Genomic DNA, 56,439 nt, shown 5'->3' on the forward strand with positions numbered 1-56,439 from the left:
ATTACTTACTTGAAAAATTATCAGACCCACTGCCATAAAGCTTTGCGCACTCTGCCCAACCCACATAATTGGCATAATTTAGCGCCTCCTGTTTATTATGGTGCAGATTAACATACCAGACACAAACACACACCAACATACCCAGACACAATCGTACCTCCCACATGCACTAATTTACCTGAGACAATGTTTACACACTGACATACACACACTTTCACTAACCTACCCAGACACACACCCGTACATACACAGACACCCATACTAACATGCCAAAAACATGTTAACATAGCCAGACACACGCTAACATTCCCAGACATACACACGATAACATACCCAGACACACACTAACATACCCAAAGACATGTATTCACTCACTCAAATACCCACATACACACAAACATACCCTGACAAAGACACATGTTCACACACTGAAATACTCCCACATACATGCCACAAAAGGGTTAATATCACAAGATGCCATTTAACCACATGCTATATAAACATAAGCTGAAGACGTACATTTGCTTGCAGCCAAGTATGTATTAATTTAGGTAGTTGCAGAAGATGGCAAAAAAAAACTATTCTCTGCATCTTCGACCCCCTTTCTCACTATGATCTACCCCCCCCTTTCATATGATATACCTTTATTTTTCCCTGATGATGTACCCCCTTTCTTCCATCCCTTACATCTTTTCCTTTGGTTTTTCATTCTTTAAGTCCTGTGGACCGCAAGGTTTCTTTAGTGCTGTGCTCCCTCGCTGTGTGCGTGGCTTCCATGCGAAGCACCAGGATATGACGTTATATCACGGCACTCAGCATCAATGGCCGGCAAACGGTGCTTGGAAGCGCTGAAGCAGAGTTCTAAAGAAAAAGACCTTGCGCTCGCTTAATTTTGGGCCAGTTAGAGGGAGATCCATGATCTCCCCAATCGGCCCTGCACCCGCAACTGGCGATTAGGACAGTAGGCAACCATAATAAGGCCTACTTTATTCTATTATGTTGTCATGTGACACAAGGAAGCGGTATTTACGGGTGCTTTGTTGCCACCACAGCAGAAGGGGTTTTTGTGTGCTGCTTTTATCTGTCACTAGACCAGTTATGGTCTAGAAATCATATGAGCTGGATAAGCTGTTCTGCAGTTAGATACTAGTTTTTCTAAATATACATTTTTTGCTAGATCTTGTCAAAGGATACGTTTGTGGAAAGTCATTACAAAATTAGAGCAAATCGTGCCATAATTCCCAACTAAGAAGGTGCATTTGCAAGCCATAGAAGAGAATGGTAATAGCGAGCAGCTCAATGTCTGTAGTGAAAGTGAAAGGAGCTTATGTACGTTTCTCTCCTCCTGGTGGCTGGCTTGCAGAAGTCCATTGTCTTGCATCATGTAAGAGCCAATAAAGAGTCTTACTGATGTATCAACTTGTTCATAGCCTCAGATACTGTATACCACTACCCTTTGGGCTAGATGAAGATAAATTCCATGTTGCTTTGCAATAAATATTTGCATAATCCTGATTCCTACATGTAGAAGTGCATCCCATGAATATTCAGTAACGAGCACCTTGCTGTAGGCAGGAAGCTCAGCAGTCAAAGCCATGCATTCTGGCAAACCTCTCGAGTAAACCATGCAAGGGTTGCATTGAAGAACATTATATATTCCTTCCACCAGCTCTCATTGGCAGTAAGAAATAAATAGACCATATTACATTGTAAAATAAATATAACAAATTCGAAAATAGCCTCCAACAATCTACAGACATTCTTTCCTTTCTGACTGGTCAATGAGAGGCACTAATCAGACTTGTTTTAAAAATGCCACGCTGGAAATTTTGCCCATGGGAGTTAAAGGGTTAAGGTACTGTATGTACCGTATTGGCTCGGATATAGGCCGCCCCCGTATATAAGCCGCACCCTAAAAGTTTGGTGCTTTTTTAAAGAAAGTTTTTTTTTCTTTAAAAAAGCACCAAAAAAACATGCTGCCACTCTGCCCCCCCCCGAGATATGCTGCTACTGTCCCCCGCCCGAGATATGCTGCCACTCTGTCTCTCCACCCCAAGAGATATGCTGCCACTGCCCCCCCCGAGATATGCTGCCACTGTCCTCCCTCCCCGAGATATGCTGCCACTGTCCTCTTCCCTCCCCCCCCGAGATATGCTGCCACTCTGCCCCCCCCGACTTACCAGAGGAGACTCCCGGGTGTCTTGCGGGGCCGGCGGGGGACATCTACGCAATATGCGTATACAACTTCCGGAAGTTGTATACGCGTATTGCGTAGATGTCCCCCGCCGGCCCCGCAAGACACCCGGCAGTCTCCTCTGGTAAGTCTTGGGGGCAGAGGTAAAACGCATCGTGCGGACGGTCACCGGCTGCGGCGATGCGGGTAAACAACCTCCGCAGCCGGTGACCATCCGCACGATGCGCTTAGACAACCTCCCGTGCCGGCACCCCCCCGTGGAAAGTGCTGGCAGGGGAGGCTGTCTGAGCGTATCGGGGAGTAGGATGCAGGTCCCCTGCACCGCTCCGGGGGATCTGTATCCTAACCCTGCCCGGCGCTAGACCCCGAATATAGGCCGCACATTTTTCCCCCCACTTTAAAGACTTAAAGTGGGGGGAAAAAGTGTGGCCTATATTCGAGCCAATACGGTATATATATATACAGTATATAATCTATATAATTTGTTGCATAAATCTGCACCAGCATAACTGCCACCCAGGGAGCCTATTGTCATATAGTCAACCCAAAGGTCTTAATTTCTTTTATTTGAAAGAGATATTACCGGTACATTAGAATAGTATTTACAGTGTATGTTATTATTATTTATTGTTTTATATAGCGCCACCAGATTCCACAGCGCTGTACAAAGGGTAGACAGGACATATTAGTATATAATATGATATACAGAAACAACATGTGAGGAGGGCCCTGCTATATTCCAAAATATTTTTATTGATATAAAATATTACAGCTTTAGAAAACATATAGAAAAAAAAAGTTTAAGTACATTTGGAGCCTCCAGCAATATACAAGTTCTTGCTCATTCCTAAATATATTACACAATAAGAAAAATGAGAAAACAGACTCAAAATCTGACATCCTGGCTACATACCTTTTGAGGACATGTTTGCATTATGATCATTCTGACTTAAGAGACGCTTTCAACAAATATGTACTTTTTTAGGCTTGTTCACAATTAAATGACAATTACCTAAGCAACAGTTCATAAACACAGATATAAACAATAATGTGGTCTTTGTATACTTTCCAGTTTTTATATTTTCTAGCCTCACATTAGCAAACAATTCTAAATGTTGAGGTCCTGATTTATTAAAATGCATAAAAAGTACAATAATAAAAATCATAACTATTCCTTGTTTTCAATTTATCTTCCTTTCTAAAAGAGCTACTACTAATTTGCATAAATAACAACTTATTTTTTATAAGTAAAACTTTTTTTAATAAAAAATCATCTGTATAAACAGGTTCTTTTGGTCTCTTATTTTTTTCATTGATTTGTGTAAGATTTTGGTTCAATGTGTATGTGGCTCTTTAAATGCAACAATCAAAGCTAGTTACATATACCGTATTGGCTCGGATATAGGCCGCCCCCGTATATAGGCCACCATAAAAGTTTGGTGCTTTTTTTTTCTTTAAAAAGAGATATGCTGCCACTGTCCTCCTCCCCCCCGAGATATGCTGCCACTGTCCCCCCCCCCGAGATATGCTGCCACTGTCCTCCTCCCCCCCGAGATATGCTGCCACTGTCCCCCCCCGAGATATGCTGCCACTGTCCTCCCCCCCCCTGAGATATGCTGCCACTCTGCCCCCCCCGACTTACCAGAGAAGACTCCCGGGTGTCTTGCGGGGCCGGCGGGGGACATCTACGCAATACGCGTATACAACTTCCGGAAGAGAATGGAATGACTATACACTATAGGGAGGTTGCCATAGTTATTGCCATATGGTATTGATATGGCCATATATGGTATTGATGCATCCAGTGATGATGTAATATACTTCCTTATGATTCGTAGCAGCTTTGTACTCCTTTAATTTAGTAGAGATTTCATTTTGGGTGACAACATACAGTGTTTTACTTTAGTGTGTCTTTGTCTTAGGTGGTATCTTGTTTCGGTTTGTGTGTCTCTCCTTGGCATACCTTGTGGGATGCGGGTAGGAGGTTCAGGTGACATCACTGGACGACCCCACTAACGTTGTGGGAGCACCCACTAGCATCGTGGTACACACCCAATTGTTGGTTGGGGAGTAGGGTGTGCCGCCAGTCCTGCAACTCGGAAAAAGCAGTGTTTCACCCGCAGACTCCAGGCAAAATCCGAAGAGGTCCCAGGTATGCTCCTGGGTTATGTTTTGTTAGATTGTGTATCTGTTGTGTTGCAGTGTTTCATTTTGGTGCAGGGTGTGTTTGAGTTGTCTTTTGGGGCAGTGTGGAAGCCAAGAACTGAACAAGGACACTCTTTTGAATACAAGGTATAAAATAAAAATTGCAGTACAACATTCCTATGTAAGTTGTTGCACTGCCAGTCTCTCTGGTTCTGTGAAATTATTTTTACATATTAATCTTTAGAATTTCTGTTAACACCTGATGATGAGTCACATTGCCAGTAGACAAAAAGTCAGGGCATGGGTTGGTGTCTGATGAGTATGTGCATCATTCACACGCTCTCAGTGCTCTGGTTTGAATGGAAGTGCTACTAGAGCTTTAATGCCCCAGTCCTGGGGTTTTCACAAACAATGGACCATATGTTTGTTAAATCATGATTCCCCTTTTGCATATTTGATGTGCACACAAATTATACATGACTTTGTTCAGTTGAAGTAGGGCTTCTACTGAACAAAGTAGGGAAATACATAAAACATAATTAATAGTGATAATAGATATAAAAAAATTGGTAGAAGTAGACCAAAATTGGGGGGTCTCATTGATGGTTATGGCTGGGATTGATGGGTCCATCAACCTGTGGGTTTTTATGTTTACTTTTTCATTCTGGCCAATCAGCATTTACAAGTGGAAGGGACAAGCATTAGATATATAAATGTGCTGATGCCATGTTAATTTGTAAGTAGCAGCAGGTACAGACTGATGGGAGTTGGAGTGTGAGTGTCAGTCACTGTTAGTAGCGACTGGGACTGATGCCCAATCATTGTTCATCTACCATACTGCAAGTCAATTTAATAGTGTAGTGCAGAAATTTACTGGGTAAAAATTACTGCAGTTTTTCTGAAGTAATACTGCAGTTTTTTGGACATGAAAAAACTGCAATACTGCACTTTTACGGCAGTATTACTGCACATTTACTGCAGTTTTACTACAGTTGTACTTCAATGTACTGCAGCTTTATTGCATTTGTACCTCCGTACAAAAATAACTGCAGTACAGTGAAGTACAAATGCAGTAAAACTGCAGTAAATGTGCAGTAAAAGTGCAGTATTGCAGTTTTTTCATGTCCAAAAAACTGCAGTATTACTTCAGAAAAACTGCAGTAATTTTTTCGTAAGGGGTGGGGTTGATTGGAGAAGCTGTAGTGTGCGGTATTATTGATATACACTTAAAAAAATTAACTGGGTAGAGTTATACATTTTTCTTAACCCCTTAACGACAATGGGCGGTCCCTAAACCCATTGAAAACAATGCATTTTGAGCCCGTACATGTACGGGCTTTGTCATCAAGGGGATACATTTTAACCAGTGAGTGCAAAAGATTTAGAAACTTCTGTGAGGAGTGATTCCAGTTTTTGTGTGTTTGGCCAGAACTGCTGTCAGGTGACTTGTGGTATACCAGTTCTTGCTTAAAGTCAGAAGCTAAAGTACCACAAGCCGCAGTACAGAACATCCTTGTTCTAGTAGTGCTAACATCTTGTCCAACCCACCTACCAAAGTAAGGTGCAATTTAATTACCAAGACCAAAACTAAGGACTCACTGTGGAGTCGTGCTGGTGACTTGGTGGGATCCAGGGCTAAGACACACTATGTGGGCAAAATTATTAGAACGCCTGACCATTATAACAACAGGGACTGTTATGACATTGGATTCTAAATACATACATATTAATATGTAGTTGTCCCCCTTTGTAGCTATAACAGCTTCCACTCTTCTTGGAAGGTTTCCACAAGATTTTGGAGAGTTTCTGCTGGAGTTTTTCCCCATTCATCCAGTAGAGAATTTGTGAGGTCAGGCACTGATGTTGGACGAGAAAGCCCAGCTAGCAATCTCCGTTCCAGTTCATCCCAAAGGTGTTTGATTGGGTTGAGGTCAGGGCTCTGTGCAGGCCAAGTTCTTTCACACAAAATTCATTTTTACGGACCTTGTTTTGCGAACTGGGGCCCAGTCATGTCGGAATAGAAAAGGGCCTTCCCAAACTGTTCCCACAGTGTTGGAAGCATAGCATTCTCCAAAATGTCTTGGTATGCTGAAGAAGACTGCTTAACAGAAGGATGTTATTGTCACGGTCCGCGTCACGGACCGCGACGTAGTGATTCCCCCGAGTACCCACGGCTAGCAGGTACTCGCAACTTACCTCTCCCGCAGCTCCGGGACCTTGCTTCGAGGTGCCAGCAGCCAGCAAGCACCCGGGGCAGGTCCTTCAGGGCATCCCCATCGCTAGTGATGGGCGGTACGTACGGGGCGAACCACGCCCCCTCTCTTGTAGCTTGCCTCCCTGGAGACGACGTAACGTAACTAACATTGCGTCGTCCGCTGGGGGCGGAGCCTGGTCTGAGCGGCAGATTCAAAAGCTGAGCACTGACTTCCATTCAGTGCTCGGTTATTGTTCCTGCTGAGTAGTTCGTTTCTGTAGTTATACTTACCTGATTGCCTCTCCGTTGCTGACCTGTGCCTGTTCTTGACTTCGCTGCCTTCTCTACTCCTACCCGGCTTGTATGATAACCATCTCCGTTGCTGACCAGTGCCTGTTCTTGACTTCGCTGCCTTCTCCACTCCTGACCTGGCTTGTTTGACGATTCTTGATACTTCTGTGCCTTGCTGCATACTGGGTTCCTCACACAAGAACTTTGTGACAGAATAACCGAGCCATTATGGAACCCGCAGGATTGGCTGAAGCTGTTGCAGCACTTACCCAGCAGATGAGTACATTTACTCAGTCTCTGCAAGATATCCAGACAGGACAAAACCAACTCAGGCAACAAATGCACCACCTGCAGTCCAATCCTAATATTCCAGGAGATCCGTTTCAGGCTCCCTCTATGAGTCAAGAAAATTCGGGTTTCCAGGGAGCATCTGCCCCTGAACCACCTATACCTATGCCTGAGAAATTTGCTGGTGACCGCAAGAAATACACTACGTTCATGACATCATGCCAAATAATGTTTAATTTGAAACCAAGAACGTATACTTCGGACTATATTAAAATACACACAGTCATTGCTTTGTTGGCAGAGGAACCCCAGCTCTGGGCCCACCATCTTCTGCATAGCAACAGTCCTATATTGGAGACATGGGCTTCTTTCCGCCAAGCCATGGATGCACTATATGAAGACCCTTTTAGGACCACCTCTGCTACCAGTACATTGAGGGCTCTCAAACAGGGAAAAAGACCAGTAGAAGAATATATAGCTGAATTCCGACGTGTTTCCATGGAAACTGCATGGAACGAATCAGCGTTACATGATCAGTTCCGGCTGGGGTTATCTGATAACATCAGAGACGAATTGGCTCGCACCAGCATTCCTAATTCCCTCGATGAATTTGCCAGACTCTCCATTCAGATTGATAGGAGACTACGGGAAAGAAAGGCGGAACGGCTTACGACTCCTTCTTCTTCATGGCCTACCCTGCGACCTCCCATAAAGACAAGTGCTAAAGAACCACCTGAAGAACCCATGCAATTGGGCCTCATCAAAGGTCCTCTATCCACAGCGGAAAGAGAACGTCGTACAACTCTTGATCTGTGCCTTTACTGCGGCGGCAAGGGCCATTACGTCGACGAATGCAGAACGAAAGCGCGTTCTACAAGGGGTAAGCTCAAACCCTTATTCTCTCCCTATATCAGCAAAAGACCTCCACATTTCTCAAATCATCTGTCCCTTTCCATATCCTTACAGTGGAAAGAAAGAACCCTCACTTTGGCAGCCATGATTGATTCAGGGGCCAGCAGCAATATACTGGATTCCAAGCTCATTCAACGTCTTGGAATCACCACCCGGAAGAAAACCACCCCGATATCCATTCAACTGGTAGACGGAAGCCCTCTGAAGACAGGTCCTATCACCCAAGAGACTATACCATTACGCATGTATATTTCTCCTGATCATAGTGAGGATATAGTGTTTGATGTGGTTCCTTCTCCAGTTTTCCATGTCATACTGGGACTCCCCTGGTTAAGAACCAATAATCCTATTGTCAACTGGGAGAAGGGCTCTGTTCGCTTCTGTGCTAATAAAGATTCTGTTAATCGCAACTCCTCTCTGTCTATCAATGTGGCTCACGACTACAGTTCTCTACCCGTCCCCAAGATTCCATCTCATTACCGCGAATTCTCCGATGTATTCGAAAAGAAGGGAGCAAACTGCCTTCCACCGCACAGGGAATATGATTGTCCCATAGAACTATTTCCAGGTGCACCCATTCCATTCGGTAGAATTTCTCCTATGTCTGAACCAGAACTCATCACCCTCAAGGAATATATAGATGAGAATCTTGCCAAAGGGTTCATACGACCCTCCACATCTCCTGCTGGAGCAGGCATATTCTTTGTATCTAAAAAGGACGGTGGATTACGACCTTGCGTGGATTACAGAGAACTGAACAATGTAACTGTAAAGAACAGATAGCCCTTACCCTTAATACAGGAGTTGATGGAACGTGTTAGCTCAGCATCAGTATTTACGAAGATTGATTTAAGAGGAGCATACAACCTGGTCCGTATCAAAAAAGGTCATGAGTGGAAGACAGCATTCAGATCACGATATGGACACTTCGAATATATGGTGATGCCATACGGCTTATGTAATGCACCCGCCACTTTTCAACACTTTATGAATGACATTTTCAGAGACATGTTGGATCAATTCGTGGTGATATACTTAGATGATATCCTGATATACTCCCCCTCCTTGCAAACACATAGAGAACATGTGTCTAAAGTATTGATGCGACTAAGAGGAAATGGATTATATGCCAAGCCAGAGAAATGTGTGTTTGAGACGCAATCGGTGGAATTTCTGGGCTTTATTTTAACACCTACTAAAGTCATGATGGATCCTAAGAAAATAGCTACTATTCTACAATGGCCACCTCCCACAGATAAAAAAGGTGTGCAAAGATTCGTAGGATTTGCTAACTTCTATCGGAAGTTTATTAGGAACTTTTCAAAGGTCATTCAACCAATCACATCTCTCACATCCATTAAAAAGAAGTTTTGTTGGACGGAAGCTGCTCAGAGAGCATTTGACTTCCTCAAAGAACGGTTCACCACAGCACCAATATTGATTCTTCCTGTGCCACAAAGGCCCTATGTACTGGAGGTGGACGCCTCTGATGCTGCTGTGGGGGCTATCCTGTCCCAAAGGGATGACACCGACAATCAACTTCACCCGCTTGCCTTTTTCTCCAGAACTCTGAACCCTGCTGAGAGAAATTATGGTGTGGGAGAAAAAGAGATGCTGGCCATGAAAATGGCCTTAGAAGAGTGGAGACATCTATTGGAAGGAGCACTTCACCCCATAACGGTCTACACTGACCATAAAAATATGGAATATTTCAGAACTGCCAAGAGACTTCAAGCCTGACTGGCCAGATGGTCTTTATTTTTCTCTCGATTCCAGCTTCATATAACTTACAGACCCGGTTCCAAGAACACCAAAGCTGACTCTCTCTCACGCATGTTTGAAGTACCTACGGCACATCCACAAGTGGAAGACACGGTATTGAGAGCAGGTCATTTTATGACTATCACGCAATCATTGTGGGATCTCATCCGTCAACATGGTGCGAACATAGCTCCCTCTGAACTTTCACAGCTGCATCCTGATGGTGAGTTCTACTACCACAATGGGTTGCTCTACGTTCCTCCTGGGGTACGCCTGCAGGTTCTACAACAATTTCATGACTCTCCTGCAGCTGGACATGGAGGTATCACTCAAACTACGGATCTTATACGTAGACAGTTCTGGTGGCCTACACTTCAAGAGGATGTACGACAGTTCATAATCTCTTGTACTATATGTGCCAGAGCAAAGAGCTCTCATATTAAACCTGCCGGCCTCCTGTGTCCCCTGCCTGTTCCCGTAAGACCATGGACAGATATATCCATGGACTTTATAACAGACTTACCAGCATCAAAACAACACACCACGCTTATGGTCGTAGTCGATAGATTGACGAAGATGGCTCATTTCATCCCTACCAAACACTTACCTACAGCAGATGAAACATCGGTGTTGTTTGTGAAAGAGATCTTCCGATTGCATGGACTACCAGAACATATTGTGTCAGACAGAGGGACTCAATTTACATCCAGATTCTGGAAAGCCTTTTGTGATGAGCTTCACATACATCGCTCCCTCTCCACAGCCTTTCATCCCCAGAGCAATGGACAGACGGAGCGCACAAATCAAACCCTTGAGCAATACCTACGATGTTTTACTTCGCATTTACAAGATGACTGGTACCAATTTCTTCAGCTCGCAGAATTTGCATTTAATAACCACATACATTCTTCAACACAGAAATCACCCTTCTTTTCAAATTATGGTATCCATCCATCCATGCTACCAGGTTCTCCGATAACCAGCTCAGTTCCTTCTGTCACTGAACAAGTCACAAGGATGATTGCCATCCACAAATCCTTGCACAGCACACTTACCAAGGCTCAACGAAGATATAAAAGGTTCGCTGATACCCATCGCTCTCCTGCTCCTGTATACAAACCTGGGGACAAGGTGTGGCTGTCAACTACTCACCTGAAACTATCCTGTCCTACTAAGAAATTGGGACCTAAATTTATTGGTCCATATACTATTATCCGTGTCCTCTCATCTGCTGCTGTGGAATTACAACTACCTGGTTCAATGCGAATACACCCCGTTTCTCATGTTTCCCTCCTGAAGCCTTGGAACACCAATCCTTTTCCGGGTCGACATCCTGATCCTCCGGCTCCTATATCTGTTGATGATGCTGAAGAATACGAAGTCGAACGAATTCTGGATTCTAGGAGATTTCGGGGTCGTCTTCAGTATCTCATCCAATGGAAAGGATATGAGATCAACGAGAACTCCTGGGAGAATGCTGATGAGGTTCATGCAGATGAGTTGGTTCATGAGTTCCACTCACTTCATCCTTTAAAACCTGGTCCCCTGAGAGCCCGGAGGTCTCTCCTTCGGGGGGGGCCTGTCACGGTCCGCGACGTAGTGATTCCCCCGAGTACCCGCGGCTAGCGGGTACTCGCAACTTACCTCTCCCGCAGCTCCAGGACCTTGCTTCGAGGTGCCAGCAGCCAGCAAGCACCCGGGGCAGGTCCTTCAGGGCATCCCCATCGCTAGTGATGGGCGGTACGTACGGGGGCGAACCACGCCCCCTCTCTTGTAGCTTGCCTCCCTGGAGACGACGTAACGTAACTAACGTTGCGTCGTCCGCTGGGGGCGGAGCCTGGTCTGAGCGGCAGATTCAAAAGCCGAGCACTGACTTCCATTCAGTGCTCGGTTATTGTTCCTGCTGAGTAGTTCGTTTCTGTAGTTATACTTACCTGATTGCCTCTCCGTTGCTGACCTGTGCCTGTTCTTGACTTCGCTGCCTTCTCTACTCCTACCCGGCTTGTATGATAACCATCTCCGTTGCTGACCAGTGCCTGTTCTTGACTTCGCTGCCTTCTCCACTCCTGACCTGGCTTGTTTGACGATTCTTGATACTTCTGTGCCTTGCTGCATACTGGGTTCCTCACACAAGAACTTTGTGACAGTTATTGACATAAAAACAGAAATAAGGCATAAAATCTTTCTTTATTTCATATGAAAAAGGAAAAAGGGTATAGCTGTAATAATGGGCCATCTTAGATAAATTTGTAAAGTTACATCATTGGGACACATCAAGTATTATTTTTTGATCTATATAATGGCTAATAACAAATAGTACATCACATAACTATCTGGATCACAAAAACAAAAGATGAGGAGGGCCAGCGAGGTCTGTGGTCCCAAAAGCTCATGTAATGTTATTTTTTTGTTTTTGTTTAAAGGGGTCCAATAACAGGTATTAACTCTGACAAAAGACTCCACCATGTTTTAGGTTATTAGATATAATGAGAAAAAGAAAATGACAGGTCAGCATAGTTTATTTGCTTAACATGCACAAGTGGCCGGTTACCTTCGGTTAGTTTGTACATCTAATGTACTGCAAGTATATATGTGCTGGCCATGTACTCGATGTATCCAGTGATGTATTTACCTTGGGCACTGCCCCAATGGCTGCCCCTTCCATGACCACATCCTCACTACAGGGCACTGGGACACGACTGCATATCCTGGCTCTCCATGACTTAAAGGCGCACATTTTAAAGCAGTGTAAATGGCCTAGTTTGGGAGATCAGAAATCGGAAAACTGGCCACTGAATAGCGCTTGATCTGAAGACCCCCCCCAGTTTTGCTGTGAAGAGACTGCTGCTTTAGGCCTGGGCCTAGTCCAGAATACATAAAAGGCTCTATCCACTAGTTTATGTTTACCAGAAATCAAGGACGACACATATCTTATGCAGCTGCTACCAGTAGCTTAACTTCCATTTAAAACAAAAGCCCCATAATTGTAATTATTGTTTGCTTTATTAAAAAAAAGTTACAGACCACTTGTACGCAGATGCCTTTATTTGACCATCTTTGATGTTGGTCACTATACATTCCACAGACATTTAAAGATGAGGATATTAGTTAAATCGTACATTTTGAGCAGACCATATACATAGCACCATGAAAACGAACAAGTTAATTCTCTTCCGGTATGTACTATACTGTATTTCACAGGACGGGTTAGTCTGATTTCACAGCACAGTAATGTGGGTACGCTGCCCTCTGCTGGTAGAGAGGTGTGTGACAGATACAAACTAACATTCAATGTGACATTTAATGGCATCAGTTTGTTGCAGACATGAGGTGAACTAAAGAGGTCATTGAAATACTTGGCGATACAAAGGCTAATGTAAGGTATTACAGAATTATCCTGTAACACACTCAAGATTCCAGAATGAATTGCCTGCTCAATTAACTGCAAGGTGTGGGGTGTAAACTAGGAAAGCTGGGCCTAGGATTGTAGACCCTGTGCTGAAAAACGGGGGCCAGATCTCCCAACTGGGCGATTAATGTCACAAGTGTGGCACTGCTCCATGTGCCATTTGCGAGGGAGACCTTTCATCTCCGCGACGTTTACACGTTTACACTACAGAGGTACCTATTCAAGTGGAGTGACAGGATATGATGTCATATGCCGGCACTCAGCAGAGAGGGCTGAGGTAGATCTTGGGGGACAGCTAGGGGCACTGCCCTGGGTCCAGCCTAGGGTTAGCGTTCCATCCGTAATGTGTTGCTGAAGGTCAGCATTCCATCAGTGGAAAATGTAAAGATTTATAATAAAAATTCTAGTGTGTAGGGCTGCATTGTTTTCCAGTTTGATACAGACTCCTTCCATAACATTCATGTTTGGTACAACCATATAGGCAACCTATAGAAGTCATCCCTGCTAACAGATGATTAAACACTGTCTGTGCAGGACAAATGCTTTTTGTACAATCTTTACAGAAACATGGATTGTGCTAGTCCGACAGATCTCCCAAAAAACATACATTTCAAAACACAACGATTGACAATAACTGCACATAATCTCTGTGCAACGTTAATGCTAATTTTTACTAAAATATGAACTGTTTATTACAGTGTTTAGCAAGTATATCTAAACCTTTCATTATAACCTAAGCTTAGCACAGACAAGAGTCAGAACTTATAATAAACAGGAGAGATGTTGAAGAATAATATCGAGAAAACACAAGACGACATGGACCGTAAGGCAATAATAAAACATTAACTTTAAGATGAAATATATAAAAGTGATTATCCTTAAAAGAAATGTTGCCCACAGTACAGACTCTTTGTAATATCATTTCTACATGTTAAAGTGCTTTGTACAACAATAATGGTTGTTTTATGACTGATCTGTGAAAAAAAAGCAAAATAAATGGTAAATGGTCAAAGCACTCGCAGGAGTAGAAAAAAAAAAAAAGAAAAAAAAAAAAAGGCTTTTATATGGACCAGGTTGGATCCTCCCTGTTCTTGGCTGTTTCAGGGAGCTTTGAAGCATTGAAACAGAAGCAATGACTGCCTTATTTTACTCAAATTATTTTTTGGGTGTATTTAAATTATGTGAGTGTTTATATTTCGTATTTATAAATACACACATATATAAGGCACTATTGAATTAAGAACATTGGAAAGGAAAAAAAATCAAAGCTGCTATGAAACGCATCCAGTTTTAAACAACATTTACCAGCATACAGTAGCCAAGTATTTCACGAAACATAAAATTGCTACAAAAGGTTTTCTTCAAATTCTGGCACAGAGTTCACAAATTACACACTTTGTTATACGACTGAGGACAAAACATGAAAAAGAACTCTGCTTAAATAAAAAATACTAATAAAAAGTATGTGTATGTATAAAACCACAACTATGGGCATCGTCCCAAGTACCATGACCTGAATGCATTTCATGAATTAGCTGTAAGCTATTCACAAACAGTACCATTAGCTGTATTTGTTGACCAGCAATCACTTAATGGGATACATTGGACATTGCTTATAATGTGTAGGGTTTCCTGTGCGGCAACAGTCTTCTGACGTTAATCGTGAGAGCTGGATAACTCCATATTGAACTCATTGACTTCCCTATACATATCGAATATTGGAGCGTCTTCTGCAAAATGAGCTTGGTTTAACCAGTATAAAGGTATCCATAAATCAGTTAGACTTTCTTTATAGTCAGCTCTCTGATTGAGCTATGCATCACACAGGGTCTGATCAGCCCTTCATGCAGAAGAAACTTCCCCAATGATGGCCATTCATAATATATAATTATATTGGCGATCTGAAAATACAACTTTCCTGGAAACCCTAGCTTTAGTAAAGTTCCCCCCCTCCCCTTGTATAGGATCAGGTTTCTGAATATTGTACTCCCAGACTGCCCCTTGCCATGAGACATGGTGCCTCCATCAAACATACTAATTTTTTAAGGTTTTTTAATAAAAAATATAGCTGACATAAGTTTTGTTTTGTTGTCGTTGGTTGGAAACCAAACCCCCTAAAACAACATGTACCATATTTGAACTGCGTTCCAAGCGAGCAGCCGGTGGATAAGACAAAACTGAAAACAGGTGTGATGTATTAATACACAGCCTCACCACAATGTTTTGGGTTTGTTTGTTTTTTTGGGGTAAAAATATATAGTATTTACAATCTTTACACCTATTGTCATCAATTGATTTTTATTATTACCATCTCTTTAAGCAACACTATGTTGTCAACATTACACCGAAACTACACGGCAGTCACATTGCCAACGTGGCAGCCTAGTTGAGCTTTGTGCGGTCAACACAGTATTGCTGTATAACCCGGTTAGGCTTGGTATTGGCGCAATCGCATTTTTTTTTGCATTACAGAATCTATTAAATTATCCTCTGTTATGATAAATACCGCATTATTAATTTGCTGTTGTTCCCTACCAATTGAATTTAAAATAACCTTTGACGACATGCGTCGTAATAGCCTGTGCTATTTAAAGCAACAAACATTCCTTTTTGTACAAAGCTGACAAATTTGTCAAGGGGACACAGAGGCTGGTTTGAACGCCTTTCTTGACTTCTGCAAAAAGATGTCTGAAAAGTGACATCCTCCCCGTTATAAAGAATTCTGATATAATGCTCCTTCTTTTTCTCTGGGTTACTCCATAGTTCAAAGACCAACCTAGCAGCAAATCGGGGGAACCTGGCTTCGGTGAGGCCAATGGAGCTGAGGACGGGTGACAGCGTCACATCATGGGCGGAATATAAGGCAAACAACTCTTCTTTTTTACCGTTGGCAATACGGAGCATTCTGTTAACAGTCTGGTTTAAAAGGGGGTGAGTCGCCAGCATCGAATACCTGGAATAGATTTGTTTTTTGTGACGTTCTTTTTCATCTTCTATCTGATGCGACTTGATAACTTTAAAGTGTTCTAGGTCAATGCATCCATCCTTAGTACATGGAAAGCTAACATTGTGACAAAAATGACATAATAAGGAGTCAATGGGGTTAGACGCTCTTAACTGCCGGGTGGGTACACCCACTACCTTTGCCATACTTATATACGTCTTCTCCAGGTTGATGTTTTTCACCCGGAGGCTGTATTGACGGCGCTGCTCCTCCTCCAGGAAGTGGTTCCTCATCGGGCAGTCACAGTTGCCAGAGCAAAATATGGTGCTCCACTGATGTTTTATGTTTATCTTCTTCCAGTCAAAGTCAGGCAAAAAGCCATAGAGCAGGGCCAGCCCGCTTTGTAATGTTCGACTTTTTCCAGTGGATTCAAAATAGAGCTGCTTTGCAGTCCAGTCCTTTGTCAGCAGTTTGTGCTTCTTTAAGTAGACTTCCCTTAATAGCTGACCGTTCCTTAGTTGCTGTACAACACCTACAACAAAAGTGTATTTTTTTTTTTAATTCATACCCAAACTATCTCCTTAAGATAATTTAAGTGGATATAAAATTTTGTTCTATAGAAGTCTGAAATTTGTTTTTAATACAAAAACCACTATACTACAAATAAAAGAAATCTTCCTATAGTTTTAGACATACACATAAAAGTTGACGGCCCATCTAGTCTTCCCTTTTTTTTCCTGATGTATAGATTTGGACCTTGTTCAGTCCTTGGTCTTGGCCATATGCCTACCCAAGCATCCATTATTTTTCTGTGAAACTGCTACCTAACAGTAGGTTATTTACATTGTATCACATGTAGGGAAGCATTTAGTTGTAGAACATGTGATCCAAGATCTGGTTAAACTGGTTTATCTAGCTCTAAAAATATCAGAGGCTTAATTTTTTCTAGACTTTAATGTCATCATTATTATATTACATAAAGGTAAGATGGAAAAAAAAAAAACACACCAAGTTGCATTTTAACTTCTATACCTTACTGGAAGCCAGATTATGCCCAAGGCAAGCTAGGTGCTTGGGGGTTGTCTACACATTTTAATGGATGTTTTGGAGCCATTGCTACTGTATGTGTAAGGAGCAAGGTTGGATTACCTAAACAGGTTCCGTGTGTCTGTGATCCACTGATGGTGTGGGCCACATACATTGAAAGGTCTGGCCATAGAATACAGCCCAACAGCCAAAGCTTAAAGTCTTGGGTCTTGTGCATCAGAGATGCATTGCCCCATTTGTAAAGTGATTGGGATGGGCAAACTACACAAACTACCTTGTGTAGAACACCATTGTTAATCTGGTTCTGCTGGACGCTGGTACACAGTGTGAATGTCTGTCTTAATAGTCTTGATGATAGGCTTGATGAGTTTGTACCTGTTTGTGTGAGTTCTCCCATCTCACAATATGAATGGCTTGGGAAACGAGACAGGCTGCTTAGGATTGCATCCATTTGTGCTTCATTTGAGCCTTTTGTCATGTGGGTAATAAAATCTGTTAAATATTGGTGAGATGGCTTCCTGTATCAAGATAAAGTACATTAATCAAGACAAGAAGGCAATGATTAGGAGATTTTAAATACATCTTTGGTTAATAATCCCAAAGGGTTTTCCCCCTAGAATTACTGACCTAGCATTGGACCATATTTTTACCTGTTTGAGTCCAGCACACAATCAATGTCGGGTCTCTTTGTTTTTGGGATTGCATACAAAGGATATCGGTCTCCATGCCGGATCAGCACTTGGACGGACAGCAATTTCAAGTTGTGAGGAGCATGACCTGTACGTAGAAGAAAATGCATTTATAAAAATGTTTTTCTGGCAATCTAGAATGATGCTAATGCAAAAGACCAAAGGATATACTGAACTTCTCAGATCTGTAGAGAATCCTCCACCAAGCTAGAATAACTAAGACAATAATAGTAATCAAATATATTTTATACAGACTAAACTGTCACTAGCAAGACTCCACACATAAGTAGCGTACACACATTTCCTTTTGGGCTTTAAAAATGAAGGAAGCTAAAGATTCCATTGTGTGCATGGGTTCTTAGCAGATTTACAAAATGAGGCTCCAGTAGAAGCAGTCAGTAGTCAATCAATGGGGGTTGACCCATAACAACTTTCAAGTATGTGAGCAGAACCCCCATAGACATCAGTAGGCCTAAACCTGCATATGTGTGTAGGCAGAGTACTTACTATAATTGAATCATGAAGAGGTAAACAAGACTTATGTGCGCTTGAGGCTGGAGATGCCCGTAGATTTTAGCAATCATGTTTGCTTTCTATATTCATGGGGTACCATACCTTCCATGCTTCTTTCTTTTATACCAGGAATATTACAGTAGAGCGTTGCTTCATAGAGTGGATCTATTGCAGGGGGTTCTGTAAGTGGATCAGGCATTATCCTTTTCCGATTTTTAGCATTTAGATCATCTACTTTGCCCATGGCATTCGCAATCAAGTGCACCGGAAACTCTAAAGCAAAAATAAAAGTAAAGACAAAGAACCGTTAACATGTTTTATTTTCTATCTGCGTGAAACACAATTTTTTTTTCTCCAGAACCGTTTAGGCTGTCATACATATTTAAATTTGATAAGTGCTGTTCCTAAATGCTTTACATGAATCATACAGGGATGCAGGGACATGTCAATCATCATTCAATTTTCTGAGATTTAATGAAACCTTTAAATAAAATAACATCCCTAAAAACTGAAGCAAAACCTGATTTATTTATATCCCAAAGGTTCAATTAGATTGCTCATTTTTTTAGTATACACTACAATTCTCTAACCTCAAGGAGCCTACTCTACATCATTGCCTACAACTTAATATGTAAGGAAAGATCTTGCGGTACAGGACAAACTTGGGATCTGAATAAGTAAAGGGAAGAAATACACAATTACTATAATTAAAACATACAGATGAGGCACATTTTTAGAAGCGCTATGTCATACCGCTAGTCTGGAATGTAACATTTTAAAGCCACAAAATGACCCTTTTTACAGTTTTTCATATATATTTTTATTAGAAGATTTAACCCTGTAGGAGTTAGAGTAATGGACAAGACATAGCAAAGCACTGCTCGTCTCTTTGGCACCCAATAGGTTAATGTAGGGCTTCATACAGCATCACGCTAAGGTTTAGTTTTACCTGCATGTATGTGCGTTTCTGTCTTTAGTTGCATGCTTACAGGCAACCATCTGGAGACTGAAGGAAAAGAAGAGAAGTTAACCGGTGCCATAGCCTGCACCAAGCACAGTTACAGGCATACCAATAAAAAGATGTGAAACGTGTCAAAGTCAAAACTCGAGACTCTCACTGTAGCGAAGTCTATCAAGACACCATATGTTCTTGGTTGAGAAAGTCTCATACCCTTTTAAACACATAAAAGTCAAGGTTTGCAACGATTTCCTAAATGTCAGAATTTAAAGTATCCTTCATATTTACTGATTTCACAGACTTGATGGTGACTATACTATGTTTTTATATTACAGGCAATGAGAGGATATTTACGGTAAGGGTATTGAGAGCCTGAAATACCTGATAAAAAGTCATTCTGTACGCTCTGTAGAATGACCTCCTCAAGGTCAGCAATGGTCACGCAAAAAAAAAATGAACTTATTGTTCCATTCTAAATACTTGTCTATTACATTATTAAATATTAAGCAACAAACAAAAGCTAAAAGGTAAGCAGGGCCCTGCATACAATCTAGAAAAATCGAACATTAATATGTTGTTACCATAAAATACTTCTTATATGTTGTTTTTATTTAACAAACTAGAATGAGAAATACATGATTTCTGTAAGGGGATCTACACCTTTAAAATATGAATGTATACTTACATTAGTTTTAATGTTCATTTTGTTAGAACCAGGGTTTTGTGTTCCAGCATGTAATTTAATACATAATCATATAAACACATTCCTCTTTCTTTTCATACTTTGCCTAAAGTCTTAGATAACTTACAACAGGGCTTGGAAATGCGTCACTAAAGTTTATCAGCCAGCTGCAAAATTAAGTTGTCCGAAGGATAATGTTACTAGTATACCAGAGGTTATAAATAGTGAAAGAAATTATTTAAACAGGATAGAAGAGACTTCCAACTTGTCCCCTACTATACATTCACACAGACATATATATACACACACCGTATTGGCTCAGATATAGGCCGCACCCGAATATAGGCCGCACCCTAAAAGTTAGGTGCTTTTTCAAAGAAATTTTTTTTTTACTAAAAAAAAAAAAAAACACAAAAAACCACTTAGTGGAACAGATATGCTGCCACTCTGCCCCGCGAGATATGCTGCCACTCTGCCCTGCGAGATATGCTGCCACTCTGCCCTCCCCAGATATGCTGCCACTCTGCCCCCCGAGATATGTTGCCACTCTATCCCCCCCTGAGATATGCACTCTGCCCCCGAGATGTGCCCCCCCCGAGATATGCTGCCACTCTATCCCCCCCTGAGATATGCTGCCACTCTGCCCCCAAGAGGCCCCCCTCCTAGACTTACCGGTGCAGACTCCCCGGGGTCTTGCAGGGCCGCCGGGGGGACAGCTACGCAGTACGCGTATTTAACTTCCGGTGCTGGCACTTCCGCCGTGGGAAGATTGTTAGCGTACATCGCGCAGACGTTTACCGGCAGCGGCGATGCAAGCGTCAACAACCTCTCGCTGCTGGCACGTCTGCACGATGTGCTTTAACAATGTCCCTTGCCGAGACTCCCCCCCGTGGGAATTCCCGGCAAGGGAGATTGTTAAAGCACATAGTGCAGATGTGCCGGCAGCGGGGGCTGTTTACGCTCATCGCCGCTGCTGGTGAACGTCTGCGCGATGCGCTTAAACAACCTCCCGTGCCGGCACTCCCCCCATTGAAAGTGCTGGCAGGGGAGGCTGTCTGAGCGTATCAGAGAGTAGGATACGGGTCCCCTGCACTGCTGCGGGAGATCTGTATCCTAACCCTGCTGCCTGCCCGGCGCCCGGAATTGCATGTCCCGGGCGTCGGGCGCTAGACCCCGAATATAGGCCGCACCCCCACTTTAAAGACTTAAAGTGGGGGGAAAAAGTGCGGCCTATATTCGAGCCAATACGGTGTATATATATATATATATATATATATATATATATATATATATACACACACACACACACAACACACACACACTATATACAGTATACACACACACATCATAAATACTGCACGTAAGACAAATATGGAACCATTACAATTTCATAACTGCTCTGTTTTATAATACATCATAGGTAAAGTCAGATTTATGGATAATATTGCCATTTGGATTTAGTCTGTTTGTATTATGTCTGTGATATTCGGTACCTTCAGTATGCAAAGTAGGTGGAACACAGAAACCACCTAAAAGTGTTGCTTATTCTTTTAGTACACAGTAATACGTCCACATTTTGGATTTCAGTGGACTGAGTGGCTTTTAATTAATTCAATCCACCGAACAAATACTAATAATTTAAACAAATTATATTTGCTTCTGAATACAATTTAGGATATTCCCACTGTTATAAAAAATTAAAAACAAAAGGATTTGTCGACGTGCTAGTAAATACTAAAACTTACGATACTGACACTACTTGGAAAAAACAGGCACAAAATCCATGAAAATAAATAACCACATCTTTACTGTTAAAAATGAACCCTATCGTAGTCTAGCATGTATTTAAGAAATCATTCCTAATCTACTTTTTTCATATGAGAAACATGTTAGGACAGAATTACAGGTAAAACGCCGTAGTACAGACATTTAAAGAATGATTGATAAGTACCGATAATCAGGAGAACCGGGAGCATGATTCCGAGGCAAAGCTGGAGCCTTTCAGTAGCCGCTGACCATGGGAATGGCAAAGCTTTCTTCCAGCACACTGCATATTTTTAGTCCTTGGCACAACGCCTCTTTAAGACGTGGTACCCTTCTAGGACAGACCTCCTTTCAGAGCCACACACCTAACAGTTTTTTCCACTTCCTTGTTAGTGCAAATAGACAGCCATGGACCACAAGAAGAACAAAGGAGCTCTTTTCTCTCACAGCCAAGACATATCTTTAACTGTTTTATGTAGTCTGTTAGCTAATACGTTTCATATTATGCCCCTTCTTCGTTTATCATGTTGAAATGTGTCAGTAAAAGAATACCTAGAACGTCTAGGTTTATAATCACATAATAAATAACAAAAATAAATGGGAGAGTAACAGTAGAACATGAGTAGGGAAGGAATGAGGGTATTATAAAGGGAAGTATCACAAAATGGCGTTTCTTAACCTTTTTTTCCCCAAGTGTATGGAATAAATAACCTCACATTAAATGTTTGTTTACCGTACTCTGTTTCCTACCAATTACCATAATATTGAGACATTAAAAGACTAGGAGTCCGGGCCCTTGGCCTGGCTTGTTGGAAGGAATGTATGGGCATGAGATGACTTAAACCCCTTCTAGATGTAATGTAAGGAAGTTTTAGATTAAAACCCCTTTTAGATGTAATGTAAAGAAGTTTACTGAGAGGGTCGTAACTAAGCTAACAGTCTCCCAGCATAAGTAGTAGAGGCTAAACAGTAAGGGAATTTAATCATAGATGGGACAAGCATATGTCTATCCTGAATCTAAGGTGAGTCCAAGGTCTGATTAAGGTCTGGGTCTTTACATCGGGAAAAATGGGCAGAATAGAACTGCTGTTAAATTCAAAATTTCTGTCTTTGGTTCCTCACTTGCGTCCAGAGGACTCTTCATATTTGGTGGAAGAACTCATCTAAGATTGTATCATCCCACAGAGAAACTCTGTTAGATTTTTGCTAGTCCTTTGCCTTGGACAAGGAAGGAAAGTTTTGCTTAAAACACTAGCCAGTGACTGGCCCACCACAGCATATGGAGAGCTAATTTGATCTACACCTGTATTCATGTTTTAAAGAAAATGTCAACACAATTACTGATCTCTATAAAAAGAAAAAAACTTCCCTTTGTCCAATTTTGTTTAGCACATTAAAAAGTCTCTGATTCTGACAGATGGCATAGTTATGCCAGGTAATGTACTCAGAGGCACAATACATATATGGATTTATTTTCTTTTCATAAGACATTATACAAATAATGGGCAGGTAAATAATAGTTGCAATTCAGCATATAAGAACGTACAGAAATGTGCTAATGTGCACTGGATGTTTGTTCTTTAAAGATATTGTTTATGGACAATGGGTGTACTGGTTGACAATAGTGCTTAAAATAATGTATTTTTATTAATGTATTATGTCTTAGGCCTAACACAGGGCAGAAACTGAGCTGTGCCAGGAGTGTGATAGCTAGGCACAATCTTCTATCAAATGGCCGGTGGGAGATCTCATTTGTAACCGTCCCATTAATCAGTAGGACACCAAGATGCCTAATTGGCCAACGTGGTGATCTGCTTTCGTTGCAATTGGCCCTGCATAATGTATAGATAGTGATCTAGTTAGGTACTACACAGGGCTAGGTCACTGGACCTTACCCTCCATACCCACTGTACAGGGCTACGGAATATGATGGCACTATATAAAACAATAAAAAAATAATAATAATTCATGGTTGGATGGAAATCACATGTGCAAGATCTGAAACTACCCTTCCCTTTTCACCGATCACACATAAAAGTCAAAAAAATAAAAAATAAAGATCAGGTTAGATTAAATTTGAAGAAATGTCAAAGCTTTAACTACATTTATTAGAAGACAATGATACCCCCTCCTTTTTCATACAATTGTAACTATATCCTTAGCTGTTGATGACGGGGTCTCCTGTTCTTGAGAACAGATTGGGATATGTACCAAAGGCTTCATCTCATGCCTGCATTTTGTTTATTTCCTGCTGAAATGTACATGGATTAAACTAAGGGCTGTGGGTCATGTCTCATGTCACACTTCAGTGTCCTGATATCTACGCAAACACATATCTCTCTCCCGGCGTGTATATTTTCTGATCATTGTCAATATGTCTTCTTACATTGTGATGTTGTATAAAGCACAGTGGGAGTCTGGGTTAGAAAGAAAGGATACCTGGAGAGGCTTGCTATTAAATCTAGCCTTCAGAAATCCAATTACAGCACAAAGAGAATATAACGGATGAATTGCAGAACACACAGTCCACTAGTTTGGTAACGTTAATACACTCAAATTAAAATTCATATACACGTTAATGCATAGGATATCCAAGCTTTTCCTTTGAATGACTATTCAAATGCATGAAGGGATTGAGCCTCTCTCCTGTCCTCCAGCTCTTTGGCTTGCAGGAGATAAGCAAGCTCAAACTGTGTTATTCCCACCAAGAGAGTTCCAAAGGGTCCAAAGAGAGTTCCAAAGGGTCCAAAGAGACCTCCATGCAGAAAGCAATCCTTTTAATTTTATTGGGTGTTCATTCCTGCCGCCAATTAGCTAAAGTGGCACAAAACTCATACGTTAGCTTCTTGTAAATGTAAGTGACTTTAATATACATTGTTTGTCAGGGATGCTGCATTAGACATTAAATTGTCCCTTTAAGATGAGGTTACTGCAGTTGAAACACTTGCCAAGTACATGATAATTATGTTTCCTAAGTAACTGGTGATGTGTGAATTTATGTCTCAGTGGATTTCCTATAAATGTTCACGGTCTGAGTGAATCTGCTGTTGTGGTTCCACAGATACTATTAGGGCAAGAAGTGAATCAATATTTCTACTGTTTTCTACCGATTCCATAATTTATTCTTATTATCTCACCAGGAGAAGTGTATTTGTGTTAACAGAAGTGTTTTTTTTTTTTACTCTATCTTCTAGTTTTGAGACACAGGTAGACTTCATTATGGGCATCATCAGTGATGGAAACATGTATACATCAATACCATCAATCCATCCCTAACATATTAGACAATATGACAATTCTTTCTCTACCTTTGTAAACAACCATGTCAGTCATTTTTACCCATAGTGCACCTGTTACGCGCGCACCCCCTACCCCTTCACAGCCAATATCAGCCTATGGAGGCTGGAAGAGGTTCATTCCCTGTTCTTTTACAAGCATTTCTCAGCAAACAACTGCTAAGATTTCTACTGAAGAATAAACCAGAAAGCATCCAAGAACTATAGAATGCCTCCCACTCTCATTGCTGATTTCTAATCTGGAATTCATGCACTACTCACACACTGCATTTATCGTTGGATTACTGGTTTAGTAAAATTATTAGCATGAACTGCTCCGGGGGGGGGGGGGGGCACCCAGATTTCCTATTCTGTGCACACATTACTCTGCTAATCAGCCACAGGAACACTTGTTAGAATACAGATTACGGTTCAAACTCTGCCAACAAAAGAGAAAAGGATAAATTATGTAGGAAGGTGCTACATGCACAGATTTGGTCAAGTGGTAAAAAAGTGTTCTTGCATGCAGGTCTGGATAAATCGCAGGAGCCAGGCAGCAATGACGCCAATATTTTTATATCTGGCTCTAGTTTTTTTCCAGTCCTGACTGTTTATGTGTAATCCTTACATTTCACATACAGAAAGGAAGTCTCCCTCTTACACTTAGCTAAATGAAGGCTATTGTTAGCCATGTCTCATACATGGCTAGCCCTGCCTCCATAGCCACTCTCTAGGTAGCCCTGGAAAGCTCCTGTGTGTATATATGTATATATATGTATGTGTGTATATATATATATATATATATATATATATATATATATATATATATATCACTATATCCTTTGAATATTGTATACCAAATATAAAGGACTGTAGTTCTCCTGCTAGGAGTAGGGCTGCAACATCTATATGGTGTAATGGCTTTTTCGATGTAACCAGAGGTGGAATTAATGACAAATAAACATAGGTCGCTCCATTTTTAACTGCTATCTCTGGATAATACTCTTCTTACTTCTGGGAAAGATAATAAACATGCAAGCTTTATCACACATTCCCTGGGAATACATGTGTTTTACAAGTGCCATTCGGCAAATTACTTGAAGCCGCAACAACAATTGGCTATGACTTCACATTATTCTTGAAAGTGCATTTTGTTAGTAGAATTCTACCGTAAGATGAAACTGAGCACTTCGAAATTGTTTTGCACCCATTAAGAACAGTGCCTGATAGCTTAAAAAAATAACATATTGCTATACAAATATTTAGCTTTTGATTAACCTAAAAGATAACGTCATTTATTTTTTATATCTAAAACAAACTGACTGGAGTTAACATGGATATGGGACTTTTCCAAATTCTACATTACAATGTTCGGTTCACTAAATTATCCCATGTAATGGTGTTTACAGATAAAAATACGCATTCTAATATTAGAAGCACATCTTACACGAATAACATGATAACAATAACGCCCGTGGTCTGTGTGAATATTATTCCCCGTTAGAGTTATCTGCACCTTTTTTTAAATTACGAATGCTCTTTGGCGGCAGTTCCAGGAAACCTTGTAACATTTGGTCAAGAGAAAGGAAGTCAATTTAGAACAAATGATAATCTGTCGCCCATTGCCACAGATCTCCTCTGTGCCATGTAAAACAGTCCCTTGAACAAAGTCTACAAAGCAATTATACAGAGGGGAGGGGATTAAGTAATTTTTAATACATGATTTACAAAGTGAAACATTGTTTAGTTTTTAAAGATAGTAGGAAAACACATGTAGGGATGCTTTTTCCACAACTATTCTATTTGGAAAAGAAACATAGGTTTTGAGATTTTATTGTGGATTATGGAGAGGGAATAAAACCACTTTTTACTCTTTTGCGTAATCTTACAGTATACAACACAGAAAAAAATGAAACTTCTTACCTACCATAAGTCAGAAGATGCATGACCATGCTGCACATATACAGACATACATAGAAATTCTGCTTCAAAACACTTTGATTTTGGAAATTCTCCTTTAGATATGCTTACCCTATATACCGTACATAAATTTATGTATGTTCTGTCTGCAAGACAAGTAATTCTACAAATCCACCCTGGTGACACCAATATCAGTTATCCAGGCCATTCTAAAACATTTGCATCCTACAGTCACACAGTATAACACAGATCTTTAATGAACAGAAAAGTTCAGCATCAAGATCAGCAAACAGGAAGATAATTTTTCCAGAACCCAAAAACACAAAATTATAAGGTTCTATATACTAAATACACAAATGCAATTATATATATATATATAAACAAGCAATATATATATATACATATTATACCCATCTAATAGGTATACCCATCTCAGGTATCTGAGCTTCCTTTTCTCTGAATCTGCATATCAGAGTATTCTTCTAATTAAGTAATCTCTCCTATTTTTTATGTTGCTGATCCTAAAAGAAAAACTGTCATCGCAGTTCCAGTTCCATAACTACTAAAGAGCTGTTTGCTAACCCTGCAAATATTAACAGGACAGTAGCTGTCCTTTGGCCCCTCTGAGCAGTTGTCATAGTCCAGGGGAGGTCTGTGCAGCTCCCAGACACTCCTTTTGCTTCCTCCCTTGTATTCTGTCCATGTTAGATCCCAGCCCCCGGCTGTGAAGGCCACAGAGGTCTGTGGTAGTAGCCTTGAAGCACACAAGTGGAAGCCTGCAACAGGCCTTGCCATGTTTAAAGAGCACTATGGGGATGGCACAGTTAAAACGCAACTAGGACTATAAAGGTTCTGCATACATCTACTTAGAAACGTAACAACGTTCCTTTAGCAGGAAGGGTAAGTAAGGACATTGTAGTTATACTTACAGAATTGGAGACTTAGGCTTAAAAAAGCCAGAAGCGCAGCCAAGGCCAACAGTAAAAGAAATCTGTTTCGGAGAAGCATTCTTCAATTCCTTCTACTTTCTCGTCATGATGTCATATTCATATCTCCACGTTCCTATTAAATCAACACATAAAACAAATATTTCACAAAAGATGGACCAACAAGTACAGCTTCATTTGAAATGTGTGTTTATTTAGAGCTACACCTCCTTCCCAGAGCATACCGAGCGAATGAACCCACGGAACACGGTTATCTATATTAAGTACATTTCAGATGAGGGGTAGTATCGTATTTTTAAGAGATGAAGAGGTGTTATGACAGTTGTGAAAAAATTTGAAATATGGAGACATTTCTGGATTACTGAATTGTAAAACCATGGACACTAATCTCCAGTGCCAGTGATTAAATAATTGGATTATGTTTCCACATGTCCTTTAACTATTGTATAGTCTTTGTAGGAAATTTAACACAGGGCTCCTAAACCCGCCGCTTGCGCACCAGACATATTTTGTAAGCGATCTCCCTGTGCTTGTACATGCATGCACAAGCAAACATGAAGAGATGATCTGTCCCTGCATAATGCATAGGTAAACTAATTATTTTTCTAAAACCACACTTAACAGAGCTGTTACTCATGGAAATCATGCTTGGGTGTCTGCTATCAGGAGAAGCGATATGGTTTGTTTTACTGATCCCTCAAAAAAAGAACTGTCCTGGCGAAAGGGAAAGACTGTAGTGGAAAGTAATTACCCCCAAGGAAAGAGGGCCGAGAAAGGAGGGAGAATTCAAAACAGTAAACTAAACTACATTTCCTTGCAGGGCCATTTAATCAATGTGGACTGTGCTACTAATGCCAGGCACTCTTTTGGTAAGCCAAACATTACTACAGAGTAGCGTAGACGTGTTCCAGGGCCCTGAACAGTCTGAATGAGATGGTGTGTGCCAAGGCTCCTATCCCAGCAGAAGGCAGTAGTTTATTTTTACTCAAAAGTAAATGTTCCAATTACTGTAAAATAAGACACCATGCTTCTGTGTATTCTGGTGTTCATTTGGTCAAACCTCATGGCCATCACGGTCAAGGTGCTAGATCAATACTAAATGTTATGGCGTTCCAGAGGTCATTTACCCATGTTCATTCAACCATCAGTGATGAGTTGAGGTTGACCTCTTATGGAAAAAGTACAGCTAAGTGGGTATTCCATTCTCTGATAAATGAGCTGCAATAATAAATAGTTAATGTGTGGCTAAACATATCACAGGTAGTATTTTACTGTTTTATCCAACTACCGTTTAAAAATATGTATATGTTATCTCTGAAAGTAAGTTATACAACACAATACTCCATACAACACAATCTGAAGAAGCTGTTGAAGTCAGCACTCTACAATGTTTCTTTTCTCTAAAACCCCTAATGTAAAGACACTTAGAGGTGTAAAATGCTTCTTTACCAACAAAGATGTGCTTTTTGTGAGGTTTGAGGTTTCCCGGGAAAGTACAAGACACAGAAAGCCAAACAAGCTACATACACAGAGAGCCAGATTCTGGATTTGGTTTTATCTCAGCGAGGAACATTATTACACCACATGACAAAATGCAGACAATTTGCTGCCACACAAAGCACTCAGCAGCTTTAATGTTGCCGACACGCATAAAAGAAACAACATAAAAACGTACAAATCTGTTGAATGAGCTTTTTGTATTTCTGCTATCCCCCCACACCCTTTGACACCAGATGCAATAGTTATACAATGAAAACATGTTCTGTCTTTATATTCACAAAAATTAAATTTCACAATACCAAAAGCAAATATTACAATATAACTCAATATCACCGATTGTAGTAGTTTTTGTAATTTTATAAAGAACATATCTTTTACCAATATTGTCCATTTTATAATTATAAAACAAATCTTTTACTAAAGCCTTTAAGTGGGTCACTCATATTATTATTTTAAAAAGGCTACAAAATGTAGCAATGCGTTTTAACAAAAAAGTTAATTGACTCTGGCTATCCATCTATATACTACAAAATAAAATGTTCAAATTATATATACACACATACATACATATACACATAAAGACTCATTATTTCAGTGGTATACAAAGAGGGGTTATTCACTAAAGTGGGAATTTGCAGAGGAGCTCGAAGGAGATTTGTTCAAAATTTGTGGCACTTCTGAATAATTTCTCTGCAAGAAGGGCAGAGCTGGCCCTGCGTAATATATTGTTCAGTGAAAAGGATGACTCAAGAAATCTCTCTGATTAAATGTGCTTTATACAGGGCCATTCAAGATGGAGCAGAAACTCACTGGGCTTGTCCTTTCATAATAAAGAGTAGAGTCAGGAAGATGAAACTGCAAACCCTTGTGGCTTTAGTCAATAAAATCACAATCCTGGAATAGGAACTACTATATAGTGACCTATAAGTTGCGTTTTGTTATATCTGAACAAAAATATGGGATAATGATCAAGAATAATATTGATCACCAAAGCTCAAATGCAGTGCTGTTGGGAGATCAATTGAATGAGTTATACAAGATGTTGGCTTCACCATTCAACTGCACATAATAGCAATTCATTGGAGAGAAAGAGGAAACAAAATCAGCACATTGGGTATTCATGATACCAAAAGTTGTTGTTCAGTTTAAAATCAGAAGTGGTTATAACTGATTTTTTATAGTCTAAAACAACACCAGTCTCCATTTCTGTTATTTTGTAAAGCAGAGTACGCTCAGGCTATTTAACATCAGATAACACATCATACAAGACCATTGCCAATGTATGTTCCTGGGCAATTTATTATCTTTCTTGCGTAGTGCAATTAGTTCCTGTTAGTGAGTTTTCCAGCTTTTATTAAATAGCTCTTTCTTACGGAATGTATTGGTTTGTCTTAGTCTGACAATTCTAGTTTTGTCAAACCCCTAAAATATATGTATTGTAAGAAGTGCTGCAGAAATTGTTGGTGCTATATAAATAAAAGATACATACCGTAATATTATTATTAATAATAAGGCTTACCAAAGGAAGTGGATATTTTTAGAACAACTTGAGACAAGGAGAGCGTTTAATAAGCCAGGGCTGGTGCATTCCAAAGGATAGGCACTTGGAGGTAAGGAGATGAGAAGGGGAACCACTATGAAGAGCTTCATATGTGAGATTCACTATTTTAGAATGATTTTTTTATGGCAGTGTAGGCAGTGAGTGAAGAGAGGGGACAAGTGTTAGTAGGGCAATGGGTAGGGAAGAAAAGCCTGGCCACAGCATTCATGACTGATTGTTAAGGGTGCAAGATGGATATTGGGGAGACCAGCTATAGCAGAATTGAGACTGAAAAGGACCAAAGTTGGTTAGCTGGTTATATACAAGCTGCACACAAAACAGAGCACGAAATCAGCACATACCCTGCCAGTCCTTTCAGTAACACCTTTTTAAAGCATTGATATTGTGGATTCCATCACATTATACGGCCATACGTTGCTTACGTTGCCCACCACTATATAAAAGTACCCAAATTCCGGTAAGTGGTTTGACATACTAGCAAGGCCCAGAGGGGGCTTTTTCAAGATCGGGACTATGGGGCATGGTTGGAGGAGGATGAGAAAGATGTGAAATGGTCTGCCAGCAATCATGTCCTTCTAAAGTAAAGTGTATTGGTAAATAATAATTGTGCCATTACTTCAGTTTTCTCTATTTATTTTTTACTTTTCTAGTGCACAGTAGTCCCACTAATCATTGTTTTTTTCTACAGTTTCTGTTAATGATGACCTTTCACATATTCATTTGTTCTAATTTAGCATTATCCTTAAAAAACGTAATATAATCATGCAAATAAGCATTTTGGATAGTGAGAAGATGAATGGTGATCAAATATATTCTTCATGTGTAATTAAGGCAAATATGACACAAACAAAGTTATGAATTCTACAAAGATATGCCCTTATGCTATGTGTTATTCAATTTACACAATCTCACTAATGGTGTCTAATGGCATACCAAGACCTTAGATAGATATCTTTTCACATGATCAACTGGAAAAATATGACCAAAGGTCTATTTTATTTTTCATTTTACTTTATATTCAAAAGAGAAGAATCATCAGTTAAAAAAGATTAGGGTTGAGTCAAACAGCTGGCTCCAACAACAATCAATAGCAGGACATGGCGTCTGCCTCCAGTAAAGTACGGTATAGTTTTAATTCTATCAGATGGCTCCAGACACTGACCATTAAAACAAAGGCTGTGTTTGCTGAACACTCAAGCGAATATTGAAGAAGCTTTTCAATCAGTAATACATAAATCCATTATGTAACCCTCCACACAATAACTCTTGTGGAATGTTAGTGATGAGGATAATCAGAGCCGGCCTTAGGCGTTGTGGCACCCTGTGCGGACTACTCCTCTGGCGCCCCCCCCTCACTACCCCCCCTCAAACTACCCCTCCCCTCTGCCCCTTCAAACTAACCCCCCGCCCCTTCAAACTACCCCCCCCCCTGCCCCTTCAAACTACACCCCCCCAGACACTTACCTTGTTGCCGGAGTCCTGCGGTGAGAGCGGGAGGCATCCGTCTTCTCGCTCTGCCGCGGTGCCGGCATTTCATGTTGAGCGCCGGAATAGTCCGGCACTCAACATGAGATGCCGGCACCGCGACGGAGTCACGGAGAGTAAGGGGCGCCGAGCGGTTGCTGAGAACTTCACGAGCAACCGCTCGGCGCCCCTGCCCGGGACTTAGATTAAAGCATCGGGGTTTTTTTTAAACTTTATTTAACATGAATGATGTTAAATAAAGTTTAAAAAAAAAAACAAAACAAAAAAAAACGATGTTTTAAGTTAAGTCCCGGGCAGGCGCCCCTGCTACCATGGCGCCCTGTGCGGTCGCACAGGTCGCACACCCCTAAGGCCGGCCCTGAGGATAATGAAGTGTAGATTAGTTGATTGCGTATGCAAAAATGTAATGGAAATACACAAAAATAAAAGCACGGTTACCATTTCCAAATGAAGATAACCTACTGTAAACAATGGTGACTAATGCCATTTTATACAAGATTAATTAAAAAATAAATGCAAGAATATAAAATTAAACCATGTGTTCCTAATGAACCTCTAAATAAACATCATAAGTCACCGCTATGGATATTTAATGTCATCCACCAGAAGGTTTAAATCAGCTGGCTTACTTTTTTTTAAAATAATTTAGAAAATCTTAATGGGCTGAGAATATCTGCAAATACGCCTGCTGCTCCAGTTAAACAATCCTTCTATACACTTGGAGGACTAGAACAAAAATTACATTATGGCCTTCATAATGAAGTTCTGCGAGATTCTCAATATATTCTGTAGGCCTCTGTTACAAATGTGATATTGAGAAGATAGAAAGGCTGGGGGGTGAGTGATGAGGATATAAAAAAATGGAAGCAGTGAGGTAAGAAATAACAGAGAAGAAACTGAAAGATGTAAAGTCTTTACAGAAATGAAATCATTAGCCAAAACTAGAACTCCTATATATCTTACGCCTCCTCCTTCCCAAACATAGAACTTTCAGATGTATTATACAAGGTTTTTCTGGCTCATTACACAAAACACGTTGGTAAAAGAGAGGGGGTAGTTAGTATGCTGCTCCTGTGATGCAGGTGTAACCACAAGAGTAAAATAGAACACCAAGATGGTTTGACACACTAGGAAATATGCAACTGGTTTTTGCATCCTTGTAAGATTTTTCCACCCAGGTAGCTTGTCTCTTGACTCTCTTCCTTAATGTTTCAAAAACAATTTTGTTTAAAGGACAAGAGATGTGGTTGAACGTAGCTGCATAGGTGTTATTTAGGTTTCCCTAAATAACTTTCAGTCGCTCGAAATATCCTTAAGGAGACAACAGGCATGCTCTAAGGAAAGGTTAAAGAGATTCTACTGAAATCCAATGGACAAGTGCAGGTTGGGATCAGGTTACTGCTCCTTCAGGCTGAACTAATCATATAAAGCTTGAATCTATATATTACAGTTTTGGGAGGGACAGCATTAGTGTTCTTGCTGGGTCGTAGATCAGTAGTAGTGGCACTGAGCTGGTATAATACTAATAGAGGTGTTTCTTATGCTGCTTATATCCAGGTGGAGTAGATGCTTCAGCTTCCCCTAGTTTAATTAAGGACACTGACAAAGAGGAACATAAGAGAAGTTAGGACTTTCAGTGAAATTGTATTAATTATGTAGAATAATTTTTGTAGGGAAAAACATGCAAACGAGTCAGCTGGTCGATTACAGGTATTTGATATATCCCGGCAAACACGTTCCAAGCACAGCAGACAGACTTTTTTTTTGTTTAACCATTTTAAGATTTTTAATATTAGGTTCTAGGTCACCCTCTCCTAGAGTGTGGCCAGTGATGGTTTATAGAAGCATTGTACCCTCAAGTTTGTACTACAGTGCCCAGAGGTAACACTGTTTGTCTAGAGAAATAAGGATGAGAGGAATCACAGTATGAAGCTGAAGGTGGATTTGCTGCTGTGGGTTATGGCGATATAAAATGTTCCATCTTAACTTGTTCACTATACATTTTAAATTTCTCCTGTGAGGAGGGCTGATGAGGACACAATAAAAAGCAAGCAGTAGGATAAGAGGCGGACAGAATATTAAAATGACAGACAGGGAACTGATGTGTATTTTTAGACATTGCCTTACATAGTGCCTAATGAAATTGGTGGGGTAAAATGTTTGATCTGAACACAGACTCAATGCACTCACAGGCTGGTTAGAGCCAGGTGTGTATTCTGGCCTAGGGGGAATAGACCTAGGGCAGCAGGTCTGGGATACAGTTGTAACAGCCTCTCTGGTACAAGAGGTAAAGAGCCCTATTGGGAGATCAGGTTCCCCAGTGTGACGCTGCTGAACAGGCCCATTTGCACTATGGAGAATTGTGCTGAGCTGCCATACAGTGGCACCTCCTATGTAGAGCACTGATATATGATAGCATATCCCTGCACTTGATACAATGAACGACAGCTGCCAAGATGCATGCAGGGATGCTACCCAGGGACAGGCTCCAGCTCAGACAAATGTAATGATACTGTCATTGACACCATAAAGTGTTTTTTAAGAACACTCTGAAGATTTATTGTCCTGCCATGTCAAAACTGCTTTTATTTAATTCACCTAATTAAGAAAGCTAAGGCCATTATGATATACATACAATTTATTGTGATTGTTCCCTTTTTGTGATTTTAAAAAGTTAATGATACCATGAATGTTGCATTGCAAAGCTTATTTAGTTCAATGAAAACAACCATTTTGCATTGACAAAAAAAAAACATGCACGGAATACCAGTAAATTATAGGAATGTGCATGTGCCTGCCATTACAAAATGTAATTTTTTTCTCTCACTTTCTTTTTTTGTCTTTTTCTCATTGCCCCTTTTCTTTCTCTAGTTTTTTTAATCTTCCCTCTCCCCAAACAATAAACTCTAGCCAACAGCCTCTCCCCCACCATATACACAACGCTATAGGATAGCCCTTGCCACACATCGCACTATCCGGCAGTCTCTCCTCCAAAACCAATAACTATCCAGCAGCCCCACACACGCACAACACTATCCAGCAGCCTCTCTCCACAAAGCACTAATACAGAGAGGTTGGATCCTTAGTGTGAACTGTCAAGCTGGGTGGGCCTTTTACAGAAAAGCTCGAACTATAGCACACTTCACTTTAAGCCCCGCATAGCGTGACCGAAAATTCCCAAGGCATATATATTATGGAGAGACTAGGAGATATGAACTGTTCTTGCTGCATGGCAATTTCGTTTATGGTTTCTCTGAATTAGTTCCTGAAAGGTCACAGAAGAACAGAAACACTGAAAAGGCTTGATTTATCAAAAAAGAGAGAGATAAAATGAGCATCTGAATTTTTTATGTTATTCTGTAAAGTATAATAACAGAGACTTAAAATGTTTTATGTAATATTTGTATCCAAAATAAACTAAGAAGCAGAAGATATACACATACATATGCTGTATTTGTTAAGAAAGAATAAATTACTGTCATATGTAAGGAGGAATCTACGTAGCTTCTTAATCTACTGATGTGGCAAAGTCAACACTAATCCTCATTTTGACGAAAAGGTACTACTTCATGACCATACGTTGCCAAAACCTCTGCAAAAATGGTAACTACTGATTTGTTTACTTTGAAAATACTGATGTATTTTAAATCAATGTAATCCAAGCAGAATTTAGTACTGGGGTCTGAGGTACGCAGTCATAATAATTGATCCATACTTTGCAACTAAACACAACGTTGTTAACAGTTTCTGGCAATTACACACAAACTTACTTTGATTCTTATTTTAAGATGTTTTTACAAGCATTGTCTATCATTCCTTGATAAGCATACAATTTCCCCGTGGCAATTATGCATTCCTCACAATTGGAAATGCTACATAGGGAAGTTAAATTACAACATAATTCGAATGATACAAGGGAAACGCTGTAATCAGAGCAGATGTATCGGAAAACCGTAAACTAAATAATCAATAAGACGTTCCGAGGCTTGAAAACAAAGTGGGCAGAATGAATTATTAAACTCCCACGTGCTTTCAGTAATAACTATTAAAAGCCTTTTCGTAGTAATCACAATATATGCACATAGGGATTAGAAAGAGACAGGCAATTGATTTTAAATTGTGCCAGGTCTATGGGAGTTATTTCTAATGATCTGTGGCTTTGAGAATGATCACAGCCTAATAGTTACAGGACTAAAATAAGTTATTGTAGAAATACATGACCTATAAACCTATTTTGCCCCACAGGTCCAATTAGTAGTTAAATATGCAAAAAAAGATCTGTTTCAAATCATACCCTAAAAAAAGGCGGTGGCTGGCTCTAGTACAGTGTGTGTTTGGACAGACAATGGCTCCTTTAAAAATAGATCCATAGAATTTGATAACAACCATTAGGCCCATCTACTATGCCCATGTTTCCTGTTGTAAAGACTGAACCCCTAATCAGTACTTCCATTTTTGTCTTTGATACAAGATAGCTTTATGTCTGCCCCATGCATGTTTACATCCCCCACTAGATTAGCCTCTACCACATCTGCAAGGTGGCTGTTCCACTTAACTACTGTCTCAGTAAAGTAAAACTTCCTTAAATTACATCTGACCCCTTTTGTACTTTGTTTTTTGTATTTAAATGTTTTATACAAGATCTCCTACCCTTCATGTTATACATAAAGATCCCAATCTCTTTGCAGTGCAACAATACTAATCTTCAAAAAACATCATATTTCTTAAATATAAAATTAATAAACATATATTACTTAATTTCCAACTTTAAATTATAGTTACAATTTACCGTGGCTAAGACACAAATGTCTGATCCAATTTTTGCTACATACAAAGAATTAGAAACCTACGGTTTTACACAATAGCATTTAAACTAATCCACACAAAACAACTTTGAAAACTGATACTCTAGTTACCTCTCTACCATTTTTCAATAACAATGGGAATATGGGAACCACATATAATGGAGACCCAGATAATATCAGTATACATGTATAGCATTTTCGCTGATGTAGAAATAATTGACGTTATAAGAAGAATTTTCTACCAACATATGGATACAAGAGAAACTACCAGGAAATATAAAATGCAGACTGTGTAAGACAACAAGCAACTTAAACAATAAAGAAAGTCCACAAAGTTCATGCGCTGTGAATCTTGTGACATGTAAATGCAGTTTCACAAGCCTGACAGAGCTAAAAATTGCTAAGGAGCATTTAACGTACAAGATGCAGCATGTGGTACCCAAGGGTACAAATTCTTAAGAATCTTTTATCTTGAGAAATTACGCTAAAAGGTGCTGTCCTGTCTACTTTGCTGCTTAACATTTTCATAACTAAATTCAGAACTAGAAAGAAAATTATTCACAGTACTATTACAATATCCAAACCCTTCCCAGTAATAATTTTTTCATCATGTAAAGTGTTGACTCAATAATACTGTACATTTTAAGGGAATGTTTACTTTTCATGTGACACAAAGGTTGTTGCAACAGGAACAAAAAAAAAAAGCTTGAGCAAAGGTAAACAATATAAGACAAGCCTGCAGTTCATAGATTTTATGCGTTAAATTCTGAGAAAACATCTCACAACCAGTTGGTGGCGAGTCCAACACCACCAGTGCATTATTCTGCATTAACCTTGGCATAGTACAAAACATTTTTGTAGGCACTGGAGTTGGAAATTGACCCAAAATGTATCATCTTTTTCTTGTGTATTGATGCTGCCAGCAGTATGGGGTCTGCACATCACTTACAGCCACCCTGTACCAGCATGTACTGGCTGACTTGGCATGATAGGAGTGTGATTGCCAACAGCAATCACAGTCCCATCATGCCTAGGTTCCAGCATTTACTGGTGGGATGTGTAAGTGCTGGAACCTAGGCATGATGGGACTGTGATTGCTGTTAGCAGTCACACTCCTATCATGCCAAGTCAGCCAGTACATGCTGAAACCTAGCTAGCTGCCCCCTTGTGTATTGATGCTGCCAGCAATATGGGGTCTGCACATCACTTACAGCCACCCTGTACCAGCATGTACTGGCTGCCTGGGTATGATAGGAGTGTGATTGCTGTTAGCAATCACACTCCTATCATGCCAAGTCATATTGCTATTTTTTTTTGTCCAATTGTGGTGTGTTACCCACTTTTATTAAAAATGTGAGTTTTTATTATTATTTTTAAAGGTGGGGGGTCATTTTCGGTTTAGGCTGAGTGAACCGTGAATGTTTTGGTCCAGAATTTTCATTTTGGTGCATCCCTAGAATAAATAGAACGATTTCATTTTTAATTATCCTGAGTCCTGAATTTGTAGTCACAACTCTTTCTAGGCCCAGAAATCAGTGAGAGGAAAAGTAAACGTTTTGTATCATTTACTTTATTTTAATCTGCATATTTTATTAAAGGCCATATTTTCTCACAGTGAAAAATGAGTGCGGCCCGTGCACGTATACAATTCTGATGAAGTGGCCCACTGCAGAAACAACTTGGACACCCCTGGGGTAGACAGTGAGAAGGGGGGGTAGGGAGAGGCTAGCTAGTGAGAAGGGGGCGGTAGGGAGAGGGTAGCTAGTGAGAAGGGGGCGGTAGGGAGAGGGTAGCTAGTGAGAAGGGGGCGATAGGGAGAGGGTAGCTAGTGAGAAGGGGGCGATAGGGAGAGGGTAGCTAGTGAGAAGGGAGGGAAGCTAGTGAGAAGGGGGTAGGGAGGGGGTAGATAGTGTGAGAATGGAGGGTAGGGAGAGGCTAGATAGTGTGAGAAGGGAGGGGGTAGATAGTGTGAGAAGGGGGAGAGGGGGTAGATAGTGTGAGAGATGGGGAGAAAGTAGGGATCTGATGGGGGAAAATGCTGCCCCCCCCCAGATTTTTATTCGGCTAGCTGCATTTTGACGTAAAGGAGTCAATAGAAGGAAGTATTAACCAGGAGAAAAGGTCCAATTCCAAAAAATAAAATACATTTATACTAATTTAAGATGTCAGATTTTAACTTCAGAGAGAATAAGTATTTTAAGCACAGTTGACAGGAAACCTGTGGAGACCGAATTTGTGATTTTAGCAGTTAGAGTTCAACAATTTTATTACAATACTCAAAAGAAAATGTAGACATAAAACACATAGAATAAGTGTATATAAAAATTAGATAAAAGATTGAGGCTTTTAAATTGAGACCAAAATAATTGTCCTTACTACAGCCTTCAATTCCAAATATGAAAAATGCACCTCTGTATAACACACATGTATATTTCACTGAGACTTCTGTTAGGCTTTATAAATAAATACAGAAAGTAAGAAAATGTTTCTTCTGTGATAAAAATGCATTATGCCGAATCTACATTACACATATATCTATTTGGTCCTAAAAAAAAGTATATTCCAGAAAAAAGCACAATGCAAAATAAAAATAATAGAAACAAAATCACAGCATCATGTAATGGAATATGAATTAATTAATCATTTGGAATGGATGTAGGGCTCCAAATGACTCCCATATTACTGTAATTTAAAATTACCTCTGAAAGAAAGATAATAGAAACAAGTTTGCTCTGATTGATCACACTATAATATTAGTATAAAAAAAGGAGAATGTCAATGAATACAGTTTAATTTTGTTCTGATCAGATACAACATCAGGAAGGATCATAGAGTTGTCATCTTTAGGCAAACCGTACAGTTGTAGCTCTTCTCGCTGATGGAGCTCGTTGTAAACCTTTAAATCGCCCACATTCCTTGGAGATTCTACCTTAATCCCCGACTCTGGGAATACCAGCATTCTTATAGAGAGTATAGGAAGAGATTCTCTATATCACAGCACGAGAAGAGCTTTCCTGTATCTGCATAGGGTGCAGTTTTAGGTCGCATTGTATACCTTGCTCGGTCAGCTGTTTCAGTGGTGGACTTCGTTACTTTAATTAAAGAACGAAACTAAATGGTGAACCCAACCCAAAAGAACACAACATACGCACGGGCATCATGCTAGTTCCCGGTCCAAGCCCTGCACTCCTAACACCGATCGCATGCAGTACTTTCTCGTTGTGCAGACAGGAGGGACTTTTTGTATGGAGTCTCCCATGCTTTTAATAACTCTGCAGAATGCAGCCTCTAAACCTGGAAAGGTTTGTCATTGTAATACCCTTTAGGATTCTACACTGATGAGGGGGTACAAGCCTGCTGCTAAAAAGAGGCATGCAAAGGCATGGCACAAGGGGGGGGGGGTCGCAATGAGGTGTAATGCAGGCTACCTGGTGTAATTAGAAGGGGGCAGATTACAAAAGGATTGCCTACCTGGCAGTCTGATCACTGAGGCAGATGATCCCAGAGAGAGCAGAACAGGGCGGAGGGGAATAGACGAGTGAATAAAGGGAGGGAGTGGAACAAAAAGGAGGAGACATCAGAGGGATGAATGAGAGCGGTGAAAAAGAAGAGGAACGGAGTAGAGGAAGAGGAGGAGACACTTTAAGGGGAGAAAAGGAATGAGAAAGGGGAGGAGAGGAATATAAACTGGGGAAAGGGGAAGTGGGCACATTAAACCTGGTTATTATAGGGGAGGTGGGATATTTTACGTATTAAGTGTCTAAGTGAAGCATCATATGTAGTATATGCTGCAGAAGGGTTACTAAACACGTATAGTACCCGTTACTACAATATTGCGCCCCCACGGGCTCTTATATAGCGGAATCCTGCAAACACGACAACTGCTTAGCAACTGTTGCTATGGAGCGTCACTCTAGCGTCGTACAGGGAGTGCGTTCTGATGCGTGTCACCAAGTGGCAACGTGCGCCGGTCCGTACGCAGCTGCGCGCGAAAGCCTCAGCGTCGCCATGTTTGTTGTGGCTGCGCGTGAGACGTATGTTCTCTTTATTAGTCGTTATTTGTGTGATTGGTTATTCCATATCGTGTGAGTTAAAAGACAGGAGTATATGGCAAAGAGATTTAAAAGTGAATTTAATGTGTGAACCTAAATGATAGAAAAATGGAATGTGTGCACGTTACAGGCTGTGATAGGACTAGTACACGTGTACGTTTGGTTTTGTATATTGAATGTTGGAATTTGTGAGAGGCCTATTAAGATTCAAAAGTATTTTCCCTACACTCCGGGTAAATAGTTAATCATTATGTAAACTAGAGATGGCCCTGTAAACACTGCTACACATTTTGTTAACTTATTAGAGCCCTTTGTACATCATTGCAGAATATGGTGGTGCTATTTAAAGCAATAAATAAAAATAGCGCTAGTGGCTTATCTTGTATGCCTGTTGCACATAAGCTTAGATACTTTTACAACAGAAGAAAGATTTAGCTTTATAATATAGTGATATACACAATTTTCCCGGTTAGCAAAATTTCTTGTAAAACTTTTTTTTTTTTTTAAACTCGTACTTACGGGTTCAAGAAAAGATGGCCCATCAAGCCCAATTGGAAAGCCAATTAGTTGACGGCAGGAAGATTCATTATATTTCTGGAACTGTGCAGGCATACACGCTATCCAGTTAAGGCTGCCATGTCGGCCATGTTTTCGTAGACACATCTAATATTCACAGGCAGCTGACCACCTTGTGTGGTTCTACTCTGCAGAATGCTGGGTGTATAAAGTCACTGAAGGAAATCAATGACTTAATCAAGTTTATAGGTCCCAAATAATACATGGCAGCACTTATCATGGGATGGTCAGCAAGATAAAAATGAGCTGTCCAGTAAAATGTATGAAATGGAAATTGTACTTCTAATGCTCTCTGCATGGAGAACTGGCAGTGCTTATAGTTGTCAAGAGTTCCAATTTGAGCAGGACTTATATCCCAGCTGCCTGCTATCTCACCTCATGCCCCAATATGCTATATATTCCCCCTGTCTTGTACTTAGAACTGTCACTGGTGAAAGTGACTCTCGTGTCATTTCTACTATCATAGATCAGCATGTTTGCTTATGGCATATGCTAAACTTCATAAACACAGAAGCCCGGTAGAAACTGTATAGATAAATTCCTCACTGACTTATAGGGAAGAGTCATTTGTTTGACATAAAACAGGTACCCAGGTGGGCTACAGGAATAGAAGGGTTAACAATGCAATTGTCTTTAGTACTCTGTTGAACAAGGAGGCTGTAGAACCCATGTAAGATAATGACACCTAGTTGGTATCTGGTGTGTTCTATCCCAGACCTCTTTTTTTGGGAGGCTTTTTTTTGCTGAGTATCCAGGGGCTGGGAGGAAACTGCTGAAACTTTGGTTGTATTACCTAATTTTCAGACCTGCTAAGGAACAGAAAATTGTTATAATGTCCTGATATGTAAAATCATAGAATTCAAAGAGGGTGTACTTTTTTTTCCACGTGACCACACACACACACGAACACACACACACATGAACACATTCTCATAAGCACACTTACCTTCATAATTCATGTTTTTCAGTATTTCTGGTAATCCTGATTGTACACATAACCTTAAAATTTCCTGGTAAACAAGTAGAAACATGATTGATAATATAAAAGTGAAGTAAGCTGTTGAAAATGATTAAAATTATAGCATTTTCTTATTTTTCTTTAGATCTTAAAATCTACTAGACTTTTTGTTTTTGCAGGACAGACTCGTTATTATTCACACTGTAGTGCAACAGGACAAAACAAAACTTTGCTCCCTACTTATCAGCTAAGCACTGATACCTCCCAACTTCTCAAGTGAGCCCTTGTTTTAGGGGTGTGGTGAGATGTGTAGCACTGATAATACATATATAAATATATAACACAGTGCTTAACCCTTAAAAAATGATTAATAAAACTAGTATTTGTAAAAATAGAAAATACAATGAATTAATAAGCAAGTTAAAATATAACGTGTAGCAGTAGTAATACTGTAACAATGAATGAATGAATGCCCGCAATACGCACAGATGTTAATGTTGTTGAATGGATGAGGCAAGGGTTGATTTACATCTGGCATCTATTTTCTAAAGAGAGAGTTGGAAGGAAACAAGACTATTATGAAGGGCCAACGCTGGCCAGTTTTCGCAGCACGAAGGACTGAGCTGGCCCGGTATAATGCATAATGAAGGTATAAAGAGACTTTCAAAAAATCAGGAATCATGCGCTCTCTGAATGTCTCCCTACTTCTTCTGCTGACCACTTCTGATTCTGTCTCGCCGCTCTACTTCCGTGTATCTTCTTGTTCACCTCTCTTATTTCTTCGTCCTCATCGTTGTGAACATAACCTCTCAGCAAACTTCTGCCAAAATCATGTAACTTCCGGTGACATCCTCCCCCTATCCTCCAATCAGAGGGGAGAGAACATCACTGGAAGCTCCCCCATTTTGGCAGAAGTTTACTTACGGTTACCTTAGGGCAAAATGGCAGTGTAATTCTCTACCACAACCCTCCAATCAGGGTAGAGGAATGTCCCCAGAAGCGCAGCCATTTTGGTGGAAGTTTGCCTGAGGTAATTTCCGCGGAGAAGAACAAAAAAAATCAACATACGAGACACAGTAGAGGTAGTGGCAGAGAAGGTAGGGAGAGATGAGATAGAGTATTTGCTTTCCCAGCAGAACATCATGCATCCTGGTGCCATGTGTTCTCCAAGTAAGCGACACACGCACCCAGCCATGTGATGTAAAAAAACACGTGATTCATCAGTCCAAGACGCATTCCTACATTGCTCCGTGGTCCACTTATGCTCCCGTGCTGTAGGTGCTTTCGGCAGTGGACAGGGGTCAGCATGGGCATCCTCACTGGTCTGCTGGACACAACTCTTTCTATCAGACCCAGCATTAGCTTTTTCAGCAGTTTGAGCTACAGTAGCTCATCTGTTAGGTTTGACTTTGGCTGCTCATTACCGGTTCACTGCTTTTCCTTCCTTGGACCACTTGACTGACCACTGCAGACTGAACACCCTTACAGGAGCTGCAGTTTTGGAGATGCTCTGACCTAGTTTTCTAGCCATCACTATTTGGCCCTTGTCAACGTTTCTCAGATCCTTATCTTGCCCATTTTTCCTGCTTCTAACACATCAACTTTGAAGAGGAAATGTTAATTTGCTGCCTAATGTATCCCACCCACTGACATGTGCCATGATAACAAGATTATCAGTGTTCTTCACTTCACCGGTCAGTGTGTCTATTGTGAGATGGGATTATATAGCCACACAGCCTTAGGGTTTAAAATACCACACAAGGTTGTATCTTTTAGAAATTATAGTAATTTTTATTAAAAGCTGTGGCAAACAAAACATAAAATATAAAACAAACAAAAAGAGAAGTCATGCTCTCAGAGCACTAACTAACAGTTGTAACTGACTATTGTTGGACGATTTACCCACTGCCAACAAAACATAAAGAAGCACAGACCTTTTTCCTTCGTAAAGAATAGTTCAGCAGACTTTTGGAGTGACATGCAATCTCACTCACTGCTTGTGTCTTTCTCACCTGAATTCCTCACAGGGCAATTTTTGTAGCAGCCCCCTGCTGCTTATTGCTAACCACTCGTTACAACCAAGGTATGCAGAATACCATATCTGAACGCACAACAAGTCGAACCTTGAAGCAGATTATCTACAGCAGCAGAAGACCTCACCGAGTGCCACTCCTGTCAGCTAAGAACAGGAAACTGACGCTACAATTCGCACTAGCTCACCAAAATTGGACAATAGAAGACTGGAAGAACATTGCGACATTCAGATGGCAGGGTCAGATTTTGGTAAACAACATGAAAGCATGGATTAATCTGCCCTGTATCAACGGTTTAGTCTGGTGGTGTAATGGTGTTGGTCCATATGGACCAAAATCTCTGAGGAATGTTTCCAGCACCTTGTAGAAAGTATGCCACGAAGAATGATGACATACTTTCCCAGTACTAGCAAGGTGTACCTAATAAAGTGGCCAGTGAGTGTATACACACAGACACACCAACAATTGCCCCCCCTGGCCACTCTAAAATTCTCATGGTGGAGTCGTGTAACGTGATATAATGTGACTCTGCGCTCTTCTCTGGACTTGCTTAACCATAGCAAGGCATGTGCTTAACGAAGGTGAGGGGGTGAAGGGAGGCGGTAAGAAATGGTACTGAGTGGTGTAGGGAATGAGACAGATGAGTATGTATCCAGATATGTTAGTATGAGTATGTGTTTAAGTTTGTGTGTGTGTATTAGCATTAGCAGGAATGTAGTACAGGAGAGGAAGGAAGAATCGTAGTCAAGGCACATTGAGGTCTGGTATACCAAAGCAGGGTTCGAGTCATCAGAATACAGCGATAAGGCAGGAATGAAGGTCAAGCAGAGGTTGGCACAGTTCAGGATCCAATGATGACAGTACACTGAAATAAGATAAATCGTGCTCCAGCCAAGGAACTAGAAACCGATGCAGGACTCAAGACAATTCAAGAATAAGGGATTAACACCAACAGACTAAAGGTAGCTCTTGCATGAGCAAGTGCTACAAGGAGAGTGAGGGTATATATAGTTATAAGGAAAGAATTGCACACTCAGCAACTTTTATTCCCCTTTATTATTTTTGTTATTGTTTTATATAGTGCCATCAAATTCCGTAGTGCTGTACAATGGGTGGACAGGACAAAACAAGTAGTATGTAACATAACAATTTGACTTACAGAGACAACAGCCTTTAAAAAGATAAGGTATGTTTTGCCCTTTAAATCTTTACTGAATCGTGCACGCATGTAGGGCTACAACTAACGATTGTTTTCATAATCGATTAGTTGGCCGATTATTTTTTCAATTAATCGGATTAAAAAATAAATGTAAATTTTTTGTTTATCTAAAATAATTAAATTAACAAACTGGATGTTAAAAACAAACAGCAGAATAAGAAAAACTTTGAGAAAAATGCATTTCTTGTTTGTATTTCTCAACCTGCCCCCCCCTCCCCAGTTATGCACATTTGAGCCCAGGCTACTCCCAGATATGCCTTATATCCTCTATATGCCACTATGCCCTCTGATATGCCTTATGCCCCCTGATATGCCACTGTGCTCTCTAATATGCCTTATGCCCCCTGATATGCCACTGTGCTCTCTAATATGCCTTATACCCCCTGTATGACTTATATCCCCCTATATGCCACTGTGCCCTCTGATATCCCTTATACCCCCTGATATGCCTTAAAGCCCACCCTTCATGTACCATCTTTGAATTTCCCCTAATCACTTAAACATTCATGATAGACACAAACACTCATTCACACAAATCATTAACACATATTCATTAATGCAGTCTCACAAATCATTCAAGCAATTCATCCACACATGAATTCATTAATTCTCATACGCATTCACACAATTCATCCACACATTTATTCATTCATTCTCGTACGCATTCACACTTCCCCTCTCCCCATCCCCTTCTTGTCTGCCCCTTCTAACTATGTTCCCCATTTCTCAATATGTACCCCCTCTCACTATCGCCTCTCCCCCCTCTGCCCCTTCTCACTGCACCCCCCCCCCCTTACCCTACATACCTTGTTGCCGGAGTAAGCAGCAACTGCGACCAGGTCCGCCACTCTAGGAGGCCGGGAGGGCCCCCACCAGGGCCGGCCTTAGGGGTGCGCGGCCGCACATCTTCCATGTTAAATAAAGTTAAACAAACAAACAGCCCTGTGCGGCCACGCACACCTAAGGCCGGCCCTGGTTGGGGCTGCCCGGCTCCCTAGAGTGGCGGACCCGGTCGCAGTTGCTGCGGGCCTAAGGGGCAGGTGCCCCTTATGCCCTGTGTTAATGCGGCCGCATAGGCCCAGTCAGTCCGGTCCTGACTGGGCCTATTTTAAGGTAGGGGCCTGGAGCTGCAGCTCCATCAGCCCCTACGTCAATCCAGCCTTGGGCCGCCCGGCCCACTGGGCAAATCCCCGGTGTGCCCGATGGCCAGTCCGGGCCTGATGCCAAGTACCTGTGCCTGATAAACCTTCATCATAGACCCAGACTGGATCCTGCAAACCAAGTTTGGGCATCCACTCTGCTAAAATACTGGAGTTGGAGCATTGATTCACTCTGCTCTCCAAATGCTTCACCCCAGGGACCCAGACATATAAGTTCCACAAGATCTGTGCATAAAAACTCAACAAAACACATCCTGGACTGTACTGTATCACTATGTTTGCAGAATGTGTGTGCCAGTGTGTGTACTTTAGTTGCTGATGGGGAATCTTGACTTTTCCTGTCTCTGGGCTAAAAGGTACTAGCATTATATATTTGAAAGCACATGTACACCCAGAACCCTTTTATTCAGGGCCGGCCCGACAATGGAGCCGAGTGGGGCAACCGCTCCAGGCGGCACTTTTGAAGGGGCGGCACTTTGCCCCAAGCCCTTTTTTTTTTTTTTTTAAAGCGAAAGAGAGAGAAAGAGGCGCCGAGTGGTTTTCGCTTACCAAGCTGTCAGTACCCGCTCGGCGCCCCTCTCTCTCTCCTCTGCGGCGAGTCTTCCTGTTCGGTCTCGGTGCCGGCTTGTAATGCTGAGTGCCGGAAGATTTCTGGCGCTCAGCATTACAAGCCGGCACCGAGACCGAACAGGGAGACTCGCCGCAGGACTGCTGAAAGGTAAGTACAAGGGGGCGGCAGGGACGGAGGGAGAGGAAGGGTAGATAATGGGGGGGGGCAGGGACGGAGGGAGAGGAAGGGTAGATAAGGGGGGGGGGCATTTTAAAATTCGCCCAGGCGGCATTTTGCCTTGGGCCGGCCCTGCTTTTATTCCAATGTATGTGATGACAGAATAACAGATTTTGCTCTTACTGCTGTACTGGAAGCCAGTTGGAGGTAAATCTCCTGTTTCATGGTAGCCTACCTGGCAGTTAAGCAATTGTTACTACAGGGTGCACCACTTTATGGTTTTATATCTTTTGACCTGGAACCATATAACAATACAGTCTTACGCTTCAAACGCCACACAAGTTTGTATTTCTAATGAGATCTCTAGTATTTTTATTTATAGGTCTGGCAAATAAAACAATTTAAATAAAACAAAAGAAAAGCCTGGTTCATTTTCAACACTAACAGTTTCGCCTGACTATAGTTGGGCGGCTTATCCACTGCCAACAAAAACAAACCAAACCACACCAAAGCACAGACTTTTGTCTTCTCCGCACACTTTTGGTAGAGAAATGCAGTCTAACTCACTGCTTGTGCTCTCTCTCTCTCCCTCTCCCTCCCTTGTTTTCATTTAATGAGATTACTGTACTCATACTGTTACAGAGCTGTCACATAAGTTATATCAGATGTAATATCTAATTGTTTTATGGTATTATCATTTTTCGTATATATACTAACTTTAATTTTATACTGTATATTATGAGTTCACTCTGAATGTTGTTCTTATAGGATACTGCCACTAGAGGGCAGGTAAGTACTTTCACACTCATGTTCCAGCATAGACACAGCGGATAAGAACCATTAAACGGATCTAGTCTGCCTGTTTTTTTCCTGCTTTTCAAACCTTAAAACGGTCATTGGTCTCCTCTTAGATTAAAAAGCCTACCCAATGTATGTTAAAATTCCCTCACTGTTAACCTCTACCACTGGGACTGTGTTTCACTTATCTACTACCCTCTTCTTTACCTCAATGTGAAACGTATCAAAATCATTTACAACCACGGTGAATGAACATGTTTTTTTTATTGATTTTATCAGGATTGTCGTGACTATTAATTAATTTGTTTGGTGTTGTTAATTTTTTATTGGACATACTAAGCTTGTGAATCACATATTTGCTTCAGAAGAAAGAGGAGTTAAACACATGGCATTTATGAAAGCTTTTGATATTAAGCTGGATGCATCACTTGATAAGCACTAGTTTAGGTAAACATGACATTCCCAGGAATGTAAGGACTGAACATTTGTTTTTTAATGCGTTCGTACCAACAGGTCACATTTGTTGATATATTTTTGCCTGAATAAGGTATACTTTCAATTTATTAGCTTCTCTCTGAAACAAAGGGCCAGCTCTGGTGAGCATCAACCACAAGATAAGCCTGGTTGGCCCTGTAAAGTGCATAGTCTAATGTTTTCAGCCTTTCTAGCAGAAGCTCACTGGGGTTGACCCTTCATAATGCATATATGTATTTAATTAATACACTACAGTGATGAACCTTAATTGGTTAAGTAGCATGGGGCGTAACATCTATAGGGCAAGAGGGGCAGCTGCCTCTGTTGCTGCTGGTTGAGGGGCACACTTTAGCCAACTAGTGGCAATGTCCCCAAGCCTCTTTCCACTCCAAGATGAAGATCCAGTAGGATTAAAACATTGGCACTTTCAGTGAAAAGCGTGAAACGAGAAATCACATAGTAGCAGATGTTCTGGACTTCCCTTAAACAAAGCAATATAAAAACAATTTGTTACTGTTTGAAATGCTGGCAAATATCTAATAAGTGACTGAGGGACCATTGAGGATTTTTATTGTTATGCAAACATCTACCAAACGTGCATAATAAATTTAATCTACACAATATTGTGTATAATATCTGTCCTGAAGTGCTAACCTCTAAACCTCAATAATAAAATGCAAAAGACTGCCAACTGTAATTAATATACTAGCGAAGGGAAATGTTCCACATGCATGCGCTGGTATAGCAGCAATTTACATAATACTAAAATGAAGGATCAATGAATCATGAGTAAACATCAATAAGGAGCTTAAATGTGTATGTATAGTTTGCTTTTTGAAGCAAGATTATAATATAGCTCACAGTTTAATCTTTCCTTGATGAGAAAAGCACAGCCATTATTCCTGGATTATATTTTCCAAGAATGTGAATATAATAATTAATACTTTATTAATGGCCAGAGTGTTAATGCACAGAATGCATCATTTATTCATCATAACTATACCCATAAAACGATGGACCACAGAATCTGCAAATGGGATTCCTCAGTTAAAAATATTAATATATTATATATAAACTTGCTAGCTAAAAGGGAGAATGGAATTATTGAGGTTTAGTATTTATGACTTTGAGTATGAAAGCATAGCTCCCTCTTAGCAGTCCAGGTTAAAAAAGGCCTCATAATAAAATAAATGATTGTTTTTTTGTCAAGTAGATGGTTAAAATTGTTAAAAACCTTGAATATGCTTATTTGCATATATTTTTGTAGATACTGCAGATAGTGAACATTAAAATGTAAACACAAGGTGATATCACCTGATACTCTGATATTAAAGAGATATTGGTTTGATTAGACGGTTATCACATTGGTTTTGTGATATAAGCCACATGGACCCACATGGAGTTTGGAACCCTGCAGGCTTTACAGAGAAGTCTACTGTCTCGCTGTGACTTCACTCACTGGAGTGTGATGTCAGCATGCACACAGTATGGGTCATGGATAGGGTTAACTATCTCTGCAGACAACTGAGGCAGCTACCATAGGCTTAAGAGCCAGCAGAGAATACCTGCTGCTTCTGACCTGGCCATTTATCACAGGAAGATAGAAACTGAAGGAAAAAAATATGAAGAATGTAATAGGTTAAATGTATAGACGATTGCAAACTCCAAGCGATTGTAGCTTTGAGGACTTAAAATGAAGCTTGCTGTATGCTCTGTGGACCTGTAGTTAAGGATTGCCCAGGTTCACAGTGACGTTGTTGTCCTGACAGTGGCATGTGTGTAAACATGGTAATTCATGTTAGTGATTACATTTTGTGTTGGCAGTCAGAGGACTACAGTGAACAGTGAAGAATAAATATAGTGGAGCTATACTCACTCTTTAGTAAATGTTTATTTTAACAGCTGTTGCAATAGAACCGTGGAATAGTCATCTAAACGAGCATTTGCCTTCCATGTCCAGGTTCACACGTAAGACACAAGAATCACGCAACATTTTGCTTTTAGAAATGCTGTTATTAAAGTAAGAGATAAATATATAGTATATGTTGGTTTTGTTGGGCAGCACAATGTAGAATTCATTAATGAAAGGTATTTAGGGAGCCTATTACAGTTTCTTCGTTTGTTATCGTCCAAGTAAGTCATTATTTGAGCCAGGACGCTGTGTTGCCTCTAGGTGGCTTCCTTTCCATATGTGAAAGTAAGTTAGCTTTTATAGTTCTTTAAACTATGGAGGGATATAATACAGCTAAGAGGCCTGTGAATGGCTAACACATACAGGGTTGCATTGAGAATAGAGAGGGGTATGGTAACAAGGATGTAACAGAGATGTTACTAAACTAACAAGAACGTAACAAAGTATAGAGGGAGACACAAAACTCTTATAGGGATAATGACATCACACATTTACAAAGACATGACTACAAAGATCATTAGCCTCCCACTAAACAAATGCTACCAAATATACTAAACAAACAGATACTATCACAATATCAGAGACAGTACACAATTTACAAAAAAATGCTACTGACTGCTCAAAAGACAATACAACATTTACAAACAAATTATCTTTGTAACAAATGTCTTTCTCTCATTTGGTGTAATGTTTTAAAAGATTGTAATTGTATTTAAAAAGGCTCCACCAGTCTTTCCTGGTGACATTTTAAATATTGTACTGATGCAACTGGCCAAATATGAGGTCAGTTCACTTTAACCCTTTCTATACCTATAATGACTATAATATCATATATTTTTAATATTCCCAAGGTACGAGGCTACATCCACAACCTGGACTGACTTTGTTATACATTATGAAGCGTCAAACCCAGTGAGCTTCTCCTGCAAGATGAGCATGGTTGGCCCTGTATGGTGTATATTTATATTTCTTGATTGTTAGCTCACAAACGTATTTGTGTATTATTCCGAACCAACACACTCCTTCCTGCAGGAGAAATTTGCAAGAGTTGGGCATTCGTAATGTATAATGAAGTCAGTGAGATAAAACCACAACTCACCTGCTTTGGTGAATAAACATCTTCAGCCCGCCACACTACAATAGGTTTAAGTCACAAAAACCACAGTTTTCCATTAAAACATAATAACAAAAGTCATGCTTAAAAGGGAGAAAACTGCATTTTCTTTGCTTATCTGTTACTGTGTGGACTTATGCAGATGGGCACTGTAATCTGAGAACACAGACAGGGAAACTGCTGTTTGCTAATACAGGGATAATTTGAGCAGCTGGATGCGGGGACTGATCCTTATAAAGATAATGGCCAACAGAGGAAAAGAAACATATAGTACTGTTCTAATGGTAGATCAAAGGAAAGAGCAGTAGCAATGTTTTAATCAAATCAGAGACAGTGTATGTTGGCTCTTAGTTTACAAGTGTTTTGGAAGGCACTAGAAGATACAGTGAGTGGTTTTCCAACAGAGCACAAAGTGTCTCTTCAGAGCCACCATACCACTAATAGGTGAATGCTTCTTAATTGCTGAAGACTGGGAATGTCAGCTGTACCTCAGAAAATGAACAATTGAAATCTAGAATAATATTGTCTGGCAATCTTTCATGACAATTGGGTCAGGTGGGATGAATTAAAAAAAAAGACACACACACAGAAATAGTTCCAAGTAACACCATCATTCTATGGTACAGCCTTATAGGACCCAAAATGTCCCATAGTCACCTGACAGGAGCCATAGAAAAAACTGTGCTAAGCCACTATCTTTTCAAAAAGCCATAATGGTGGGTCATTATGGGATTCAATGTATATAGACATTGCAATAAAGGATCTGTTTTCTGTAGGGCTTATGTTTATTTGATACGATTAAAAAATACTTTCTTAGATGTTACATTTCATTTAAAGAGAACACGCAGACTGTGTAGCAATATTACAATGTGGAGAAATAACAAATTAAAAATAAAATGTAAAATTGCAAGTCTACACATTATACCTACAGGCACATCTATTCAGTAAGGTGGATTAAGACAGAAGGTACAGACTGCTGGGTATGGATAATTATATATATTCTACAGAAGCTAATAAAAAACCTAGTAAATAGATTCCATTTGATATGTCAAAATTGAGGCGCAAGAAACATGTGGAAAAAATAAAAATAACTAATAGTGTAATAAGTAAGTGCACTGTGATAAATATAAGTGTTGAATGCACTCAACACTTATATTTATCACAGTGCACTTACTTATTACACTATTAGTTATTTTTATTTTTTCCACATGTTTCTTGCGCCTCAATTTTGACATATCAACTATATCAACACTTGTGAGGAGTGTGTTTACTGAGAGCAGCAGAATGTGTAGGATATATATATATATTTTCATTTAGTTTTTTTGTCTTTAATAGATTCCATTTGTCCTGAGTTTAGAATTGCCCTTTTTTAAAATTTGGTCATACTGCACCCATGTCCTATTTGGGACATCAAACCATATATTTACGAAATCTAGATACCACAGAGTATTTCATATGGTAGCATTTTAACTCTTTTAATGCACTAATTCTACCACCAGCCTTTATCAATATTTGTGGTAGTATTTTTTTGTACTCCAGGAGGAAATTCACAGCTCCTGGTATATATGTCACTGCCAGACAACATTCCAATATGTGTTCAGCATCATCACAGTGATACCACCCATGCATAGGTTTATAGGGTTGTTTAGGAAAATAAGCAATTCAGGTTTACAAACTAGAATTTTGACATTTGGTTATCCGGCCCTCCATGTCCAGATTTGAAACATGAGCAATTCAGGTTTACAAACTGGAATTTTGACATTTATTATCCTGCCCCGAAGTCCTATTTGGGGCATTTTTTAAACCTGGCAAATTAAATTTCCCCCGTCAAACCATATAGTTTTTAAAAGTAGGCACCTCGGGGTATTTCAAATGGTTACCTTTGCCACAGTTTGTGGTAGTATTTTTTTTTGTCTCCGGAGCGACCAGACTGTGTCGTGGGATGGGTTTTTGGTGTCGCTCAATGCCTTGATATTGAAGCATTTCAGCAACACCATTTGAACTTTCTTAAAGCAGGTGGACTCTGACATATTGGATATGATGAACATTGACAATCAGGGGAGTAATCACAATGGCCCCTGCAGCAGTTTTCTGTGTTGCCGAAAGCCTCACTAATTTCAAGAAGAAACGTGAAGGGGTTAACAATCAGTGATTTTGAGCTACAATAGTCATTTACAACATTAACAATGTCTGCAGTATATTTCTGATTCATTTGATGTTATTTTAATGGACAAAGTGTCCTGTTTAAAAAACAATGATATTTCTATGTGTGTGTGTCTATCTATCTATATGGATAGATACACACATAGAAATGTTATATATATATATATATATATATATATATATATATATATATATATATATATATATATATGAGTCCACTGTTAAGGGTTCTGTAAGTTAGGGTTAGAGGTTTACATTTTATTTTAGAGGATATTGGGAGCCAGTGGAGGGATTGGCACAGCCATGCAACAGGTGAAGAATTTGTCTGGCATTCAGAATGGATTGGGATGGTGAAAGACTGTGCCTCGGTTGAGGAAAGGATGAATCAGAGAGATATTGTGTAGGTGAAGACAGCAGCATTTGGTAAGCAATGCGAGGGTTTATCAGGGTTTGTATATTAGTGAGAGGTTTGATTCTGGTCAAATAAATTTTTGCTGCACAGTTGGGGTTATGTACGAAAAAGTGATTATATTGCACAGTTCCTAACAGTCGTTTTACAAGGCTATTATTTCAGGTGCTGTATGGGTATTGTATTGGTCTTGATTTGCATTCTAGGCACCCTTAGCACAATAACAACCCCACCTGTATAGAATATGTATTCTAGAGGAGACCAGCATTTCTCAGTACTCTAGTATCTCTTAATTCATCAGAATCCAAAAGAAGCGAGTTATACTGTGAAGCTAGAGCATCCGTGGGTGTTCTTTCTGCCCCGTCGCCTTCTATATTGATTGCAGGGAAACCACAATTATGTTTTACTAATTGTACTGGACAAAACTATTGGAAAATGAGCACAACAGAATTGTAAAGGCTACTGATGTCCTAATATGATCCCTATAACGATGACTTTTAACATAGCCTATTATTGCCAGCCTTCCTCTTTGTTACTGAATCCCAAAAAAACAGAATGTTGCAGAATCTTGTAATACCTTTTTTATTGGACTAACAGTATTTAAAATAAAAGACAAGCTTTCGGGAGTCCTCCCTTTATCAAGTCAAAAGCATTTCTGACCAAGCAAGTGAAAAACACAGTTTAAAACTGACCAGTACATGTTCTGATACAGGGTTAAAACAGGAGTTAAAACAACATGGTAGAGAATTTCCAGACAAAAAACTAAGAGGGTCGTAAATAGTAAATAGTAGCATATACTGCACAGATAAGGCTAGGGGGGGAGCAGGGGTAAGCGTGTAGGAGAGAGAGAAGAAGAGAAAAAAAGAAACAAAAAAAAAACCGAAACAGGTTATAGGAAGTTTTGATAGTGTGCTAAGAAGCTCAAATCCACATTAAGTCCTCTGTTTTTACAATCATAAAAATGTATCATTTTGGCTTCAAATGTCTTTCTTTCTTGGGTGTTTTGATTTTAAGGTCACATATGGAGTGACCTGTTTGGGTAAAGTGGTGCCCAACTGGAGTGCAAAGGTTTTCTTCATCATGATGGTTGATGGAGTATCTGTGCAGATTCATCCTTTTATTGAGTTGCTGGCAGGTTTCACCGATGTAACACCCTATAGTACATTTGGTACATTTGGTGCATTACTGAATCCCAGATAGTGATAACTATCCTATCATTATAAGTGTGTGACATTAGGTATTAACCTTTTTGTTTTCAATAAAAGCCATTTTTGCAGATATGTATTATGATTGTTCATTACATGCGCTCTGCAGGAAACAATGGCTGGGCTAGGAATATGAAGGACGCTTTTCAACAAGCTTTTTTCTAAATTGCCCCTGCAGCTGGAATGTGAAATACAAGATACTTTCCATTCAAGGCTCTGTTTGTATAAGTGGTATAGATTGCTGTACTGTGGCTGACCTGCACTAAACCCGTCAGTGTTGACAGCTGCCCATTATATTGAAACCAGCTAGCAAACAGACATGGTTTATTCGCTAGTTTTTTTCCCTATTGTATGA

At 40.2% G+C, this 56,439-nt stretch overlaps 1 protein-coding gene across 1 annotated transcript; it reads right to left on the reverse strand.

The window, feature by feature from the left end:
- Window positions 1-15,738: 15,738 nt before the first annotated feature.
- Window positions 15,739-27,994, reverse strand: LOC149300237 (2-phosphoxylose phosphatase 1-like). Its single transcript, XM_089485455.1, has 6 exons — window positions 27,916-27,994; window positions 19,337-19,393; window positions 18,490-18,660; window positions 17,836-17,962; window positions 17,561-17,703; window positions 15,739-16,670 (listed from the first exon to the last, which is right to left on the reverse strand). The coding sequence occupies exons 1-6, from the start codon at window positions 27,992-27,994 to the stop codon at window positions 15,739-15,741; spliced, it is 1,509 nt and encodes a 502-aa protein (XP_089341581.1).
- Between the last annotated feature and the right edge of the window lie 28,445 nt (window positions 27,995-56,439).

The sequence above is a fragment of the Sceloporus occidentalis genome, unplaced genomic scaffold, assembly GCF_023333645.1.
Source record: "Sceloporus occidentalis isolate IW3139 unplaced genomic scaffold, rSceOcc1.0.p SCAF_25, whole genome shotgun sequence".
NCBI classification, from domain to species: domain Eukaryota; kingdom Metazoa; phylum Chordata; class Lepidosauria; order Squamata; family Phrynosomatidae; genus Sceloporus; species Sceloporus occidentalis.

Bases quoted from the DNA above. Each gene is read 5' to 3' on its own strand.
- LOC149300237 (XM_089485455.1), bottom strand. From the start codon at position 27,994: ATGCTTCTCCGAAACAGATTTCTTTTACTGTTGGCCTTGGCTGCGCTT. The intron at 17,963-18,489 runs GTATGGTACCCC...TTCTACGTACAG, and splicing joins AAAAGAAAGAAGCATGGAAG to GTCATGCTCCTCACAACTTG. The intron at 17,704-17,835 runs GTAAAAATATGG...ATCTTGATACAG, and splicing joins TGTGTGCTGGACTCAAACAG to GAAGCCATCTCACCAATATT.